This window comes from Pinus tabuliformis, chromosome 9 (genome assembly GCF_031772625.1).
Source record: "Pinus tabuliformis cultivar Carrire ecotype Pingquan chromosome 9, CPIR1, whole genome shotgun sequence".
Classification (NCBI taxonomy): domain Eukaryota; kingdom Viridiplantae; phylum Streptophyta; class Pinopsida; order Pinales; family Pinaceae; genus Pinus; species Pinus tabuliformis.
In genome coordinates this window covers 1,924,101,492-1,924,173,580 of record NC_142307.1, presented here as the reverse complement: position 1 = coordinate 1,924,173,580, position 72,089 = coordinate 1,924,101,492, and positions in this window count along the sequence as shown.

Below are 72,089 nucleotides of genomic sequence, written 5' to 3'. Positions count from 1 at the left end.
TGCTCTGTGTGTGTGTATTCTCCAACTGACGCAAAGCCTTCCTTTATACTTTTCCTGTTGAGAAATCAATTACCGTGATCTACTCACTAATCAACAACTAAGATTAAATTAGACTTGATCCTTGTCACTTAGAAGCTTCTCACCCATATTTATATTAGTTCACTTTAATTATTTTAATTTTCTAAGTTTTAACTTAGGCACCATTAAAAATAATTAATTATTTGAATAACATGCACTCTGGGTGGAATTTCTCCAAACGATTTCTGGTTCTTGGAGATTTTGTGTGTTATAGTCCCTCCACAAAATTTCAGAGTTAGAGCACATCTGATGCTACCCCAAAAAAAACTCAACATGTATAAATGATGTAAGCTAAGACCTGAGACATAAGTTTTTTTTTTTGGATATTAAGTTTATAATTGTTTTATTGTGAAGACCGATGATATTTTGTTCCAACTTAATATAAGTTACTTTGTTCTCAATGCGTGCGTGAAGATCTTGTGATTACCAGCTAACCCGCACTCACGGGAAGGCCCCCTGTCGAATTGTGAGGTTTTGTTTGCATTACTTGTTTTAAGTATTATAGTTTCTTTCAAGAATTTGTTTCCATCATAATTACATTTCTCGTGATTCTCATTTTGATTGCAGAGTACTCATAAACAAAAAACACTAAAAAGATTTCGATTATTGAATGCATCTTCTTTCCAACACTTAATTACTTCGTAGCTTAATTCAATTTCTTAAATGTTGATGAAATACTCTTTAGAGGCTAAATGTGCACACAAGTAATCATTCTCAAGTTGTAAAGATTTTAATTTCATTTTCTGCAAGTAGGAATTAGATCCTTTTTATTGCTATTTCTCTTTCATGCAATTAGTATAGAATTTCCTTACTCCAATTTAGTATAAAAGTTTCTTTTTGCAAGTTAACGTAAAATGCTTTCAATTCTGCAAAAATGAATTATATTGTTTCTTTCTTGAAATTTGGTTTCTAGGCATTTTTATTTCATAGTTTGAATTTTGCAATTTAGATAGATTTTCAAATTATGCAAAATAACGAATTTCAATTCAGTTAATTAAAATATAATATAATTTTGGATTGAAAAAACATGTGCGTAATTATTCTCTAAATTGTGTCAATAACATTTGTCCATACTTAAAATTAATTTCATTTCTCGAATTAATCAATTCACATAAAAAAATCCTATCATATATAATGCACATACATTTCATAAGTATAAAAATCCTAGGTGACAATTAATAGAGTAAATTAAGAAAAAATAATTTACCAAACAATAGTTGCATCTGTTGCTTTTCTAGTATTCGATCCAACTAAAAGGCCATGGACGCATACTCTCAAACACTACACCAGATATCAAAGATCAGAGATCCAAACTAAAAGGCCATGGACGCATGCTCTCAAACACTACACCAGATATCAACGATCAGAGATCCAAATTTGGGTGTCCTTTATCTCCATTCTAGATCCAATAATCTCCATTCTGAGAAATCATTCATTTTTGATATGCCAGAGAGATTTGTGATCTCTTGTTTAAACAATTATCGTTTCATCTAGATTCGCATTTTCTATTCGTTGCACTTATGGCTCCTAAGGCAAAGAAGAAATATGTTGAGAAGAAACTTGTGTAGAGAATTTGTTGAGATTTTCTGTTTTAGTCAAATAGACAAAAATCTCTGAAGGATGACAACAATAGGGATTCAGTTCCTAGATTAGCTCCAGGTTGTTGGGAGGGAGTTAATGCCTCCTATATTTGATGTGAGGGAGTTATGAGGCTGTTAGATTCTCTATGCTATTTAACAGGCAGTCATTCGGATGGTTGCTAAGAGAGTGTGAGGATTTCTTGATGTAATCTCCAATTTTGATTAATAAACTCCTGATGCCTATGTTTGGTGGACGTAGCCCAGATTGGTTGGGTGAACCACGTTAAAAGCTGTGTCTTATGTGTTTGTTGATTTATTCTGCTGTGTGTTTAATTAATTGTTGTGCACCTGATCCAACAAATGGTATCAGAGCGATGTTGGAGTGCTGGTGCCTGGTGCTGCGTGGAGCTGCTGGTGCGCTGAGTAAAACCTGCGTGGAGGTGTGATTGCGTTGCGTGGTGGAGCGTGTATTCAATTAGTGCTGTGCGCGCTGTAACAGAACTCCAGTGCTGGTGCGGGAGTCTATTATGCGCAGAACTGGTGGTATGCTTTTGGGTGAACGTACCAAACCACCTGCTGGACCTGCGTATGACGTGCTGGAGCATTCTCATGCTGTATGCCTTTGACTGCTAGTGCGTGGAGAGTCTGCTGGTGCGTATGACTGTGCAGAGCTGCCTGACAGCGTTACACGGTGCTGTGGTGGATAGCTATTAGTGCTGCCTGGTGTGCTGCGTGGAGGGCGCTATTCAATCCCACGTGTGGAGGTTGCAGTGTCTTAATCGATTACTGCCTGGAGGTTTTACAGTATTCACCCAGCCCGCTGAATTGTGAACCTCGAGGACGATGAAAAAGGTGAAGATGCATGATCTGCTGGTTCAACAAGGTGTGGCGAAAGCACTGTTAGGGAAGAACAAAAGGCCTCCTTCCATGACGGAGGATGAATGGGATGAGATGGACGATAGAGCTCTGAGCGCAATTCGGTTATGTCTGGCAGACGATGTTCTGTTCAACATTGTGTCAGAGAAAACCACCGCATGCTTGTGGTCGAAGCTCGAGAAGCTCTATATGACGAAATCTTTGACAAATCGAATTCTTCTGAAATGGTAGCTTTACTGTTTGCGGATGAAAGAAGGTACCTCAATTGCTGATCACCTGAATGTCTTTAATACCTTGTTGGTGCAATTAAACAGTCTAGATGTGAAATTTGATTCAGAGGATAAGGCGATAACTTTATTATGTTCTTTGCCTGAATCCTGGGATCACTTTGTTACTTCCATAAGTTTTAGTACATTAGAAATTCTTGAGTTTGACGATGTTGTTGGAGCCTTGTTGGCTGAGGAAACGAGGAAAAGGTCGAATGCAGACACTTCTACATCAGAGGTAATGATGGCCAGAGGTCGCTCACGAGAGAGACACTCCGGGGGAAAGCATAGTGACTCTCGCTCAAAATCCAAAGGAAAGAAGCCAAAGGTGAAGTGCTGGCATTGTGGCAAGGCTGGACATCTGAAAAAGGATTGCTGGAAGCGAAAGCAGGCTGCTAAAGAAGGCTCTTCGACAGAAAAGAAGGAAGCCAACACCACGGATACAGGTTCAGTATCAGGTTCAGGTATGAGTGATGAGGTATTATCAGTTAATGTTTCAAAACATGATCAACATTGGTTGTTAGATTCTGGGGCATCTAACCACATGTGTATACATAGAGATTGGTTTAAAACATATAGATCAACTGATGATGGTGTTGTGTACATGGGTAATGATGTAACATGTAATATTGTTGGGATTGGAAGCATACAATTACAAATGTTTGATGGCACAACCAAAATATTAACTGATGTGAGGCATGTACCAGATTTAAGGAAAAATTTGATTTCATTAGGAGCACTTGATTCAAATGGATATAAAACTGTAATTCAAGGTGGAGTTATGAAAATCTATAAAGGTATCTTACTAGTGATGAAAGCTAAGAAAGTTGGAAATCTATTTCAGTTAGAAGGTAGAACTGGGTAAGATCATGTGTCTGTGTCTGAACATGACAGTAGTTCCATTCACTTATGGCATCAAAGATTGGGGCATATGAGTGAAAGAGGATTGAAAATTTTGGCTGACCGAAAGTTACTTCCTAATCTAAGATCTGGAAAATTGGATTTCTGTAAACATTGTCTGTTTGGTAAACAAAGTAAACAAAAGTTTAAAACAGGCAAACATACTAGTAAAGGCATACTTGATTATATGCATTCAGATGTTTGGGGTCCAGCCCCTACAACGTCATATGGTGGTTCGTCTTATTTTGTATCATTCATTGATGACTTTTCTCGGAAAGTTTGGGTCTTCATGTTGAAAAAGAAGTCTGATGTTTTTACAGTTTTCAAGCAGTTTAGAGCATTGGTAGAAAACAGCATTGGTAGAACTATAAAATGTTTAAGAACTGACAATGGTGGTGAGTTTTCCTCCAAGGAGTTTGACAGCTATTGCAAGGATGCAGGGATCGAGAGACATAAGACCACGATTTATACTCCTCAGCAGAATGGAGTTGCTGAACGCATGAACAGGACTCTTCTAGAGAGAGCAAGGTGTATGCTGAGTAATGCCGGGTTGCCGAAGGAGTTGTGGACGGAAGTAGTGGAAAATGCTTGTTATGTGATAAACCGATCTCCATCAACAGCAATAGACTGCAAGGTTTCGCAAGAGGTATGGTCAGGACACCCTTGTGACTATTCTAAACTCAAGAGTGTTTGGTTGTGATGCATATGCTCTAGTGCCTAAACATCAGCGAACTAAATTAGATCCAAAGTCTAAAAGGTATATCTTTGTTGGGTATGGTGATGGAACAAAGGGATTTAGATTGTGGGATCCTACTACCCGCAAATCATCATCAACAGAGATGTAAGGTTTAATGAATCCTCTCTTGTACAGTTAGATGTAGATAGAAGATTGAAACAGGATGATGTATCTGATTTCCAACATATTCAGTTTGACAGCATTTCTAATGATAGTCATAACGACCATAGTTCAGATTCTAGTCATGAACAGGTTTCAGAATCAGATTATGAACAAGGTTAAGATGGAGGACATGAACAGGTCTCAGATGGAAATCATGAAGAAATTCCTACAGTTGATAGACAGCCAGTTGTGGAAGCACCAGAAACATTCTTAAGGAGATCTACAAGGATCAAACGCCGTCCGAGAAGGTATGATGATTCAGTTGCTTTGATCGCTAATGATGATGAACCTTTGTGTTATCAGGAAGCTGTAGAAGGTTCAAATAGCGAAAAATGGAAAGCAACCATGAAGGAAGAAATGATGGCCTTAGGTAAGAATGGCACGTGGGATCTGGTTGAACTTCCCAAAGGCAGGAAAATTGTGGAATGCAAGTGGGTGTTCAAGCTGAAACGGGGTGTGAATGATACGGAAGACAGGTACAAAGCTCGGCTGGTTGCAAAAGGGTTTTCTCAGAAAGCTGGCATAGACTTTCATGAGGTATTTTCACCAGTGGTTAAAATTGTTTCAATTAGAGTTGTGTTAGCATTAGTGGATTTGTTTGATTTAGAGTTGCAGCAGTTAGATGTTAAGACTGCATTTCTACATGGTGATTTAGATGAGGAAATATATATGGAACAACCGGAAGGGTTTGTTCAGCATCGCAATGCGAAATTTGTCTGCAGGCTCAAGAAGTCATTATATGGCCTGAAGCAGTCGCCTCGGCAGTGGTATAAGAAGTTTGATTCTTTCATGTTGAGTCAGAAATATGTAAGAAGTGAATATGATCATTGTGTTTATTTTAAGCAGTTAAATAATGGCATGTTCATTATCTTAGTGTTGTATGTTGATGATATGATTTTAGCAAGCAAAAGCATTGAAGAAATCAACAGGTTGAAGACTCAGATGGCAAGGACGTTTGATATGAAAGATCTAGGAGCCGCAAGACAGATTTTGGGCATGGAGATTTTCAGAGACAGGGGCAATGGTAAGCTGTGGCTATCACAACAGAAGTATGTTGAGAAAATACTTTTGAGGTTTGGTATGAACAATGTGAAGCCTGTGTCAGTCCCTTTAGCTTCCCATTTTAAGCTTTCTTCGAGTTTATGTCCTAATACCGATGAAGAAAAGGATTATATGTCTCGAATTCCTTATGCCAATGTAGTAGGATGTTTGATGTATGAGATGGTGTGTACGCGACCAGATATTTCTCATGTAGTTGGGGTTGTCAGCAGGTACATGGCAAATCCGGGTAAAGAACACTGGTCAGCAGTGAAATGGGTGCTTCGGTACTTGAGAGGCACAAGTAGTTATTGTATTTCTTACAATAAGAGTAGTGAATATGTTTGCGGATATGTTGATTCCGATTTTGCAGGTGACTTGGATAAGAGAAGGTCAACTTCAGGGTACGTCTTTACTCTTGCAGGTGGAGCTATAAGCTGGATGTGAAAACTACAGAATATTGTTGCTTTATCCACTACTGAAGCAGAATACATTGCTACTTCTCATGCTTGCAAAGAGGCGGTTTGGTTGAAAGGTTTGCTTGGTGAGTTTGGTAGGTTACCGGACAACATCAGGTTACTTTGTAATAGTCAAAGTGCAATACATTTGGCTAAGAATCCGGCCTATCATAGTAAGTCAAAGCATATTCCAATCAAATATCATTTTGTAAGACAGGTTATCACTGAAAGGGGAGTGTCTCTTGAAAAGGTGCATACAAAGGAGAACTGTGCAGACATGTTCACGAAACCAGTTTTGTTGGAGAAGCTACGCTGGTGTTTGGATTCTCTTGGCTTGCAGAAAAGATAAAATAATAATAACAGGGCATCAGGTGAATTGTTGTCAAGGTGGAGATTGTTGAGATTTTCTGTTTTAGTCAAATAGACAAAAATCTCTGAAGGATGACAACAATAGGGATTCAGTTCCTAGATTAGCTCCAGGTTGTTGGGAGGGAGTTAATGCCTCCTATATTTGATGTGAGGGAGTTATGAGGCTGTTAGATTCTCTATGCTATTTAACAGGCAGTCATTCGGATGGTTGCTAAGAGAGTGTGAGGATTTCTTGATGTAATCTCCAATTTTGATTAATAAACTCATGATGCCTATGTTTGGTGGACGTAGCTGAGATTGGTTGGGTGAACCACGTTAAAAGCTGTGTCTTATGTGTTTGTTGATTTATTCTGCTGTGTGTTTAATTAATTGTTGTGCACCTGATCCAACAGAATTTCCCCGTTGTAGAGAAAAAGCCCACTCTCAAGGCCGAGAAGCAGCTCCAGCTCCCTAAGGAAGGAGGAGATAGAAAGGGAAAGAAACACAAGAAGAGCGTCAGACATACAAAACCTATATCGGTATTTCCTGTAAGGGAATGGGAATCGTGAACAGCTTCATCGATGACGTCTTTGAGAAATTAGTGACTGAAGCATCAGACTTTCCCCATACAACAAGAAGCCTACTATTACTTCCGGAGAGATTAAAACTAATGTAAGGCTTATTCTTCCCGGGGAGCTCTCTAAATACGATGTCTAAGAGGATATTAAGGCATTTACTAAGTCCCCCAGCACCTGAATTTAATATTTTCTTGTATTTAGGTTCGATGGAAATATTTTATGCCATGAACCTTTTCTCCTTACCATTAGGGTAAACGGTTCATTATTTTGAGTTGGAGTCAACTGCTTGGCGTGGTTTGCTATTCTTTTGGGATTATTGTACAATCCATTTCAGGTTTATTTATTACACAAAATGCATTATTTCAAGTGGAGCTTCCTCTATACATAGACTATGAATGAGTTCCACGTGCATATGCCCTTTATGTTATAAATAAATGCCACATACATTGATGTTTCTCAGGGGTTTGAAGGCTGAGGAGATTTTTTGTACGGTTGAGTTCGAGGTTGTTATGGGGAATTGAGGCTGCGAGGCTGAGGATGAAATTTGGAATCATTTCTCAACCAATTTCGTCGTTTTATTTCATTGAGTCCTTTCAGTTCACCCGCATTTCTTAGGTCACGGGTTTGATTCTCTTCGATTAACAGGGTCAACCACTACAATTATTGGTGCTTCACCGATGACGGAGTGAATAGATTGACTAAGTCAACTGAAAAATCTACATATACTAGCTTGGATTTTGCTGATGGTTCAAGGTAAACTAATGGTAGTGCTGGCTAATAGTAAGCATAAAGGAAGCTAAGTAGGCAGAATCACCATGCTTTTGGTAGGCAAAAAAGAAGAGAAAGTGAAATGAAATACTTAACCTCAATACGGAATTGGTTGGCTCACCCCACTTACCTCCACACCGAGTATAGTAGGTGATGGCTTCGTTATAAAGTCATTGGTGAGAGAGATAAGGCACATGTGAATTTGGGATGAACCACATGATGTTGAGCTCCTCTCTTGAGTTGACGAAAGTGCCTCGAGTGCGACTCAAAATTATATAGGTTCATCTCTTTCACTTAATACAATATTCTAATCTTTGGCATGCAAATGATTGTTCGACCTTACTTACAAATAGATAGTTCGAAGATCCAAAGCAACGTTTGAATGCATTTTCAGAACATGACAAAGGAACAAGAAATTTCAGAACATGTGGAGACAAATGATTTAGGACAAGTGAAAATTGCTTCATCCGCTAAAGCTGAGAAGTCATCGTTGATGAAGGGGCTTCCACATGTATCATGTCCAAATCCGTTTGGCAGAAATTAGGATCCCCTAAACTTAAGCCTTCTGACATAACACTCAGAGCATATGACAGGCACCCTTCAACTCCCATCGGTTTATACCCTAGCATGCCAGTTAATTTCGCTGGAAAACTGTGTTAATAGACATTGAAGTACTAGACACTCAGTTGGATTACAACATCCTACTAGGCCGAAGTTATATGTACGAAATTCTCGCAGTCGCCTAATTGGTGTTCAAAATAATGATGTTCCCCCATGATGGAAAGATCATTACCATTGATCAACTCACATACTACAAGAAGGCAACCTTACCCACACCAAATGGCATGCTGCCCTTAGTTTCGTCCTCCCATGAGGTGATCACTACTTACATTGAGCTCAGCCTGGGCCAGTTTAAGCCATCAAATCTCCTAGGAACATTCCTAGGAGACCCTCCAGTAAGACAAGAGCTTGTCCCAAATACTGGAGCACTGGTGTGCATGATGACTTCATCAAACACCACCCAAAAGAAAGAACCAATTTTGGATGATAACAACGACGTTGTTACCAATCCAAATATCTTGCCTAACTCTATCACCAATATCACCTTCTTATATCCACCACCCGGTTTTGTCTCACACCAAGTCATTGCAACACTCACATTGCCTGACATAGCCCTCGCAATACTAGTCTAGTATTTGCCCCCCAGGGCCATGCCAGCTAGCGCAAGTTACATTGTAATAGGGATAGTCCCTATTCCTCCTAAGGAAAATACAACACCCCATATATTGCATACCGAGGTAGCGCCTACACCACAAGCAGTGTTGGTACTAACGCCAACTGAGGCAAAACCAAAGGATAATAAAAAAGGTAAAAATGTGAAAGCCCCAAACACTCCCTCCTCTAGGGTCCCTCAACCCTGCACCTTGTGTGAAACCATAGGGAACCCACCAATAAGTGCCCCGAATTAAAAGAGCTCAAATCTATGGTACATGCCCCAAAAGAGCCTGTAAACCCTCCAACCCATACCGAGAAGAAGAACACACCCACGCATATTAAAGAATTACACACCAATCACGCATGTGCCATTTGCGCAGAGTACGGGCATTATACCCATCATTTCCCCAAAGTTCCTCAATACTGGGATGCGTTAGTGGCACTCACCCAATCTAATTCCCCATTACTCTCCACAGAGGATGGTTCCATTTTTTTTTTTACGTCATAAGAGAAGAATCTTCTTGCTCCTCTACTTCGACAAGTCCATCAACCTCCACCCACGATCGAAGGCGATCTTAACATACACATATCACACTGTCACCTACTTGTGCTTTGTGCGACACATTAGAACATTTAATCAACCAATGCCCTGAGTTATAGGCATTCAACCGATTATATCCAATTCCCCATGTCACCCAACCAACAAGATCAAGGTACAGGCGTCACACTTGCCAAATTTGTGTCGGCAACCATCACATGCGACATTGTCCCCATCTTTCTCGATTCCATCCATTGTTAGGATTCATGTGATGATTTATCGCAGAGAATTTGGATTTGGCCGAAGTAGAGACCGAACCACCACATCATTCACCACCTGCTGGGAATGAAGCATCTAGGTCCGTTTTGTGTGTGCTTGAGGAGAAATGACATCTGAAAACAAAGCAAGGTCCATGTCATCTTATCCCCCCTCACCACCACCAATACAAATTAGACTTTCCATATGGTAGCTAGGCATCAACGCCTCATACTATGAGGCAGGGATGTAGAATCTGTACTGATACTACTCATAGCAATGAGGCATGCCCCATGTTACATACATTTCGACATCTTAGGATTCAAACCAACATCCTATGGAAGAAGCCATTCTTGCCCCTTGTACACCAACAAGAATGCAAGAGCTTCCTCCCAGACAACCGCAGTCACCAATAATTGAGATTCTGCCACCACCCAATGTTGACGACACACAACACCATATACAATTTATTTCCTCATTCATAGGAACCATGATCCAAACTATTTGCTCATAATTTTTTGGTGTCAAGACTGAAAAATCCACCCCAACGGTGGTACCAACTCTGACAGTGAAGAACCACCCAATTTTCACTTTATCAACCTCTCTGGGTTCTATGACCTCAAGCCATGAATCATATTCTTGCTTATCCACTAGTACAACCAAGACCACATCTCAGTTACAAGACCTAGCACACCCCAAGTCAACTTTGGATAATATTTTTCATTCAGACGAAGATTTTCTTGAACCCATGACAAAACCTGAATATCCTTGGGATGGTATGCACCATTGATCGTTTTTTCTACCCGATTTTTTTTTTGTTCCCAACAGTGAATAGACCCATGACATCTGTGTTGTTGAATCAAAATACTTTCTCCCACCAAGAAAAGTAGATTGGTTCAAAAATCCCATCCCAACACCCGATTCATTAGAGGAAGGGAACATGTCCAATATTTTAGCTACCATAAAGGTGAATATTTCAAACAATCCTGGCAAAACCAAAGAGATCTCCCTAGGGGTAGCATGCTCCCTCGAAGAAAAAACCATATATACATCCCTATTACAATAATATAGAGATATTTTTGCGTGGGATTACTCTGATATTCTAGGCCTTAGTCCCACCACAGTGGAACATCAAATTGACACATGGCTATACGCCCACCCTTTCTGACAAAACAACGTCAATTGCATCCATCTAAGGCAGCAAAAATTAAACAAGAAATTGATAAACTTCACAAAGCTGGATTTATCTACCCAATTACTTACACATCTTGGGTTTCCAACCTTGTACCTGTCATGAAGAAACAAGGCACCATTCATGTTTGTATTGATTTTAGGGATCTAAAAAAACCATGCCCTAATTACCCAACACCATTCCTCGATCAAGTCATCTATGCTTGCTCCAATCATGAGGCCTTATCATTCATGGATGGGTTCACTGGGTACAACCAAATTTAGATTCTTCACATGGATCAGTACAAAATGACATTCACCGCCCATTGGGGGACATTTGCATACCAAGTCACGCCTTTCGGTATTAAAAATGCTGGTGCCACTTTCCAGCGGGCCATGAACTACATCTTCCATGACCTAGCTCATCTCATCCTTGCATATCTGGATGATCTCACAGTGTGTTTGAAAAAATGCACCAACCATTTAGAGGACCTTTGTCGAATGTTTCAGAGATTTCAACAGTATAACCTACGCTTGAACCCCCTCAAGTGTGTATTTTGCGTTAACACTAGAAGATTTATGGGTTTCCTCTTTTCCCAACAAGGGATTGGAGTGGACCGCCTTAAGGTCTAAGCCATTAAAGAGGTACCTCCACCAAAAACCTTAAAACAATTACAAATCTTGTAGGGTAAGGCCAACTTATTATGCCTCTTTGTACCTATATACGCCACTTGTGTGCAAGGTTTCCCGCGCCTCCTTCGTCAAGACATACCCTTCCAATGGGATGATCAACCCAACAATCATTCAACACTTTGAAATATACATTATCTCAAACACCTTTAATTAGCCCCCTTGATCGCAACAAAGAATATACCCTATACCTATCTGCATCAGAAGTATCCATTGTTGAGGTATTAGTCCAAGATGGACCCGACAATAAGGAGCATGTAATTTATTACGTTAGAAAGAACTCATCCGGGCCTGCATTGAAGTATGGACCTGAAGAAAAAATTACCTTAGCCCTTGTACATTATGTACAAAAACTTCAACACTATATCATCCTTCGAACCACGACTGTGATAGCAACCATCAACCCCATGAGGTACCTGCTCACTCACTATATGATGAACCACAAATATGCTAGGTGGATGGTTATCCTGCAAGAGTTTGACTTTTAGTTTAACACCCCCAAGAACAAAAAAGCACCCATTCTTGCTGAATTCAACATATACCTCCCAACAGAGACCTAAGGATCTCCCTTTAATGAGTCCCTCCCCGACAAACATCTATTTCGAATGTCCATAGACAACCCTTGGTACGGTGATATCCTCGTCTTTTTACGAGCTCAAAAGTTTAAACCTCATCTTATGCATGACGATTGGAGATGCATACACCAACAAGTCCCTCGCTACCTCCTATTAGGGGATATCCTCTATCGACGAGGCATTGACACCATCCTATGTCAATGCCTCGATCACCAACAAGTTGAGCAAGCCTTAAATGACTGTCATAGCGGGACATGTGGCAACCATCTATCAGGGATGACCACTGCCCAAAAAATCCTTCGCCCCGTTTATTTTTGGCCCACCCTCTTCCATGATTGCATACAAGCAGTCAAACGATGTGAACGATGCCAACAATACACTCATAAGATGCGAGCAACACCTACTTCCTTTTATCTAGTCATAGTGGCTGACCCCTTCTATAAATGGGGCATCAACTTCATGACCTGTAACCCCCCATCATCTGTCAACCAAAAATACATTGTGGTCGATGGAATATTTTGCTAAATGGGTAGAAGAAATACCCACATATAATAACACCATCGAAATGGTTGCACGATTTTTCTACAACCATGTCATAACGTGGTTTGGTGTTCCCAAGGAATTGGTGTCGGATCATGGTAAACATTTTGAAAATGAAATCTTTCAAGAACTGTCCCAACATCTTGATTTCTCTCACAAGTTGGCATCACCATACTACTCCTAGTCTAATGGGAAAGTAGAAGTCATCAGCAAAGTCCTCAAAATCATGTTACAACACATGGTGAACACTCACAAACCAATTGGCACCACATGGCGTTCTCCACCCTATGGGCATATCGCACAATGGTCAAAGCATCCACAAGGTTTATACTCTTCCAACTTGTATATGGTACAGAAACAATACTTCCCATCAAGTGTGAGATCCCCACTTTTCACTCGCCCATTAAGCTTTTAGCTGACACCAAACCTCTGAAACAAAGGTTGGTATAGATAGACCTCGTCGATGAACTTCGATGAGAATCCCTTCAAAATAATGAAGACCACAAAAAGAGGGTCAAGACCTCATTCGATCACCACATCACTCCTCGAACATTCACCGAGGGGGAGTTAGTCCTCCTCTACAATGTCACCCAGGAAGCAATAGGGCCTAGAAATTTCAAAACCCTTTGGAAGGGCCCATACGTCATTAAAATTTCCTCCTTAAGGGGGCATACATACTATCAGAGCTCGAAGGGACTTGCCTAAAAAACCCCATCAATGGTCTCTACCTCGAAAAATTTCACCCATAAAATGCTAGAGTAGACATGTGTGTACCATGACTTATTTTTCATGATGATCTCCTCATCATAGATTCACTCTAAAAAAAATTATCTCATCATGTGTCAACATATGGATCTTCTACCAGCTTATCACCATGGGTTCGCTAATGGTGCATCTCGATGGTCACAAAATCTCGCTGTTGTAGCCTGGGCCATATACTCTCCTGACTGGAAACCTCGTCACTTTAATGGACTTTGTATAGGGTCAACCACCAACAATCAAGCTGAATATGACGTTGTCATAGGCCTCTTGGTTGATGCCCACCACCTAGGTATTCGTCACTTCCATGTATTCCTTAATTCAAAACTAGTAGTATCACAGTTAAAAACGACCTTTCAAATCCATGATCCATATCTTTTTCGGAAATATTTACGTGCACAAAGGTTGGCTAGATATTTTGATCAAATCACATTTACACATATACCAAGAAATAAAAATCATATAACTGATCGCATAACTAATCAAATGTAGATTTGGCATGCATCCCATATATATAATCATCAATACACATACAACATCAACATCACATACATCTTAAAACAAAAAATGCAGAAACACAACAAAAGTATAGACGCATATAACACATAATGAGAGCCACCATAACTAATCTCGTATACACATCATTGGCCCACGACCAGGAAGAATAAGTCAACAAAAATATAGGGGAACATCCTCATAAATCGGTGCTTGCCTTGGTACATACATCATCTTAGAAAAAAAGCAAAAAACTATCAAGTCTGTCTAGGGCTCAAGCGGCCCAATATCTGCATCTGGAGCCAAAATCGGACCAGTCATAGCCATCACCAAGGAATACAGCGCAAAATCAGTCGGTATGCCTGCTCCAATGAAATCGTCATCTCAACAATGATAAAGCCAAGCCAACCCATCCATCAACAGACAACCCTCTATTCAGGGACTCAATCCAACCCCAGGTATCACGATAACCCCGTAACTCCGGATCAACAACTACTAATCGTGCCTCTGCATCCTTAGCACGTGTGAGAAATCTAGTTGGATCCTCATCTGCCACTACCCCTCCAAGAGGCCCACCAATATCAAACCAGCGTCGTTGCATCAGGCGCTCTGCACCACCCCGAGGAACAATCGGTGGCCTCGCTACCCTCGGTCCCTGTGGAACAGGGGAAACCCTTGCAACACCCAAGTGCCTCGGATCATGGCCTACCAGATAGGTCAGTGGATGCCCTCGTGACCCCGCATATGCAAGTAAACAAATCATAGTGTCAACATCATCGTAAATAAAAAATCATAAACAAATACATGAAAGCACACATGTATACAAATGCATAAAACAAAATATACATGTTGGTCCCCAGGAAACACCCTGAGGAAGCCCCATATCTAGATCTCCTCTAAAGTCTACCCCATGACATGGAGACTCTAGAATCAAATTAGGATTAGAGTTAAACCAATCCTCTACCATGGCGCTCCAATAGTACTCCATTGCTTCGCCACTAGCTCTCTACATTGCCCCTCCCTAGTGATGCATGCACGGGTCCTTAGCAGGCCCCAACAGTACTGCAAGAATTGGGTGAAGCATAACCACCTGCTCATAGAGTATGATGCAGAGAACGGGTCCCTTCGCCCTATCTATCACCCTTTTTTCCATCTCTTGGGGTCCATTACAGAAGTTTGGGACATCCATTGGAATAAACAGAAGAGACGCAAAGATCAGCACCACGCCATATTCATCATGGAACGCTTCATTCTAGTAAATGCAAAGAATCATTTTTTGTCCTGTTACACACTTACAAACTCATGTTAGGTACTTCTTCAGCTCTCTATCCTATAACATTCACTATATATGTATGTCGTGAGCAAATATTTCACTTGTGGTATTGGTTGTATCCATTGCAAGAACATCATGCATGATCCACTTCAACCAACTATCCGTCAATCAAACAACAGAGCATGTATCATTCTCCACTTAGCATGACATGTTTCCTCAAATATTTGTGTAGCCTGACATCATTTCTCCAAAATTCACCATAAGGTCCATCATCTCGACCATGTTTATCACCATCTCACCCTTGCATATGACAAACATTCACGCTGGTTGATATAACCCCCTTCCGGCTCCCTTCATCTTTAGAGACCCCTCTTCACTAAAAGGAGCCACGACCCCATCACTCCAGCCTGGGAACCATCTCACGTACATATCTTGAAGTTTAGCCTCATTATGCTACACTCATTTTGCATACATCCCATTTCCCGGGCCATCACAGGTACTGAACGGATGCACCCCCGCATCCTACATTTGGCCTATCATTCATCCATATTGCATAGCCCATTTGTGTCACATCAACTGCCTCACCAACCCAACATAGAGACCAACCAATGGGGCCCCTACCATCAACTGATACACCACACCTCTATGCAAGTTACCATCATCATGGGGCACCCGTCTCTGTGGTTGTACATCCAAACCACCCTCATATTCTTTAAGTAAGTGCACAAAGATTTTTTCACAAAAAAAAAAATCTCATCCACATTTTGTGTTTACAATTCATGACCTGCGCCTGGCAGCAGTCTTTAGTCACCTTTGGCCACATCTTACATCTCACCAGCAAAACACTTCACATTTTTGCATGTGTTTCAAAACCTTCTCACACCCATCCTGGAAATCCCATTGACTCTAGGACCATCACCATCAGTAAACATGTTTTGACCACCGCCATTGGCACATCAAGCTCCAACCTCAGGATAGCTATCCATATCCTCCTATATCAATGGTGCTCACTATCATACCTATCCAACCCAAGTTATTACAACCTGTTCATATCTCACATTGATTTCCTGACTCACCATGTCAGGCGGTTAATGCCCCTTTTCCTGTCGACTTCAACAAATGTATTCTAGGAAAGAGGTAGTACCTTGGATACTCCCCCCCATCAAAGGGGATATCCCCGGGTGGCACAATGGAAACCATTATCGCCCACTAATGTCATTGGTCCCCTTGACATTCAACACCAACTCAAGCATTCACGTCAAGGCAGTGCCGTACTTAGTTACTGTTGCAATTCATCCATTTAGTCAAAGGCCCCTGCATCACTAAGCACCTCATTCAACAATGCTTATATTATGATATGGGGGAGGTACCCGTAGCCGAAGACCTATGCATACCACAACACCCCAATCAATAGTGATTCACCTTGGTTATGCATAAGGGAACCATATTACGCCTATTGGACTAGAAAATGCCCTTGAGGGTGTCAACAATTATCATCATCAGATATTAGCACGTCAACAACCACAATGTTGATTAGACCACAATTGGTCTTTTTCCATATTGTAATCAAGTCTGATTAGCCATCATAACAAGCATGGGACATGCCCTCCTCGTATAGACACATTTTCTATTGTAGGTTTTCACTAGAGCATGGTCACCATTGATACTCAATCAAGGGGTTTTTCTCTACTCATCTCCGCAACAAGCTATCCTCCCTCTGAAAAAGTCAATCAGAAAATAAAGTGTGATGTATTTCGGCTATACTGTTCCTACTAACCTCATAAATTAGGGGGCAACTGTTAACATCGAAAAATCCTACACCTGTTAGTACAATCCAGAAGAAACTAAAAGTGTCCAACAAAATGCATAGGTGGAAATTTCTTGCCGAATACATTATGAAGTTTAAAAAATAAAATTTCTCCTAAGGTCCAAAGTTTATAAAGGAAAAACAATTAAGGTAGCATGTCTATTTCTTCTATAAACGCGTGTGCACGAAATAACCTCCAAAATCCACGCAGTTGTAAAAAAGGATGACTTAGTGATCTAGGACCACTTTACACACCTGGGGCTGATTCTCTGACATGAGTTCATTTTAGTACAAGTGAATTCGATTCGCCTTGAAGATATGCAACCCTCAATGGAATCATCTTGTCCTACTCATGAGTCTTTATCATACATGTACCAACAGAGGGAAGAAGGATTCAAAAATTTTCTATATAAACATGCCATGGGAGAACCAAAACATGAGACATTGTTATGCTAGCCAAATTGTTGTTTGAGCAAACCACCATTGCATTGTTGAAGCCAAAGAAGTGAAGAGCACTAGCATGTTGGTCATATTTCTTCTAAGCAACCCATCATCTTAGTGAGAGAAGAGGAATCCACCATTGGAGAGTCTTCACACTTCTTTGAGAGAGAGGAGAAACTTGCAAAGAGATTGAGGAAAGAAACCCCCTTGCTGAGGATTTTTGAGCTCCATAGCTCAAAGAATTCTCTTCAAGTGTCTAAGATTCATCTATTGTATTCAACCTCTACCACCAACAATCAATAAAGGGAGATTTTTCCATATATTATTGATGTGTTTGCTCCATTTGAGCATTGTTTTGTTTATGTACCTCTTTGTTTATTTTATGTTTATGTATGCATTGTTTCCACTATTTACAATGTTGTGTTTATTTAAGGTTTTCCACTAACTGCACCAATTTTGACTGTGAGCATTTGCAGGGAATAATCCACTATTAAGGGGGTGTCTTTTGGTACACTGGTGCTCCAAAAACACTACAAAAACGGTGAAAAGATAAAAACACAGCAACCACAACACACTAGTGCAAAGATCCTAGCAACCACTACAACATTGATGGCCATACAAAGGAGAAGTGTTGGAAGTTGCATCCAGAGCTAAACTTGAAGAACAAGAAGAAGAATCTGATGACCACTGGTTCAAGCAACCAAGTTGAAAGTAGCTTGGACTTGGATGAGAAGATCATTTGTACATCAGTGTAGAAGGAGGATAATTTGAGTAGCCTTTAGCAACATGAACAGAAATAAATGACCAAACTATTCCATATAAAGATATAGGTCAAGAAGACAAATATTGGTGCTCTGTTTGACTAAGGATCGCAGGTGAATCTCATTGCAACATCATTGGTGAAGACATTGGGGCTGGAAGTTCGTGATCATGCAAATCCATATCCACTCGGATGGGTAAATAAGGATGCAGAGCCGAAGGTGACAAAACAGTGTAAAATTAGATTTGCCATTAGTGTTGATTTAATTGATGACGTAGATCTGGATGTGGTTCCCCTTGATGTACATGGAGTTGTGTTTGGGAGTCCATACATGTACATGAGTGATGCAATATTCATGAGGAAAACTAACCAGTACTGGCTCATCAAGGATGGAAAATCATTCATCATCAATGCGCACAAAGGCATTTTGAAAATTTCACTGGTACATGCCAACCAAGCCAAGAAATTGATCAGTTCCAACAAGAAGTATGTTTTATTATTTTCAAGAGAAATTCAGTCTGAAGAGGAGTCAATAAGAGGCAAGGCATCCTTGGAGGGGTGTACGAAGAAATATAAACAAAAATTGGAGGAGTTGTTACATGCATACAAGGATGTGTTCCAACAGCCTAAAGGGTTACCACCTAAGAGAGAAGTGGAGCATGAGATCCAGCTATTGACAGACTCCCCATTGCCAAACATTGGGATGTATAGGCAGTTTTTTATAGAAGCAAGTGAGGTGCAAAAATAGGGTGTCATTCAACCGAGTACATCACCATGTGGGTCCTCATCATCATTGTGCCGAAGAAGGATGGAACTTGGTGAATGTGTATAGATTATAGGGCGTTGAATAAAATCATGCTCAAGAATAGATATCCCCAACCCAGGATAGATGATTTGCTAGATCAGTTGCAACAAGAAAATTATTTCACTAAGATGGAATTGAAGTCTAGATATCACCAGGTTCAAGTCAAAGAAAAAGATACATGGAAGACTGCCTTCAAAACCAGACAAGGTTTGTATGATTGGTTAGTTATGCCATTTGGCCTATGCAATGCACCAGCTAAGTTTATGATATTAATGAATAATATAATATGCCCTTTTATAGATTGATTTGTTATTGTCTGTCTGGAAGATATACTAGTATATAGTGCTACCTGGGAGGAGCATATTTCATATTTGATGCATGTGTTAGAAACATTGAAGAAGCACCAACTGCTAGCAAATCTCAAGAAGTGTGAGTTTGTGCAGCAACCTTTGATGTATTTGGGGTATGTGATCGGTGGAGGAGAGTTGAAGATAAATCATTCCAAGATGGAGGCCATCATGAAATGGTTGGTGACTACTATTTTTTCTGAGGCCAGGATTTTCATTGGGGTAACACAGTACCTAAGGAAATTCATAGCCTCATTTTTAGTGGTAACAGCACTGCTCCACGCCATAACAGAAAGTGGAAAGAGTTTCCAGTGGGGTAAAGTTCAACAAAAGGCTTTCAAGGAGCTAAAGAAGAAGATCAGTCAAGCACTAGTTCTGGCATTACCAAACTTGCAGGGACCCTTTGAAGTCGAGACATATGTGAGTGGGTATGCTATGGGAGTTATCTTGATGCAAGGAGGAAGGCCCGTTTGCTACCATTATGAAGTATTTCATGGGGAATTTCTAAACTACCCTACCTACAATAAGGAGATCTATGCCATGATGCAAGCTGTGAATAAGTGAAAGCACTATCTGATGGGAAAGGAGACAATAATCCACATAGATCACCAGTTGTTATAGTACTTTCACCACTGATCCAGACCTTGGGGGGAGGCCCCCAAGATCTGAAAAATTGAAATGTTAGAAGAAAAGAGGAGAACACACAATAAAAAAACCACAAATAGTTTTTTTTTACTAAAACAAATAATAACTGTAAAGGCTACATTGTGGTGGGAAATCTGTCTTTTTACAAAATGCGAATTGTTATTTATAGTTTTTTTTTTGTCACAATACCACATGCAAATTCTGTGGGTGAATGTCACTTACAGTACCATGTGTAGATTCCATGAGTGGATAAATACCATGGGAGGATGAATACCAAGGGTCGATGCCACTTACAATACCATGGGAAAATACCATGGGTGAATGAATACTATGGGTGGATGAATACCATGGGTGGATGCCATTTTCCATTTGGATCATTCCTCCCTCCTTAAGAAGCAATGGTCCCCATTGCGTGAAGTTCCCTCTTGAGAAGCCTTTGTTGAATATGAAGAGCCATTGAAGAGAAGGGTTTTGTGTGGTTAGCCCATAACCGTTATGAACGAAGATCCGAGGATAGAGATACCCCGTAATTCTTGTGACTAACTGTGATATTGGCGGTGTGCAGCCTAGAAAATGGACTTTGATAAAGTGTGAGTTTTTGGATGACCCATAACCATCACAAACAAAGATCCGAGGATAGAGATACCGTGTAATGCTTGTGACCAACTGTGATACTAATTGTGTGTGACCTAGAAAATGGATTTCGATGAAGTGTGGGTTTGTGGATGACCCATAACCATGAAAAATGAAGATATGAGGATAGAGATACCCCGTAATTCTTGTGACCAACTGTGATACTAACAGTGTGGGCCCTAGCAAATGGACTTTAATGACAAGGATTTTGTGCGGTTGACCCATAACTATGATGCTGACTGTTGATGAAGTAGTAGGTGTCTACATAGCCTGGGGTGGGAGGGAATGTCTCCAAAGAACCCAACTCATGCTGCTATGCTAAAACTTATGAATGTGAAACAGGTGCCTACTAAAGCGGGGTGGGAGGGCACATCTCCAAAGGGAACCCGCTCTGAATGCTGCTCCAAATTTAAAATGGGCATAACTCGGTCAATATAACTTGGAATATTTATTATAACATGTTTTTGGAAATATAATGACCATTTTGCATCTTCTCATGTGATTGACATCTCTACCTGTAGACTCTGGAAACTCAGATTCATGCTGCAACTATCCCACTGTCACAAAAGTTCTGAGAAAATAGCTAATTTTAAAACAGTGATATCTCCCTCATCCGAGCTTCGTTTCGACCAATTGTTTTTTTAAAATTGAGTGATTTTTCGAGAGGAGGTCATATATACAATCATTTTTATGAAATTAAATGTAGAAACTACAAAAAATGATAGGAGAGCCGCCGTACACAAATTATCATCAGAACATTTTTTGCAACATAGTTGATTTGAAATCAACGATATCTCCCTCATCCAAACTCTGATTCGACCGATTTTTTTTTTTTTTGAATTTGGGTATTTTTTCACAAGGAATCTAGATATTTTATTTATTTTTTTGTAAAATTTTCACCAAAAGTATCAGATCCGACCTACAAACTCGAAGCCCAAAAAAATGAAAAAGAAATTTCTTCTCGCTTTGCCTAAGAAAGTGCTTCGTGGAGGTTGTAGCACATGCATAAGTTTGTTGAATATTTCTGCAAAAAATTGAAATGAAAATACTTGTCAAACTCTCATTCCCATGGAATCGTAGCCTGAATCTGATACCACTTGTTGGGAATCACGATTGCCATTAGACCAAAATACGCAGGTAAATTCCATGGGTGAATAAATGCCATGGGTGAATGAATACCATGGGTGGATGTCACTTACAATAACATGGGTATATTCCATGAGTGGATAAATAACATGGGAATATGAATACCAAGGGATGATGCCACTTACACTACCATGGGAAAATACCATGGGTGGATGACACTTACAATATCATGGGTAAATTCCATGGGTGAATGAATACCATGGGTGGATGCCACTTATAATATCACCGGTAAATTCCATGGGTGGATGAATACCATGGGTGGATGCCACTTACAATACCATGGGTGAATCAATACTATGGGTGGATGAATACCATGGGTGGATGCAATTTTCCATTTGGATCATTGCAAGCCCAAAGTAAGCTACAACAAACCAGGCATTACAAGTGGATAGGGTTTTTACAATAGTTTCATTTAGTGATCAAGTATAAGAAGGGAAACACAAACAAGTTGGCTGATATGCTTTCAAGGCCACCCACATCAAAGATTACAACTTTGGGGACTCTTGTGCACATGGAGCCATTCACCCATGATGCATACAGAGAGGCATATTCAGAAGATGAGGACTTCAAGGAGGTATATCAATAGTTGTAGAGTCAAAGTCATGTGCACGATGGTGACAACACCGTTGACTACCATCTCTAGGATGGGTTACTCTACATGCTGGATAAGTTATGTGTTCCTAAAGGTGAGAATTTGAAAATGATTAGAGAGGCTCACATGTCCAAGGTTGTAGGGAACTTTGGTGTAGGGAAGACCGTGGCTAACTTGTAGAGGTATCTGTATTGGCCCAAGATACAAGAGAAGGTAGATAGGTTCATAAGAGGATGCATGCTTTGTTGTACCAACAAGCCTAGCAACATGAAACAAGGTCTGTACCATCCCTTATATATACCTACTCATCCTTGGGAAAGAATTTCCCTGGACTTTGTGAAAGGTTTACTGATATTTAGGAAGGGACATGACTACTTATTCATGGTAGTTGACAGTTCAACAAGATGTGTGTTCTGATGCCCCGTAAACTGTAAAAAGACTTTCAACGGACAAGAAGCAACAAACTTGTTCTTTGGACAAGTATGGGTGCACTTTGGGATACCAAGGAGCATCATTTCAAGCAAGGACACAAGATTTCTCAGGGCATTCTGGACTACATTGTGGGAGAAGATGGACACAAAGTTGAAGAGATCTAGAACACTCCATCCACAGACAGATAAGCAGACAGAAGTAGTCAATAGGACTTTGGTGCAACTTTTTAGAGGATACAACTAGAAGCATCCGAAGACCTAGGATGAAAATATGGTATATATACAACATTATTATAACAGAGCGGTCCACACTTCTACGTGAAAGTCTCCATTCGAGACTTATTTTGGATATTTTCCACCTTCACCTTTGGATATTGCATACAAGCAACAAGGAGGAGGGAGGGAAGATCTTACAAGTGATGCTTTGAGGGTTGAAAAATTTATAGAGAAGATCAGGGAAAGCCATCTACAGGTATAAGAAACAGTGCAAAAGTCACATGAGAAGTATAAGGCCAGGCATGATTAACATAGAACAATGAAATCATTCAAGGCTGGAGATAGAGTATGGCTACAGTTGAACAATGAGAGGATATGGGGGCCTGGTAAGAAAATCAAGGCTCTAAGGTATGAACCCTTTGAGATACTGGAAAAGGTGGGTGATAATGCCTACCGACTCAGTTTACCACCATATATGCACATTTACTCATTTGTGAATGTAGAGAATTTGAAACTTTATGAGCCTTCCATGCTAGATCAGGAAGAGGAACAAGTCCTACCTTCTATGGAGGATTTGGCACCAGACACTCAGGCAGAGTTGATAGAAGATACCATTTTTCAGATAGGTCCAGAACTACAAGACAGGGCCAGCATGACCTTTGGGAGATTGGGTTGAAGGTACAGCTTCCAGGAAAAGCTAAATGGTACACCAGAGAGAAGGCGGAGGAAAAATCTCCTCACCTCATTCAATAAAATATTTTGGGGACCAAAATCCTCCCAAAAGGGGAAGGTGTTATCCGAATTGGATCATTATATTGTTTGTCATCCTTCACGATGCATTTGGAGTGGAAAAAGTGGAGGAATCAACTCAATGGATCGTTTTTACGACGGGAGCCAATTTGGCGAAACAGGGTATGAAACCTTCTAGGAGCATTTGAGGCATCAAACGACATTTTTTTGGGGTAAAAATTTGTTATTCTACATACAAATACCTTTCTAACGACACACAAAGAGTGTCAACCAGAGTTTGTATGCAAAAGTTATGCCACTCAGAAGTTGACCTTCCTGTTTTCACACCTATAGCTCAGGAGGATGCCACGTCAACCCCCATTATTTATGGAAAATGGGCTAGCCATGTGTTTGTGATGTGAAAGACTGTAGACAAGTATATATTGTAACTATAGTTAAGAGTTGATGTTGTCAAAATTAACCACTAGTAGGCTATCGGGTTGTGTTATAATCGGGCCACTAGGAGGAAGAGGATTCCATTCTTTCGAGAGCATTTTGTTCTATAGCTGTTAAAATATAGCCAAGAGAGATAGAAGGTAGAGCACACAAAGAGGATCTGTGCACTGTAGTAGACCACGAGCCACAACATTACTTCTTTGTACCTGCAGCCATATTTCCAGACAGAGAAAGAGAGTGAAGTGACCTCACCTTCCAGCTGAGTTTTCTCTCGAAAGGGTTTCCCAGAGAGAATATCTTGTGCCTTATGTGTTAGTGAGCTTATTTTTTCGTTCTCTTCTTTTTTACATAGTTTCCATTCGCATGCATGCACTAATTTACAGTAATATCTACAAATCTATAATTTTAATAAAACTATAATAGTGTAAAAAATACAACATTTTAATATATTATTACCAGATTTGTTGTGACGAACTGGCGAGTGGAATATCCACAAAAGTTCACGGATCAATAACATTTTATAAATAATAAGTTAATTTAAATAAAATCATATTAAATTATGATTTTATTTAAATATATAACATTTTGTAAATAATAAGTTAATTTAAATAAAATTATAATTTATTTGATCAACAATAAATGTCATTGTATGTAGTGCTTTTGTTTCTGTGTAAATTATTTTTTTTACGGATTTTAAACTTTTTTATACATATTTTATTTTACTTTATTAAATTTTTATTTTTGCACGATTATATATATATTTTGGGGAGGTTGGTTAGGATGGGATTATAGATGATTTTGGTGGTAATAAAATAATACAATTCACATGGGTTTTTGGTAAAATTATTAATAATTTAGTGGAATTTTATCTTTGGCAATGCTCTCATTAGCACTAAAAGGATTGAAATCTCTTGTCGTGCTAGGAGATTCAATTTTGGTCAATAAAGTGATGAGAAGGACAACCCCCTCAGGGAATATAAAGCTCAACTCCCTCTTCATAAGAATTAAGTCTCTAGTTAAACAATTTGACCAAGGGTGGTTTTATCATGTCAAACATGAACACAACATAGAAGTTAAGCATTGGGCAACGGTTGGGTCAACATTGAAAGAAGGTGATTCAATGGTTAATGAGGCCATGAGATTATGTTGGACTCCATAATGAACTTGATCACCACCTCCTCTTCCTCCCATGCATCGGGGGGCACTCTACTAAAAAAATTTAGGCATTTCAAGGCTTAGATTGGAGGACATGTACATTTGTCATATCCTGTTTGGTTTAACTTGGAATTAATTCAAGTGACACATTGGGTCTCAAATCCATGTCTCTAAAGGCAAGCACATTTATCACAAGTTGGATTTGCTTGGAGGAATGGTTTCTCGAGGCTATGGTGAGGATTTATTCTCCAATTTACATAAATGAAATCTCCAAGGAAATGTATCTTCCTACGCATAGGTCTTAGGAATCAAGGCCTTTGTTTAGGGCTACTTAGTGGAGCTACTATTTATCTTGGCCTCTCATGCAAATGCAATGTATCTATATCAGTAGGCATCCACAAGGTTCTTGGTTTCTACTAGTTGTCCATATTAATGGTGCTTTGGCATTTATTTGCTTGCAAACTCCTCTCAGTGCATCATACTTGTTAAGGGAAAAGGGATCTATAATCAATCTAGGGTTGGTATAGTCTACTCTTTGAATTTATTTCCTATTTAGATCTATTTTTGTTTGAATTTCATTATTTGTATGTTATTTATAGATAAATTACAAGTCAAAGAATTAAAGAAAGTGCTTCCCTAGTAAGAATAGGCCATTCGGGCCAATATCATGGCCCTATCAACAAATTTTGTTAAGTTAGTAGAGATGGCATAGTCAAGCAACTCATAATTTCATTCTAACGAATCATCTTCAAGCATATAGTCTGCACACTAATAATATCAAAGTTGAGTTTGGAAGACCCATATCCCTTCTTTTGACTTAGAGATTGGACACCCTATCTCTTGATCCAACAATGCAAAGACTAGTAATTTGGCTCATGCAAGTCATGTGGAAGAAGACTCAGTCCATTAGTCAAAAGGTCCAATGGAAATGGAAGATTAAGATCCCCGCACTTAGTGGGACAAGAAGTATGGGATAGTGCTCAATTTTTTAAATAATGGATATAGGTTTTGCTTAATATTTGTATCTAGGGAAGTTTGTTAAATTGTTGATATGCGGGAAAAATTAGAATGCTAGCCTACCTAGATGTCAGAGACAATTTCAGTCAGCCTAGATGTATGTCTCTTGTTTCAAATTAGTGATTTTGTTGTTTATACTACTTTGTGATATGTATTATTGCAAGCTTCAACACCCATTTTTATTAATACAATTATCATTCTAGTTATCAAATTCATATATAAGAAAAAAAATCATATTTTTCTAATTTCATCACACTAGATCCATCTTAAATCTATATGCAAGAAGTACTAAGAGGGATCAAATTCCCTAATGTGTAATTTCCTTTTTATCATTTAATTTCAAGTTACGCATTAAGAAATTTATACATTAATAAATTTGATCCCTTTTGATGGATAGATCTTGGATTAAAATAGATTTAGGTTAATTCAATCTTTTTAGATATTGTCACATACATATGTAGATATATAATTATTCATTTTTAGTTTTTTTTTTTTATATTTTTTTAATGTAATGTTAAGTGACAACATCTCTCCCATAGTAGACTATAAGAACTAAAAATACATTCTTTAAATATAAACTAACACGACACTCATTTTTTTTTTTTTTTTTTATGGTTGCTACAACCCAATACATGAGGGAGATGATGTCAGTTTATATATATATATATATAAGCTAACTAATGAAAAATAAAGAAAGCGAGGGATATGTTGTCATGTAACATTATGTTAAAAAGATAAAAATATATGTTGGATATTTAATGAAAAACAAAGGATATGAGGAAGATATTTTTACTAATCTTTTGTTAAAAAAATCCAAAAATATATGTAGGCTAATTAATAAAAAATAAAGAATGTGAGGGAGATGTTCTCATTATGTTTAAAAAAATTAAAAACATGTCAACTAATTAATGAAAATAAAAAAATAATTTTGAATATGTTGCTCAATAATTTTTTTTTAACACAAAACACATATGTACACTTATACTGTTGATCATAAAAGGAAATTAAGTGTGGACAAAATTCAAGAAAACAAAAAAAGTATAAGATTTGTTTAGTGAAGGAGTATTATTTCCGAAGTTAATTTATGTTTCATCTTAAAAAATTCTTAATCTATATAATTTGTACCCTATAATATTGAAATGAGATTATTTGTTTGTAAATTCTGTCTGCATTTTTTCACATTAAAACAACAACAAACTCACCATTCTGTAAATCTTACCAACACACCATTCCTCATTCCAATTAGATTAGGTTTTGTTTGTAATGTATAAAACCATACAAAATCATAAGTCAAGTTACATGTAAAATGTTATGTGAAGATGGAATACTTCTAAAACTAAAATGTCAACTCCTAGTATCTGTGAAATGTTGGATGAGGTTGGAATAATTACAAAACTAAAATACTGTGTGTTGCGTGTAAAATGTTACAAGAAATTGGAATTGGAATAGTTAAAAAAATAAAGTGTGGCTTGAAAAAATTAGGTTGAAGTAAGGTAAATTTTATCAAAGTAAAAGATAATTAGTATATCATAGTTAAAATCGCTTTTGTGTGAGTTAATTTTTCTAGAAGTAAAAACAATAAGCATTTGTGATATATAAACCAACATAGATCCATATTAACTCTCCATCTATCAATGGTGGAGAGATATCAAATCTTTCAAGGTGAAAACCTCTTTTTTGAGTGCAAAATTTGAGGAAATGTTTGTCCAGATATCAATTCTCTCAAGGTGCAAACCTCTTTTTTGAGTGCAAAATTTGAGGAAATGTTTGCACCTTCAAAAATTTCATCCCTCTAGAAGCTTGGAGTTAGGGTTGATCTATGCTGGTAACTATTTACATAATCCTAAGAAGAATCATTACAGTAAAATATATTTTACATAAAATAAATATATTGAGTTTTATATACTAACTAGTACAACCACATTAAAAATATTAATGTGGTTGATATAACCGAAAGCTTTATAAATATAACAAAAAAAATATTGCAACACAAATAATGCCTTACCAATGTACACATTTACTTGATTAACCATGTATAAAAAGGTTATGGGTCAACTTTAACTTGAGAAAAAAAGGAATTACACATCTTATTGTAAAATTGACCATTTTGCTAAATAAAATTTGCTTATATATTAATTTCCCCATATAATTAGAATATGAACTTATTAGAATTGGAATAATCTCAAATCCCTAGGAAATTGGTGGGCGGGGAGCCATGTGGCTGGGCACAGAGCCACCCGAATCTAATTTTTTAAATTTACTAAAAGTCATTGCATCCTAACAAACTCTGTAATAGGCTATAGTGACTGATAAGCATTAAGAATAAGCATATGTTGAGCATATAGTGGGCACAGAGCCACCAATCTAATTTTTTAAATTTATTAAAAGTCATTGCAACCTAACAAACTCTGTAACACACTACAATGATTGATAAGCATTAAGACTAAGCATATGTTGAGCATATTCCCTTGAGAATCAATCTAGGCCATCAATTAAAAATAAAAATGGTCAACATATCCTCATCCACCTTAAGTTGAAATAAGAAACCTAAGAAGCCTTCGGCTATATATATATATATATAATCAATCTTTTTCTCAATATACTCATTGTAATGTTTAAATTATTTATAAAACCAATTAAATTCTATATTTTGAGATTGGAGACTTTTGTTAGAAGAGAAATTTTGATCTTGCATTCCCAAAATGTTTACATTGAAATTTGAATTTTACACATTAATAATAAAAAATACTAATACTAATAATAATAATTTATTTATTTATTATTATTATCATATATAATTTAATTTTCATTACCATATAATTAATAATAAATAATATCACAAATTTTATGGTTTCCATTATTTATAACACATATTCTCCCATTTTATATTATAACAAGTACTACATAGTAGCTTGTCCTTGCTGCTTAGTAAAAATATAGTCAAACTATATGATCAATATTGTTACACATTAAAAGAATTAATTACTATGCTTTGTAAATGTCCCTTCTGGGTCATATCTTTGAGAATGAGATTAAATTTTTTTAGTAAACTTTTCAAATCATACTTATGGTTCATCTTTACTATAAATAAATGATTATGAAAATAAACTACATTTGATGATTCAAAACATTTGCAAACTAAATTCAATGTGATAAATCACAAAAAAAAGAAAAAAAGAAAAAGAAAAAGTTAAAATCATTTCATATCAGAAATTTCAATTCTGAATTAAATAATTAATGGATTTTTAATGAAATTTGAAGATTTATGCAAAACACATTAAAATTAAACAAACTAAAATTACATATTTTAGCTAAAAATAGTGGGTAAAGGACCAATCTACTTCATTTTAATAAGTGAGAGGAGTGGTTGTTAGGTATGTAGAACTTAGCTCCACAATGAATGAAAATATATAGCTGGATAACGCAATATACAATGTATATATGTATGCCCAATTCAAACTAGTTACTCAATTGGTTCATGTGAGTTGAAGTTTTTTCGCTTGACCGCTTTCCCTAGAAAATAATGGTGGGATTTTGAAAAAATAAAGTATATTTTTTTGGAAATTCAGGGTACAATTGTAGAGTGATTTTGGGTGCTTCATAAATTCTTGATGGTGCTGAATCCATTTCCACCATTAATAAAACAATTCAAACACTCTTCGATTGGATTTTTGAAAAAAAAACCGACAAGCCTAAATAGACAATGCCTAGCAAAAGTCATCGCCATGCCATTGACAAATGTTTTAGAAAGAAATACTATGAAGTATTTGTCTTTCTTTGGACACAAAAACATGATAGGAATTATGGCATTGTTATTAGGTTAGAACCAAAGGTCAAATATATTCGTGTTTTTGGAGATTTTTATGCCCCGCATCCTATATGGCCGCGAACAATGAACTAGGTGTCGAAGTTTCACGAACTCTATAAGAAAAGCATTTATTAAAAAATGATTTTTTAACATTTAAATTAATAATATTTTAAAAAATATTGGTTTAAAAATCTTAAATCACTAATTTTATTTTAATAATTTCCTAGTTTTTATTTTAATTCATTTGTCACAGGGCATAGTCAATCCAAAGAACAACCAGAATCGCGGGAATACAATTCATGTTCATTGCCTTGGCCATTTATAAAGTCACATAACCAACATTTATTAAAAATTGATTTTTGAACAATGTTTAAAATTTAATGAATTTTTTGAGACGGGAGCTCTGCAACTCAGGAGCGCATCAGAGATCGAACCAGAGCGGCGTAGTCGACAGGGATCCGCGGATCGGCTGAAGTTGGCATCGCCCTCGTATGGGGGCCCTGTCCTCGATTTAACAAGGGCCGGTTTCTCCCTCGAGGAACTCAGTCATGGAACGGGGAGATGGCTCTGAAACCCCATCAGAACTGCAGGCATTTAGTGCCTTGGTGGCGGCCTCAAGAAAACGCCAGCCTTCTGGACCTCAGCTCAAGTTTGTCAAAAAGCTGGAAAGCATTCCAACGGTGTCCTTGCCGGTGGAGGACACATGCAGATCAGCTCTGAACCTTGCCGAAAGAGGACTAATCGGACAGTTCACAGGGCTATGGCCCTCCCCGAAAGGAGTAGAAGAATGGGTAAAGCGCAACTGGATTCCCCTGGTCAAAGAAGGAATAAAAAGCCATTTCGTGGGCAAGGGTTTTTTCGTGTTCGTGTTCGAAAATGCAGAGGATAGGAGCCTGATCTTCAGAAATGGGCCATATTTCATGGGCCCTCAAGGACTGTACCTGAATAAATGGTCTCCCGACTTCGACCCATCCCAAGATGTGCCTAAGGCAGTGCCAGTCTGGGTGCGCCTACCACATCTTCCACTCCATTGTTGGAGTCAGAAATCGCTGCAATCCATTGGAAACGCACTTGGAAGATACATAGATCAGGCTCCAAGGAAGGATCAATACTCTTGTGCGAGAATCTGCGTGGAGGTTGATCTGGAAATCGGGCTACCTAAAGCCATCAAGCTCTCGGTGGTAGACTGGACGCATATTCAAGAACTAGATTACGAGTAGCTTCCATTCAAATGTCGATACTGCCATGAATACAGACACTTCGCAAGATATTGTAAGAAGAAAAATGAGGAATCCACTGAGAAAGAAAAAGGAGAGCAATGGAAGCAAGTTAAAAAAGCAGCAAATAATAGGCAGAGCAACAAAAACAAAGGCAAGGAGATAGGGAGAAAAACAGGACAAGAAACGGAAAGCCAACAAAACGATGGAAGTAAGGAAGGCACCAGCGCAGTGGAGGACAAGAACCCATTCGAATCTCTCACACCACCCACAGAGACCCTGGAGAAGGAGCAAGAAGTTCCATCTCAGCACAAAGACAGCGAAATGCAAGATCCAGGTAACACATCTAACCCGAATCCAAGCAATAACACCTCCCCTTCATATGCAGACATAATCAAGCAGAAAAAGAAAAAGACAGAAAATGCTGGCTCATCGGATGATGAAGAAAGACCATCCAAGCGAGCGGGAAGGAGATCAAACAAAGAGGTAAGGGAAGAAGAATCAGAAAAGAAAAAAACCCTAGGAAGTCAAGCTACCATAGAAATGACTCTGGGGAGAAATATCAGGCCAAGGGCATCCAAGGGAGGAGGCCCCACACCAACAAGTTGTAAATGATGAACCTGAACTTGGTATCTTGGAACTGCAGGGGTCTGGGTAATCCCAACAAGGCAGAGGCCATCAAAGATCTAATGAAAATGGAACCCATAGACGTACTCATGCTCCAAGAGACCAAAATAGAAGGGGAGACCCTTCTAAATACCAGCACCTCTAAATGGAAATTTGACTCAGGGAAGGTAATCAGTGCAAGAGGATCAGCAGGAGGAATAGGCACATTCTGGTCAAAGAACCTATTCAACCTTGGCAAAACACATGAGACTCAACATTGGATATATACAGAACTTTGGCACACAACAGGCAAAGTTAAACTAGATTTGTTTAATATGTATGTTCCGGTGCATTATGAGGAGAAAAAAGAATGCTGGAAAACTCTAACAGAGTACATAGAGCAATGCAGCCCCACGAATATAATCATAGGAGGAGATCTGAATATAATCCTAGACCCAAAAGAAAAACGAGGAGGATCCTACACAAGAGATCCCTTCCTCCTCACTGTGGAAAATCTTATCCAGTCATGGGATTTGGTAGACTTCAAACCGGTGAAAGGAGCATATACCTGGACAAACAATAGAACAGGGGAACAACACATTTCAGCAAGGCTAGATAGATTCCTCGCCAGCAGCGCTATTATGATGGATAATAGAATAGTCCTCTCCAAGATCCTGCCAAAATTAACATCGGACCACAAACCAATTCTTCTGCACATAAAGGAGGAAGAAGACCTCGGCCCTCTTCCTTTCAGATTCAGCCCTCTCTGGGCCAAAAGAGAGGGGTTTCTTGATACTGTACAAAGAGCTTGGGAAAAAGAAATCTCAGGCTCCCCAAGCTATGTATGGGAGCAAAAAATTAAGAATACCAAAAAGTCACTTAAAGAATGGATAAAGAAAGAAGTCAACTCCCCCACCAGCCAGAGGAAAGAAGCAACAAGACAGCTGGAAGAATTTCAATTGGGACTGGAAGAGAAAACCATCTCAGCCACAGATCTAGACAAAGAAAAATGCGCCCAAAGGAAAGCATACAGTTCCTTTAGAAATGAGGAGGAATTTTGGCGATTAAAATCTCGTAGCCTGTGGCTCAAAGCAGGGGACAGGAATACAACATATTTCCATAGATAGTACAGGGCGAGGATCTCGCGAAATCACATTGTAGAAATTACTACCACCAATGGTCAGGTATGCAGAGGTTTTGAACAGATCAAGGAGGCAACAGTAAATCATTTGCAGAATCTCCTCAGCGCTGGAAAAGATGGAAGCGAGGAGGACATAGAAGAATTCCTTATCAATATACCCTAGCTAGTAAGCTTAGAAGATAACGAATCTCTAATAAGGCCAGTCTCAGAAGAAGAAATAATAAATATAGTCTGGTCCATGGAGCCAGATAAAGCCCCTGGGCCCGACGGATTCTCAATTCAATTTTATAGAATATGCTGGGAGATAATCAAAACTGATCTGATGAGAATGGTCCAGGGCTTCATGAGGAAGGCAAAAGTCGGAGGCGGCATAAACTCAACTTTTCTCGCTTTAATCCCAAAGGAAGCCAATCCAGGCACCTTTGACAGATATAGAACTATATCATTATGCAATTCATCATATAAGATCTTGGCCAAGATGATAGCAAATAGAATTAAGCGATTACTTCAAAAATTAATTACCCCATCTCAAGGAGGTTTTGTGAAAGGTCGACACATCCTGGACAACGTCATCCAAGTGTAGGAAGCACTGCATTCAAGTCAACTGCACAGAGAACAAGGTATGTTAATCAAAATGGATATGTGCAATGCTTTTGATAGGGTAAATAGATCCTTTTTATACAAGGTTCTATTAGCTTTTGGCTTCAACCAAAATTTTATTGATATAATTAAAGCCTTCCTGGAAAAGATATGGATAGCGCCAATGATAAACGGAAGACCTGCAAACTTCTTCCTAGCCACAAGGGGCCTGAGACAGGGCTGCCCCCTCTCGCCCTTCCTCTACATCCTGATGGCTGATTCCTTAAGCAGGAAGTTAACAATGGAAAAACAAAAAGGCAGTATTCCAGGGATCAGAATAGAGAAAGGCATAGAACCAATGAACCATGCATTATTCGCGGACGACTCGCTCCTGTTGGGGGGGGCCTCCTCAAGAATAGCATCAGCTTTCAAATCCATTCTTCAGAAGTTCTGCAGCATAACTGGCGCTCTAGTAAGCGAAAAGAAGAGTGCAGTATATGGCTGGAACACAGACCAGCAAACAATAAGGAAAATAGCAGAAGATTTGGGATACAAAGGGTATGCAGAATGGGAAAGAATTAAATATCTGGGACTTCCCATAACTTTGGGCTCAAACAGGAATCACCTGTGGGACGAAGTAATAGCTAAATGCAAGAAAAGGATAACAGCGTGGGGAGGCTTCTGGTTATCTACAGGAGGCAAACTCATATTGATCAAATCCGTCCTCTCAGCGTTGCCAACATTCCAAGCGGCCCTGATGATGGCACCCAAACACATCTCAGACCAAATCTCTAGATATATTCGCAATTTTTTGTGGAACGGGGGGCGAGGGAACAACAATCGTTTTCATTTAATCAAGTGGGAAACAGTTAAAAGGCCGATGGTGGAAGGAGGCCTTCAGGTGCGCGATCCTGGGCTAGCAAACGTGGCCTTGGGATGCAAACTGCTGTGGCAAGTATGTGAGGAGCCCAACCACCCGGTAAGTAAGATCCTTAATGAGAAATACCTTAAAAATCGATCCATAATGAGCTACAAACCGGAGAAGCACCCCAAAGGCACGCAGGCCTGGAAGCTGTGCGTAAAAGGTATCGAATTCTTCAGAAGCGAATTATACCGAATTCCAGGCAACGGGAAGAATACGAACCTCTGGAAAGACCGCATAATGGGACATCAACCACTAAATCAAAAAGTAGAGATCGCCGAGATCAGAGCTTGGCTTCGAGCGAGAGGAATAAAAAAAATAGAGGATATAACTGACTGGGACAGCAAAGGCAACTAGCTGCGATGGAAATGGCCCAGAATTCCAGAACAGCTAAAAAACCAGTTTGTTGTACTCAATGAAGAAATTGGTGATTTTACACCAATCCACATTGAAGAGGAGGACAATTGGGGATGGGGCAAGAAGGGAATATATACAGCAAAGCAGGGATACTATCAACTACAAATCCAGCAAGATACACCACATCAGGGATCAGTCTGGAAGCAGATTTGGGACAGCTTCAGCATCCCAAAAATCAACTTCTTTTTTTGGACCTTATTTCATAACAAAATCGTCATAGGTGAAAACTTGAGCAAAAGGGGTATAGCAGGGCCACACAGATGCATTCTATGCAAAAAAGAGCTAGAAACAACAAGCCATCTGTTCATAACATGTGAGTTTGCGAAGGAGGTATGGTCTACTTTCTTGTCCGGACTAAACATGAGTGCCCCTCTCCAAAGCACAATAACCTCCATGTTCACATCCTGGAATGAAAACTACCCTCACCGAATTGTCAACAAATCAATTTGGAACAAGGTATGGACAGTTGTGCCTAAATACGTTTGTTGGAAAATCTGGTTAGCCCGGAATGAGGCCATTTTCAACAACACTGAGCAACCAGCAATGAAAGTGGTGGAACAGGCAAAGAAGCTCCTCCTAGAAACTCTAAATCATCATACAACAAAGGAAGATAACTCACTAAGAAAAGAAGAAAGCGTGTGGTTGGAAGACTACACAGGAAAAGGCAGACAGCAAGCACCACCGCGACCAATCCACAAAGAAAGGTGGCAGATTCGAGAAAACGAAGACAATTTTCAGAAGTGGAGGAAATCCCAGGTTGTATGCACCATTCTCTTTGACGGAGCCTCAAAAGGCAATCTAGGGAGAGCAGGAGCAGGAGGAGTGATTTACTATCGGAATGGGAAAAAAGAAGAATTCAGCTGGGGCCTGGGAGTGAAAACAAACAACCAAGCAGAAATACTTAGCCTCTGGAAAGCTTGCCAAATTGCAAGTAAAGAAAACCCAAAGGAAATCTTAATAATAGGAGATTCAGAACTGTTGATAAAAACATTGGCAAAAAAGGAAAAGCTCAAGGATCCGGCACTAAACAAGCAACTAACAAGAGTGAACAGAATATTGAAAGATCTCTGCTCGGTTCAAATATATCATATTCTTAGAGGACTAAACAAGGATGCAGACAGATTGGCAAATATAGGATGCTCTCTTCAGGAAGGAATGATCAGCATAAATGCAGGAAATCCAACTAAGGCAAACATCCCCTAAGTGAAAGAGTGTTGTAATCAGCAATGGAAATTGTAATGGTCGTTTAGGCAATGCCCGATCAGCTTACTATCAATAAAAATAACCGTTTCAGTTAAAAAAAAAATTGATTTTTGAACATTTAAATTAATAATATTTAAAAAAATGACTGGTTTAAAAATCTTAAATCGCTAAAAAAAAAAAAAACTTTTAAATGATTTTTTAGTTTTTATTTTAATTCATTTGTCACATGGTAAAGTCAATCCAAAGAGCAACAAGAATCACTCGGAATACCATTCATGTTCATTGCGTTGGACATTTATAAAGTCACATAACCAGTGCCTTTTTATATTATTTTCTTTACCACAAAAGATAGTAAAAAGGAAGGCAAAGAGTTTAGGTTGACTTTGTTCAACACAAATAGTCTTTGTTGTCAATATTAGTCTTTGTTTTCTACTTACATGTATTTAGATCTTTATAGTTGTTAGTATTAAAATTAGTTATATTTATAATAATTTTATATAATTATTTTTTATTGCGTTGCTCTACATCCATAGAGTAGATGTGTAGGTGTAATGTAAGTATGTAAACAATTTTAAATGTTGGTCCAATTAAAAAAGGAGTCCAAAAATGGCTAGAATCTAGGCAAAAAAATTTCAAAAAACCTTGTAGAGGCAATGTTTGAATTGTGTTTTTGATGGTGGAAATGGATTAGCACCATCAAAAACATCTAGGACACTTAAAATTTTGAAGTTTAACAACTGTAACTTAGATTTACAAATATCCTTGCGGGATTTTCTCAAAATATGGCTAGAATTTCCATGATTTTCAAGGAAAAAAATAGTCTCGTTAGACTACGACATTTAAAAAAAAGGAGAAGTTTAAAGTGATATCAAGATGAGTGTAAACAAGGAGTTAAAAGTAATAAATAAAAAGTTAAAAGTAATGTAAACTTAGTATCGAGGATGAGTGTAAACATTCAAATGTTGGGTCAATTAATAATAAAAAGTTAAACAATAAAAATAATAAAATTCAATTTGTTATATTTTGATTTTTTTTTTTTTTTTTTTGACAGAAACGGTTATATTGTGATTATATTCCTCCTGGCCTAAATGCCAAGTGTCTGTATACAATTAGGATTTCTAAATCCTGAAAATTCTCACTAATGGAAGTGAGAGTGTTATTATGGCTTGAGATCTTTTTCCTAGCTTGGATTTCTATTGATTCTATATCCGCTATTTTCCCCCACTTGGATATACAGACAATTTTTTTTAAGATCAAGCAGTAAAACATGGCGGACCGCGGCTTATGGGATGGGTTCCCATGATTCTTTTCCGTCTTTCAACTTGACCTCGGTGGAGAGGAGGGATGCTTTATTTGCTTCGTTGTCTGCTTCTTTATTGTGGGCTCTCAAAACATGGTAGTAGTTCAGCTTCTGAAAAGCGTTTTCTAGGCCCTTAATTCTGGAAATCATCCTGGCTAGATTAAGATCAGCAGCAGGGGAGTTAGAGACCATTGCACTTATAATGATCTGAGAGTCTCCTATAATTGTTGCTTCCCTTATGTCTAGCTCCTTTAGAGTCTTGAGGCCTTGCAGGAGGGCCAAAGCCTCAGCTTGAGTGCTGGTCATGTGTCCAAGCCCCCAAGCGTATGAGTGAATTTTTTCTCCCGTTGAGTTTAGGACGACACCTCCAGCACCTGCTCTGCCCGGATTACCCTTAGCTGCCCCATCGAAAAATAGAAAGTACCTTGATTGCGATTTGAGCCAGTCTTGGAAGTCTGCTTCCGGTTTTATTATTTGCCAATCTTTGAGTGGTAGTGCATTTTTGGTCGCTGGGAGAAATTGTAATCCATGGAAAGAGCCCCAAACGATATCTTGATGACTGAGATTAGCATCGTCGTTTATTTGAGACAAACATTCCTTTATTTGGCACTTGATCTTAACTTCAATGGTCTTGTGGTGCTGTCTAGCATTCCTAAAGGTTCTTCTGTTGCGTTCCAGCCATAACTGCCAGCAAATGACCTTTGGTAGAATGGCCCAAGCTGTTTTGATTAACCGATTTTGAGGAGGAGGGCCAGGGTATTTGAATGCCCAGCTAGAGAAGAGATCAACCATGGAACGCGGAAGCTGGAAGGAGGGATCCAAGGAGTGAAGCAGGGCGCACCATATCTGATTGGCGTAGCAGCATTCCAGGAATAAATGCGCTGCTGTTTCTTCACTATTGCTGCACAGAAGGCAAATGGAGGGGCCGTTATATCCCAGTTTCTGCAGTCTGTCGAAGGTGAGGATTCGACCATGGCAAAGGATCCAAGCGAATGTATCAATTTTGGGCCAAGCCTGACAGCGCCAGATCACTTGCCAGGGCGCTGGATTTGAGGGGACGTGCGGTCTCTCACAATGCTTGGCGTAGCCCTCGGCGACAGAGTATCCTTTAGTTTTCTTCCCCCAGCCAATTGCGTCTTGATTATTCTTGTTCATGGGCGCAAGACCGTGGAGGAGGCCTGTCATCGTGGCCCAATCATCGACCAGGCGTTCTGGCAGATCCACTGTCTTCCAGCCTGTCCAATCGTTGTCTTTCCAGAGGGAGATGTCCCAAAGAGTTCGCAGCTTTTCTCTTTCCATCCACTCCCGCAGCTCTCCCATTTGCACTCTGTCGATGATCGGATCTGTGTACATGATTTTATGAGGATCCAATAGATGTGATTTTTGATCAGGGAGGCGGCCTTATCATAAAGCTTGAGAAACTGCGAATTAGGCAGATGGGTCACTCTGTCTAAGCAGCTGGAGCGAGGGCCACGGAAATATTTTTTTCTGAGAGCTGTTTGGGCCCAGCCAGGATTGGGCACGACAACTCTCCAGATGACCTTTGCAGCCATTGCTACATTCAGGTGGCCTAAGTTTTTGAAATTAAGGCCTCCCTCCCACAGAGGCTTAGATATGACTTCCCAACTGATGAGGGGGATTTTTCTTTCGTTCTGCTTTCCTCCCTTCCAGAAGAATCTCCGGATATGCTCTTCCATTTTTTTTAGAATGATTGATGGAGCTAGCATCCCTGCAAATTGAAAAATAGGAAGACTAGTGAGCACTGATTTGATAAGGACGGATTTGCCAGCATAGTTGAGCCAGGTGAAGCCCCAGGCCTGAATTTTTGACTGGAATTTTTCGAGCTGGGGTAGCCAATCTTTGCTTGAGATTCTTTTGTGGACAACAGGAAGGCCCAGGTATTTGAAGGAAGTCCATGAAGCGGAGGCTGCAAATCCAAGGCACCTGGAGATAGCAGAGAGAAGTCTGGGCGGGGTATTCCAACTGAAGATGTGACACTTATTCTTGTTAACAACGCTGCCTGAGCCCTTGCTGAATTCTTCCAGAACAGCTTTGAATTTGGAGGCGGAGGAGAGAGAGGCAGCACCCAAAAGCAGGGTGTCGTCCGCGAAAAGAGCATGATTAATGTTCTTGACTCCTCTTGCTATACGCAGTCCCATAAGATCTTGGTCTTGCATTTTTTTGTCCAGCAGAAAGCTGAGAGCTGAGGCTTGAATGACAAAAAGCAAAGGGGAGAGAGGGCACCCCTGCCTGAGCCCTCTTGATGCTTTGAAGAAATCCGTGGTTCTTCCATTTACGAGTGGAGCAATCCATGGCTCCGAGATGCAAGCCCGGATCCAGTTAATGAAGTTTGATCCAAATCCAAACCTGTTCATGACTTTTAACAGAAAACTATGATTTACACGGTCAAAAGCATTTGCTAAATCAAGTTTAATTACCATACCTTGCTCTTTTCGTTGAAGACTTGAGTGGATTGCCTCCTGAACAAGGGTGAAGTTGTCCACTATCTGCCTCCCTTGGATGAAGCCTCCTTGATTCTCCGGGATTATTTTGGGAAGGATGTGCTTCAATCGATTTGCTATAACTTTTGTGATTAGCTTATACCCAATGTTACATAGAGAGATCGGCCGGAATCTACTGAAATTGCTGGCACCTTTTTCCTTGGGTATGAGGGCTAAGAAGGCAGAGTTTGTGCTGCCGCCTATTTTCTGGGAGTTCTGAGATTTTCGAATCATTTTGATCAGATCTTTTTCAATAATGGACCAACATATTTGGAGGAACCTGGCAGAGAATCCATCCGGCCCAGGGGCCTTGTCCGGATCCATGTCATATAAGGCTTTTTTGACTTCATCTTTGGTTATTTTGGCCTCCAAGATTTCGTTCATACCAGGAGAAATTGTAGCTGGGATCAAGTCTAACAGATCTGAAGCTTGTTGCTGAACCTTTTCTTCGCTATACAGCTTTAGGAAATGGGCGTGGGCTGCCTTCTTTATGTCTGCAAACTCCTTGTAAGTTTCACTGTCCACCTTGATCTCGGAAATGGTGTTAAAACATTTTCTGCTCTGCGCTTGTTTATGGAAAAATGCAGTGTTTCTGTCCCCTGATTTGAGCCAGAGGTTTCTTGATTTTAATCTCCAGTATTCCTCTTCAACAAGACATGCCTTATGATAGTGTTGTAACAGATGGGTTTCCCGATCAAGCAGATCCTTGGTGACTGAAGTGTCTTCCATATGAGATTGATGACTGACAAGGTAGGCTTTGATATTTTTTCTTTCTATATTAGGTTTGGGTAGATTTTTGGCCCAATGTTTTAGAGCTCTTTTTACCCTTCTGAGTTTTTCTTCCCATATATAGAAGGGGGATCCTTTAACAGATTGGCTCCAGCATTCCTTAACTAGCTGCATGAAGTCTGGTTCCTTGACCCAGATTGGGCTGAATCTGAAGGGAATAGGGCCCAGATCAAGATGAGCTAGAAGGTCTAGCTTTATGGGTTTATGGTCCGAGATACTGTTAGCGAGAATGTGCATTCTTGGTTCTAATCCAAGCAACAAGTATGAGCTTTGAATGAAGAATCTATCTAATCTAGCAGCAATATGACCTGGGCCTATTCTTTTATTGGACCAAGAGTACTTACCGGAGGAGGGTTTGATGTCCAGCAAATCCCAGTCTTGCATGAGATCCTCCGCCCATTCTCTTGCCGGATCACGAACAACACTGCCACCCCTTTTTTCAGACGAGCTGAGGGTGAGGTTGAGGTCTCCGGCAATGATAGTATTTTCCAGATTCATAAGATCTGCTTGAAGTCTTATCGAATCCCAGCATGCTTTTTTTCCCCAGCGTTGACTGGAGAGTAGACATTGAAGATGCAGTGTATTTCTTTAGTGTTCAGATTCTGCATTTTCAGCAGCAACCAGTGTATGTTGCTAGCCTCACTGATGACTGCAAATTTGTTAGCGTTCCAAAGAGTACCAATCCCTCCCGAGGCTCCCCTAGCGGAGACTGCTCTTGCTTCACTTTTGAACCAAAGTTTCTTGCTTGTTTGAAGGAAGACTGAGTCTTCCAGCTTGGTCTCCTGGATGAGAAGTATATCTGGGGTTTCTGTTCTTATCAGACTTCGCATGGCTTCTTCCTTGACTTTGCTCCCCATACCTCTGCAATTCCAGGAGATGATCTTCATTATTTATGTTTCTGGTGGGCTCCCTTGGAGCCTTGAGGCTGGCTTTTCGGCATCCTAGGCTTTGAGGCTAGCAATTTTTCCAGAGTTGGCTGGCTGCCTTGTAATTTTTCCTTGTACGTCTCCTCCTCTCTTTTTTCTCTGTCCGTTTTACGGCCTCTCATGGATCTTCTTACCGAGGCTTGGGACTCTCCTATTTCTCCTTCCTCCTCTGAGTCATCTGTGTTCTGCTCTTCTTCATTGTCTTCATCATTCTTGCCTTTGGAATTTTCAGCGTTTGTGTCTTTGATGGAGGCTGAAGGTGTGCCTTTGCTTGAAGAGTCTGGGTTTTGTTTTTCAGTCTCCTCTGTGGGTTCTGTCTCCTTTTGGGTCTCTGCCTCCTGAGTTTTCTCTTGTTGCGAGCTGAGAGGATCAAACCTGTTTTCTGAAGATGGAGAAATATGTTGAACAGGTGGCTGATGGGATCCTTTGCCGCTAGGTCCTCCCGTCTTCTTAGATTTGTGGCGCTTGGTTTGGTTCCATCCGTCCTCCTTTCCCTGCGTGGCCTCGATGTTGGATGGGCAGCCTCTGGCGAAATGACCATACACGTGACATTTCCGACATTTGAAGGGCAGCTGCTCATAGTCCAGCTTCTGCAGATGCGTCCAGCTTCCGACATTTATCGTAATGGCCTCAGGAAGCCCTACCTCCAGATCTACTTCTACGCAGATCCGGGCGCAGTCGTATTGGTCCTTGTTGTTCGCTTGATCAATAAATTTCCCCAGGGCATTTCCAATGTGACGCAGAGAGTCCCAATTCCAACAATGGACCGGGAGGTTCGGGAGTCTAACCCACACCGGAACTGCGTTAGGAACATCGACTGCTGGATCAAAATCCGGGGTCCATTTGTTGAGGTACAGACCCCGAGGACCCATGAAGTAGGGGCCGTTTCGGAAGATCAGGTCTTTGTCTTCCTTTGCAGTGAATTCGAAGAGGAAGTATCCTCTCCCCAGAAAGTAAGAAGTAACGTTTTCTCTGATTAGCGGTGCCTAGTTTCTGGAGACCCAGCTCTTCGTGGATTTTGGGGACGGCCAAAGCCCCGTAAACTGACCGATGAGAGCTCGTTCGAACAGTGACAGAGCAACTTGCATAGGGGTTTCAGGCAGAAGGGAGATCGCTGGGATATCATCCAGCTTTTTAACAAATTTCGAAGGTTCAGGGGTTTTCTTCTTAGGGAGCCCTGCCAGAAGCCGCTTGAAGGCCTCCGAAGGTGAAAGAGGCAGTGGAGCAGATGGGGAACCCTGGGGGGAGCCCATAGTCTCCATGATCTCGAATCTTAGAGAGAAGCCAGACAGATTCCAGCGCAGATCTCCATAAAGCAGCCCACCCTCAGGCTCAGTCGGATCCGCCCTCAGGGAGCAGAGTCTGAGCGCGCGCACAGGGGGATGCGGCCTCCAAGTCCGAAAGCTTCCGATCCGGCTCAATCCGCTGAGATCGATTCAGATCGCGTAAGGAATGGCGGCCTGCGAGGGCCGAGGCAGCTCGTCGATCTCGCTCAACAGCCTATATTTTGATTTTGTTAATAACTTTTGAATAGTATAGATATATGTCTTTCGGATTAATCACTTTATTAGGATTTGGTCGGATGAAACGTCGACCAAATCCTAATAATGTGTTTAATCCAAAAGACATATATCTACATTATGGATCAAAAACGTCTTTGATTTAACTTTTGAATAGGTTTTGTTACAATATCATAGGTCAATACCACATGCCCAAAAACCATAACCTATTTTACAAACAAAATATTTATAATAATACAAGATTCTTAACCACGCCTATTCATCCCCATTTTACTGTGGATATTTTAACTTGTCAAAAATAGGTTTTGTTACAATACCATGGCTTATCGATACCACATGCCCAAAAAACATAACTTATTCCAATACCATGGGTTATCAATAGCACATGCTCAAAACTCATAACTTATTTCACAATCAAAATATTTTATAACAATATGACAAGATTCTTAACCATGGATATTATTAGCTTGTAAATAGGTTTTGTTATAATACCATGGGCCAATACCATGGCTTATCAATACCACACGCCCAAAAATCATAACTTATTTCACAATAAAAATATTATATTTTAATTTTATTTTATAACCTAAACCTTGTATCCTTAGGGCTACTAAAAATATTCCTATAGAAATTAAATTAAGGTTTAATAAAGTTAAAAATGAGAGTACTTTTATATATGAAGACGTGAAATTTATATAATATAAATAATATTATTAAAAACCAATATAGATCTATCCTAACTAAGCATCTAAGCCATGAGAGAAGGAAAAGTGACTAAAGATAATATAGGAAAGAGAGTGCATGATATAGGTTCAATATTTTACAACCAATTAATACTTTCCTAAACACAATACAATGTGATCAAATTGAAGAGGGAGGGAGAAGGGGGGCTGAGAGATTATTGTATTTTAGTTGATATGATTGATCCAAAATATAGGTTCAATATTTTACAGCCAATTAAGTGTTTCTTTTTAATACTTTCCTAAACACAATACAATGCGATCAAATTTAAAAGGGAGGAGGGGGGTGAGAGAGAGAGGGAGTAAATAAAAAATACATAGAGAGATATATGAGGATAGAGAGAGGTAGTGACAAGGAGAGATGGAGAGAGAGTTAGGGAGAGAGGTGAGGGGGGAGACAAAGAAGGGGAAGAGAGAGAGGGAGGCAAAAAGATGGAGGGGAGCGAGAGATAGAGAGAGGGAGGGAGATAGTGACAAAGTTGGAGAGAGAGAGAGAGAGAGAGAGAGAGAGAGAGAAGGGGGGGATGAGAAGAGAGAGAGGGAGACACAATGATGGAGGGGAGAGAGAGAAGGAGAAGTTGAAGGGAAGAGAGAGATGGGAGGGATAGATAGAGGGAGGTGGGAGAGAAAGGGAGAGAGAGGAAGGAAGAGAGAGAAGGAGAGAGAGGGAGAGAAGAAGAAATACATAGAGGGAGAAAGGTGGGCAGAGAGAGGGATTGACAAGGGAGCAATGGAGAGAGAGTGGGAGAGGAGAGCAGGAGAGAAGAGAGAGAGGGAGAAAAGAGAATATATATATATATATATATATATATATATATATATATATATATATATAGAGAGAGAGAGAGAGAGAGAGAGAGAGAATGTGTATGTTTGGGGGTTGAGATAGGGAGAGGGAATAAGAAAGAGACACATAGATACAAATATAGATATTATATAATAAGCCTAGATCCATCTTAACCCCAGAGTTATCAAGTGTCAAAAGGGATCAAATCTCTCGAGGTGCAATCCTTTCCTAAAGTTTCACACTCAAAAAATAGGTTTTCACCTTAAGAGATTGGATCCCTCTCGGTGCTTGATAGATTCGGAGTTAAAATGGATCTAGGTTGGTTTTGTAAAAGTGAAAGAGAACTTTATCAATATATCACTTTGATCAGAGCGGGGAATTGAACTAATGACTTCAAATCAATGAGTGCTTTAACCGAGTACTTGATCACCATCTATCCAAGATCCCATGGAAAAACTAAATTATATGAAAGCATATAATTTAGTTTTTCCATATTTTAATTTATGACTTTAAAGTAAATACATGTTTTTAATTATTAAGTTCACTTAAAGGTAATTTATCTAGTTTTTATATATAAACTTATAAATAAAAATAAAATATTTTTTAAAGATATATAATTTTTTTTTTGTAGCCTTGGTGGGACTACATTTTCATCATGTCCAATATATCACCCCGATTAAAATAAAGAATTAAACCAATAACTTCATATTAAGTAATGTTTTAACAAAACACTCATCTATCCAAAACCCGTAAACAATATAAAAAGAAAAAATTAATTTAATCATTATTAAAAAATATTTTTCAATAGAAACCTAATAATTATATAAAACATATATAAAATTAATATCGACCATTTCGATTATTAGAAGTGTGTAGAGACCACCACCAAAATCTTTTGTATATCATTATCTATGAAGTATCGTATGCCTCAGGTTTGACCGTAACTGAGACACTCACAACTTTAATGTAGATCATATATTTAATAATAGCAGTGGATAATGAAATATTTAATAACCAATGGACAAGCACTAAATGTGACGGATGATTGTTTCTCAGCTCAGCTACATGGTTGTAACACTTGATGAATTTCCATAAAAATTAATGACTTGAACGAAAATATTAATCACCAAATAAAATAAGTCGCTTCATACAATACTCTCCCTCTACAAGGCTGTCATACCAAGCCCGGTACCCAAGCCCAGTGCCACCAGCTTACCAAGCAACATAACAACCTTAAATGTATAACACATATCCCCAAACAATGAACAATAACATGCTAAATTGGAGGAACAATTAAATTCAAGAAAAAGAAATTAAATTATTTTTAAAAATTAATAAATTTCAATCGATAAAGTTAAATTATAGAAACATTTCATTGGATTTTTGGTTAAAGCTAAAGTAATATAGTTTGACCAAAAACTCAATGCAATATTCACTCCGTAGCAAGGATAATAATAATGAATTTGAAATTTAAATATTATATATATATAATAAAATAATTTTAATGATTTGTTAATATCATCAATTATTTTTTCAAAGTTATAGATCACTTTGAGGTAATAATTAAATGTGTGGTTGCACTCAAAAAAATTATATTAAATAGTTTCATGATCCATGCACACATAAGTGGATCAAAATCCACTTCCATGTCCTTCAAATTAAAAAATGTTTATTAGTTCATGATGATATCTCTCTTGAGCATAGTTGTGGTAGCTAGGGTTTAGCTCTCGTTGCTTTCATATGCAAAAATCAGTGTGTTTGGAGTGGTTATTTTAAGGATGGTGAGGTTTGTTTCTAATTCTTTTGGAACTCAATGTCAGGGAACAACTCATTTTGAGCCTTTTAGTGGGTCGCGGGTGTGTGTATTTGTCAATTTTTAGTTTGGTTCCTCTTTCAAAGATGTGGTCAAGCATAATCCTTTCCCCTTTCCTCTTTAGGAAGCCCCTACAATTAACATTCCCATGGATCAAGATGCATATGAAGATACTGATTACTTCAAATCCATTGGTTTGATTTTCCACTTTAACAAGTCTTGCTCTCAATTAGTAGATCTAAATGACTATAATTCTTCCTTTTGGAAGTTAATTATGAAAAAAGAATATTCCATTCATTCATATGTGAAGGGTTTCCTCATTGTGGAGTTTTACATTGAGGTAGATAGGGATATGATCCTATGAAAAACATCGTTTCACCAGTGCATTTAGGTAACACTCCCAAATACATGCTTGCATTTTTGGAGTTTACCCTCTCTTTAAGCCATAGGTTATGCTCTAGAAAAATTATATTTTTCTATCCATGAAATTGACAAGCATAACATATCAACATACACATGAATATGTCAATTGGTGTAGCTAAGGGTTGCTATCATCCCCACCCAAGTTCAATTCTTGTGTCTAACATGTTGAGCTTATAAGTATATCCTTGTAATGGCTCGAGCCTTGTTGTCGAAGAGTCCAATGACCAAAACATGTATATTCCTCATATGAAATATACAGGTAGGCTCTATGAAGATCATTAGATAATCTTAAAATATATTGAAATTCCATCACAAGTAGATCCTTCATTGCAATGGAAACCAACACCTCAAGAAATACAACAACAAATGGTAACTCAATCCAAAGAAAGAAGAACCTACCTCTCTTGATACGGGGTAAGGAAAAAATTGAGTCCTCAACCAATGGCAAGTTGGGAAAATCAAGCTGAAGAAGTTGAGGCACTTGAAAAAGAAAAGGAAGAATCATTAGATAAAAGAAAATCTAGGAATGGAAGGAATAGAAAGGACCTCGACAAACACAAAATAAGTTCGGATAGTAGTAGGAAAGAAGAAAAATATTCATCAATAATCAAACCAATGGTGACAATAAGTTAATCTTGCAATCCAATATAATCATGTATTTCTTTCATCTTGTATGCAAGCAATTTGTGCGAATATACTCATGCACAAAATTTTGGAATGCAACTTTTCTAACTCTGTGGCAACCTAAGATAGCCAATTTCGACTTGGGGTTGATAAGTCTTTGTAACATTTTTCAATTGGGTTTATATTGGATGGTTAGGGGAATGATTGTTTATCCTCCCCATTTAGGTTCAATTTTTGTAAGTGACACGTTGAACTCATATTGAGCATATTCTTTGAAAGACTTCAAGCCTTCTTGTTGTAAGAGCTTAAGCCTTGAAGAATATCTTACCCTTTCCTACAGGCTAGAGAGTGGGGTACTTTGTTACATGGAAAACAAAAGTCTCAATAAATCTTGGAAATAAATTTTATTTATTTTTCATATTTACACCGAAGGTGTCACTTTTGAATCAATTAAGCCACCGACCATTGTCTACCTTTTCATTTTCGACCATTGGATTTGTCAAAGTTTTCCACCGTTGGATTTGTCTCGCAAGTCTTCCAGAGATGTGTCTCTGTTAAGCAACTACTCAAAATGTGCCCTTCGTTCTCACAAATGCTCTACATTGGCTATGTGTTGAAACCACTTTACAAGTGCCACCAAGTTTCACGATACTTTGTTTCCTAACCGCTATACAAGTGCGTGTCACTTTTGCAATACTTTGTTTCGCAGCTGGCTGCACAGTGGTAACTGCTCTAGAAGTGCAGCTCTATCTTTCCACTGTTGTAGCAATCGCTCCATTGTGGCTTTGTTAGAGAACTACCCTATAGGTGCAGCTCCGTCTTGCAACTGCTCCATAGTAGCGGGTGTGATTTTGAGGCAACTGCTCCACACGTATTCTTGATGTGCTGCTATTCTGACTGTGTTGTTTCATGCTCTTCATAGGGATCGGGATCGAACACGACATCTACTGGAACAAATTTATCCCCATTCTTTTGAGCAATTTATTGCTTTTATTATTATCATTTTCATCATTTACTAAATATAGTGGCAGAATAGAGTCACGAGAATGTGTGATATTTGTGCCGTATTTACTCTGCAAATCAAAATGGTATTTCAGAATCTTTGATCAGAATCCCCAATAATACTACGCTGGATTTTGTCGAAATTTGAAATTTCACGGTAAACAGAAAATCGTTGGCATACTTCTATCTGTTCCGTTTCGTGCCGTATTAGTTGGGCATGGTCCACGTCACGTCTGCTTAGTAACTTTTCATTTTTTTATAGGCAATTTAATTTCGTTCGAACATTTATTTCAATGTTCTGGAAAGTATAATAATGTGTTCTTCAAATATTATTAGCTACAATATTTTATTAAATGAATATGGATGTAGTTCAAGGAAATAGAGGCCGATAAGATAGTCAAATTGCAAATATTATTCGAGAATTTTTTTTGCAATTTCTTCCTTAATGGCAAATTTTCGTTTACAGAGATGAAAAAACAAAATCCTTAAAGTTTTGCAAGAATTTTTTTTTTGCAATTTCTTCCTTAATGGTAAATTTTTGCAATTTCTACTTTAGTGTATGGAAAATTTCACAAATTTCACAAATATTGTAATTATTATTTATTAAAATATTATTTTATTAATATTTTTTTAAAATTTTAAAATACAAAGTTTTTTGGCAAAATGTTGTGAAATAATTTCACTGACAATTTTATGAATAATTGTTTTCCACCATAAGCATCCATACAAAGCACTCACAATTTTACCAATAGTTGTTTTCAACGATAAACATCCATAAAAAGCTCTCTTTATGTTTGCATAACCTTGATAGCCCATTACAATGACAATATAGCATTAATAAATTCTTTGAACCTTCTAAATAGGAAATTTAACATGTGCCATAAGAACAGGTTAATCCTAGATGCATCTTTCCATGAACATAAAAAATCATTTTAGATAGAATAAAGGCAAGGAAGCGTGGATAGCATTTATAAAAGGAAACCATTAAACATCCTTTCTCATTTGCAATAAAATTTCATAAACTTTCACTATTATTTTTATCTAAAGAAAACTGTATCAACTTAAATATTGTCAAATTCACGGCATAGCTCGCATAAATTGTCTGCTACTAATTACATGGAAAACTAAAGACAATTATGAATTGACTCAAATGATGAAAGACAAATCTTCCCAAATCTTCCATACCTTTGGTGTATCTTTGCACCTTTAAGGGCAATTGCTAGTTATACCATCGTTGTAAATTTTGTTGCAACATTTTTTATTAATTTAAATTGTCCAATTTCTATATATATTCTAATTTGAATGTATGCATAATAAAATGTAGTTTTTTATTTTTATTTATTTATTATTTATTATTTATTTTCTAATTACTATTTTCTAAATAAATAAAATTACTCAATCAATGTTTTAAATATATTTTATAAAAATGTAAAGGTAGAAAATTATTTATAATAGCATCACAAACATAATAGAAAATAATGGTGAGAGAGAGAAACAATAGATACATTGAAGTTTTTTCGTTTGTTTCTTTTTGTTTTTGTTTGTTTGCTTGCGTGTTTTTCTTTTTGTTTTTTGGTTTTTTGTTTGTTTGTTTGTTTTTTTTTAAGATGAAAATGTCATTTTTGAATATTTGGCTAATAATAATATCAATAATATAATAATAACATCATTCATCATTGGTCAAATTCTATTAGTATGATTGGATTTTGTAAGGTGGTCCAGGTTCAAAATTCATGGTATTCAGGAGGAAACAACAAGAAAAAAAAGCATATTAAGGGTTGTCGTGGCCTAGGAAAGGTGTGATCCCTAGGTGATTTTGATGACTTAAATGCGTGAAGTTTGTTTTTTGTTGTTGAAAGAAATGGGTAAATTTTGCATTAATAAAAGAGGGATGTGGTCTAAACTGATACAATTCATTTGAGAGATGCTTTGACCAAAATCCTTGAAGGTTTGGGTTAGAACACACAAGTACAACCCAAAACCTTGCATTAGTATACATATCTATTGAAATTTTAAATACATTTGAACTAAATACTTCCAAAAAACGCCTAAAATCTAGATATATTTGCATTTCATTCTACTTAACTTTTTTCTTTTTATGCCTTTTCACCTTTCTTGGAGAGTTTCCTTTTGTCTTTTCTTTACTTGGGTCGAACCCAAATTCCCAATCATTTCTAGAGGATCACCCATTTTTCATGGGGTTTCATTATTTGTTTCCTTCTTTAAAATCGGAAGAGGAGGAGCCTCTCCCAATTGATTTTCTCACCGTGGGGCCTTCTGAGAATCTTCTATTAACCTCATGTCTCCTGGGACTGAAATTGGCACTTTACCTTTATCCAAGGTAGGAGAGACGTTCTCTGTGGGCTTTTCCCCGTGAGGAATCTTTAAGGAAGTCAAAAAGGAGTTCCCAGAGGTGACTGCATCGAAGACTGTCGCTTCCTTGATTAACAGTGGCAGGTTGTCGGTTAGAACAATAGAATCTTGAGATGAATCACTCGAAGCCTCTGATAGTTTGATAACTGATTGCACATTAGATTCCTCGTTTAAAGATTTATCCTCTTTGTAGGGTACTAGAGGAAGATCCATTTTGTAGACTGTATAATGCTCACGATTGGTGCCATCCCACCGATGAGGTTTTCTGCTAGATCCTGAAGCTTTGTTCTCCCAATATTGGGACAATATTTGAAAGTATGTCTAGTCTAGTAACAAGCTCTACAATGAAAAGAAAGATTTTTAATAGCCTAGTTTTTGTATCCAAGACTTGTTAACTTTATCTTGGGAGGAAACAACATAGTTACGGATCAAACGAGAAAATGACCCAGTACCTGTTTTTTTGAGGTACCAAAAAATCACTCGATTTTGAAAAGTGGTGATTCAGAATAAACATATTTTTGGCACTTTAAATTTTCTTATGTATCAAGTATGAACATTTTTTGTTAATGATTTTCATGCTGATTTTGAAAAGTGTTGATGCACCATCAACACAATTTTTTTTTAGAGGGCTTATTTTTTGCACTTTAAATTTTTTTATGTATTTAGTATGAACATTTTTTTTGTTAGTGATTTTTATGCTGATTTGAAAAGTGTTGATGGAGCATCAACACAATTTTTTTTAGAGGGCTTATTTTTGACATTTTTTTTGGTGATTTTTATGTTGATAAAAAAATGACAAAAAAAAATCAAATATAAAATAATATATAAACGAAACAAAAAAAATAATAAAAAATTATCAAAAAGTTCAAATATTAAAAAAAAATAAAAAAAAAACACAAAAAATGCAAAAGAAAACAAATATTAAAAAAAAATGAAAACAATAAAAAAATCACAAAAAATAATACAAGTAATAAAACATAAAATAAAAAATAAAAACATGACAAAAAAATCAAATATAAAAAAGACAAAAAAACTACAAAATGAAAAAAAAAAAAAATTAGTGGTAAAATTTAAAAATTTAAACAAGAGAAAAAATAAATGGAAAATATTTAAAAAATACAACACAATTTAAGAGAAAAATAAAAATTAAAAAAAAAAACAAATTTTTTTGAAGTTAAAAAATAAAATAAATAAAAATAATAAAACAAAAAATAAAAATAAAAATGAAAAAAAATAATAAAATAAAAAAGAAAAGATAAAAAAGTAATATTAAAAAAAATTAAACACTAAAATAAAAAAGAATTAAAAAACAAAAATTAAATATTAAACAGAAACATTAGAATATAAGTCATTTAAAAAAAATTAGAAAAAAAAATTGAAAAAAAAAGGTCCTGGGGTGGCAGGGCCTGAGCTATAGGGGTAGGCGGAGACGGAGTTGTGTGCAGCTCCTTTCTGGCCCACCCCCATGACCCAGCTGGCGGGGGGTGCTAGGGGCCGACTACGGAGTTGGCCCCTGCCACCAGCGGGTCGACTGGCTCATGGGGGTGGGCGGGGAGGGAGCTGTGACCCTGGGTCGCGGGGGTGCGCGGGGAGGGCGCTGCACACAACTCCCTCCTCGCCCACCCCCACGACCTAGACCCCCTTTATTTATTTTTATCATGTGCGGCCCAGCCGGCCCGGGAGTGGCAGCGGTCAACTTCGTAGTCGGCCCCTGCCACTCACGGGCCGTGCAGGATAAAAAAATTAAAAAAAATAAAAGAAAAAGGCCGTGGGGCTGCAAGGGCCGATTCCACCCCAAGTCCTTTTTTTTTTTTTTTAATTGGACCCTGGGGTGGCAATCAGCCCCTGCCACCCTAGGGCCTTTTTTTTTTTCAATTAGTTATTTATTTTATTTTCATGATTTGTAGAGAGAATTTATATTTATATATATTTTTAATGTTTTATTTTAATTTTAATTTTGTTATTGTTTTTATATTCATTTTCATTTTTTTTTAACTTCAAAAAAAATGTTTTTTTATTTGTTTTTGTTAATTTTTTTCTTAAATTATGTTGACTTTTTGAAATATTTTCCATTATTTTAATTTTTTTGTTTAAATTTTACGAGTAAATTTTGAATATATATATATATATATATATATATATATATATAACTGATTATTATTATTTTTTAAATTTTTTGTTTTTATTTTTTTGCTATATTTGAAAATTTGTTTTCTTGTATTTTTTTATTTGAATATTCGAATTATTTGATACTTTTTATTTATTTTTATTTTTTTAAACTTTTAATTTTTAAATGTTAATTTTGTTTTGTTTTTTTTTTTTTTAACTTTCTTTCTTTCTTTCCTCTTCCCTTTTTTTCCAAGGTTTTTTAGTCATATTTTTTTCTTCCATAATGTCATGTTTGAAATATTTTAAAAACTTAATTTTTTTGTAGTCATAATCTTTGGTTTTAATTCCATGGTTGAAAAATTGTCAATATTTTAATGTTTTTCTAAGTCATGAATATTTTATCTTTAATGCTATGGTTGAAAACAATTATAAGTATTTTTTCTCAAGTTCATGGTTGAAAATTGTTGGAAATTTAAAGATTTTCAGAGTCATGATATTTTATTTTTAACGTCATTATTAAAAAATGTTGAAAATTAACCTTGAAAAAAAAACATTATTCCAGCATCAACATTTTTTTAGGGTGTTTTTTGCACACAAAAATTTGGTTTTTACTGCCATTTTTAAAAAATGTTGAAAATGTACAAAAAAAAATGTTATTCTAGCATCAACACTTTTCATTTTCAACTTGTTTTTTCATGTTTTTGGGGGGTTTTTGGGCTAGAGTACTCATTTTGAGGTAATAGTTCTCGTTTGATTGGTAACTATGTTAAACCCCTTATTGAAGTCCATTTCCACACATATGCTAGAATATGTGGGCTTTAAGTAACATTATGTTTCTTTGTTTCGACAATATAATTTTCCTAAAGCATTTCCAATTTTAGTTAAAGAAGCAAGGTTCCACAAGTGCAAAGGAAGATGTGGGAGTCTTACCCAAACTAGAGCTGCTAATATTGAAGCTAATATGGGATTGAAGGAGGGAAAACAAGGCTGTATAGAGAGACCTGCGTTGCCCCAGTACCACAGGCTAGAGCTAGAAATCAAATCTCTTCCTTTTGCCTTATCAAATATTGTAATGAAGAAACCTTTAACCAAATGATAAATGTTCAAATCATCAAAAATAAAAGGCTTCTAGTGTAATTAAATCCAATATTGGAGGTATACAAGCCTTGGTCATATACCATTGAACTTATAAATCATTCTAGCTTCAGAAAAAAATGTAGCCTCATTGAGAGATTCAACCACTAGTAAAAACTCAACCACAAGAGCCTCCAAGATTGGAATCATTAGAGAAGGAGGTCCTACAATAGAGCTCAAAGAAGAAATTCTAGGGAAGAAAGTCACAATGTCTCTGAAAGATAAAGGAGATGAAGTCGAGGGAGAACCTAACTAGTCAGAGGTAGGGACAATGTGAAACGCTTTCGCGATTTCACCGATAGACTGAGCAGGGTCTCGAAGAAATCCCACATGACCTGTAGGAGAGGTGGCGCCCAAGTCACTGAAATCTAGAACGGAGGGCGAAGTAAGATTGGACAGCGAGGACACAGGGGGAATATCCCCGTAGGTTGCTAAAGCTTGTGAACCATCCACACATTTCCCCAGAGTTGAAGAACTGTTATCATTTGAAGACTTTCCCATCAGTACAATCACTGAAGAGGAGAGCTTAGCAGAAAAAGGAGGAAGAGCAGAGGACAAGGTCGTGGAAGAGAACAATGGGCTAGATGCCATGGATGTTGATTCACATAGATAAGAAGGGGTGAATTGCTAGGGACGAACCCTAGCCACCGTGATGCAGGGGAGGCACTTCACCATAATCAACAAATTCCCAAAGTTTGTTATCTTCCATTATATCCATGATTTATTGTGAAATACCCTAATTAATTGGAATGGGTTGTTTATAATAGGTGTTTATTTATAATCCAAATAAACTAAACATAAATTTATTATATGATATTTTTGGTATCTTTTAAGTTATAAGAATACCAAATTTATTTACTAATATTTTTAAAAGTAATATTTTTATTCTCCCAGATCAAATGAAAAGGGAATATTAAAGGGGGTAATCACCTCACTTGGTGAATGCGATAAATTTACCACCCAACTTGTAGTTATGTTGCAATATGTGTATAGTCTTGAAATCTCGTGGAAAAGCCAAGGTATGTTTAATGCTAGAGATCTGGTCCAAAAATCGAGTTCAATGCTCACATGCAAGGAGATATGTTTGACAATGACTCTGAATCCCTGCCCATCATTTCATGAGTTACTCTGGTCCAGGGCATTCATTCCTATTGTTTTATGTCTGATAATGGCCTTAAAGTATCTTTTTGGATAGTAGTTTGAGTTGATTTGTTTCTATTTTTACTTATTCATGCTAATCAAGTGTGCATAGTGGGGATGCATCCTTTCACTATTTTTCCATCTCTTAAGCTTGCAGGTTTGCACTCTCTTCTATTGCAGGTATATTCAGTCCGGGTTCCTATTCTATCAACCGTGGTTGGGAAAAAAGCTCGTTACCATCAAGGAAAAGGGAGTTAGGGAGGGTTTAGTGACTCTTGAACTAAAACAAGGATCACAACATCAACCCATATGTTTAGAGAGTAGGCTCCTCCCATGGTTTAGGAAGAGATAAGGGAATTCAAAGTAGATTTCATTGTGGAAAGGAAATGTATGTCATATTCATAAGTGTTGGAAGATACATGAGTTTAGGTGCTAGACACTGGCCACACTTGTGGCAAGTAGGACCAATATATGTTAACCATTGATATGTATTGAAACCTTTGTTGGGAAGGGTGATCATGGAAACAAATGAAGGAAAGGAAGAAATTATGTTGATCTTGGATTTGGTGGTGGTAAACTAGATGAATATGGGGGTGCATCTCAAGCATATAGAAGCAATTTTGGGTTATGTTCCATATCTGAGTGGCGGTGAGTAGGTGAACTCTAGCCCCATTAAGGTGGGTGTTTCCACATCCTCCTAAATTTTGAATGTACTGGTCATGTTTCTCTATCTGGTCTCTTAGTAATAGCTACTCCTTGAAAGTCAGTATACATAGGTTATTTTATAGCTATATTACTTGTTTTCATAGGAAGTATAATTAAAATCTTATGGTAGTGTAAATCTGTATCTATTTTAGGTAACTTCTTTTGGCCACTTGTTCCATTTTTGGAATGATACCTTGATATTTTTCCAGTTGTTTGGTTTCTAAGTGGAAGGTAGGGTTATGGAATAAGTATAATGTAATTTAGCTTATAATAATACTATTTTCATAATAAATATTAATTTACTATTTGATTTTATAAACATTAATCTTTAAATGTTTCTATATTTTGGTTGTGAGTTTGGTGCATTAATTCAAAAGTCCCTTGATTAATTGATAATATGCTTTGAAATAATAATAGGTGGTTGGTGAAAACATATTTCCTTTGAATTTGATGGAAACCATAAAATAATTTTTTCTTGGGTGTTAGGAAAAGTGTTTGGTAACCAAGCAAATTTTTTAGTGCTCCTTCACGAAATAAAATTTATTTAAGCTCAAGAGGAATCAAGAATCCCATTGCAATATGGGATTTATCGATTATAACTAGGTATATGAGAAACCTTTCAAACTCTAAGGACTCTAATTTAACAAAGTTCCCCTATAGAATTCATAGGGTATCAAGGAGTTTCAAAGAGTACAATATTTCAACATGTTGAGGGATTTCAATAACTAGGCAAATCCCTTGGAAAATGAAGAAATTATGCTTCATGTGGGATCGATCATAATAAATGGGGTGATCATAAGTTTTTCCCACATCTCCTAGATCCATAATTGTTAGCTCATCATCAAGGTTAATATATATATATATATATATATATATTAACAAGATCGGGTAGCTTATATATTACCAAAAGCTTTGATGGAGCAAGCTCCTATTACAAAAGACTGTACCATGAAAAACATCTAAGCCATGAGATAAGAATGCAATGTCTTCTCCTAGGCTTGTGTTCAGGATTTCATGTATTTTTATGTGTATTCTAGTGTACTGCCTAACAAAATGACCTACTAGAAAGAGAAATTTGCATGTCATGAGCTCTCTAACAGGTTTTCAAGGCTTGTGTACTGATTGCTCCTGATTTGACTGATTCTTCTTGTCATAATTGTCCGAGTTCTCTCCTTCGTTGCTTGAAGAGTTCTCTCCTTCAGTGGATTGAATTCCATGTGTATAGTTTTCTTGTTCTTCCTTTGTCTCTGCTTTCTGTTCCGAATTTCGCTGTGCTTCTTTGATTTTGTGTTGCCTAAGATGCTTCTTCTTTTGCTACTGTTGACCACCTTCCTTTTGGCGTAAACGAGAACCATTGGATGTGTCAACAGACGAGGTTGTCAGAAGATTAGCGGCCAAGATTAATTCACAAAGATTGGGATCAGGGGATGGACGGTGGAGATTAACCAGAGGTGCTGATGGAAGAGGAGACTGGGGGAGCCGTCACAACCGTCGATGGTTGAGATCTACGGTCATCGGGCACGAACAAGTCCGCATGTTAACCGAGAAGAAAGGCGGGATTAAACGCGGAGATGGTATTTCAGGCAGGTTATAAACCATAAGTGGTAAAAGGGAGCGATCGCCCAATTCCAGTGACTGAGTGACATGTAGCATCGGAGGAGAGAGAGAAAACTGATTTTCGGGCGGGTAATCTCCGTGCTTGTTGTCTGCCCGAAATCGGTGGGAACCGTCCGATCCTATGAGTATAGATCAACGGTGGGGATGAATCATGCAGATTTGATTGAACATGCTAATCAACGACCATCGGATCGAGCGCTCAATCAACGGTCCTAATTTGATCGAAGATCGGAGAAAGGACGGAGCAGCGCTGCAGAAAAGGCTTTGGCGTACGGGCCCGACGATAATAATAGATGCAAAAGAATGGTTTTTTGAAGTACAGATAAAGTGCTCGGACGGGTTTTTCCCTTGTAAAATGATAGAGCTGAAGTCCCTGCAAACGACATAATTGAAGGAGGGCCAAAGTCTGGTTATATCTGTCAGGGAGGAGGGCTGATATAATGAGAGGGGTAGATGGAGGGAGTGGGTGCTCAGAAGGGATTTGTGCTCGCTGAGAGAAGTGAGAGAAGGGAGAGAAGAGATACGAAGAGAGAAAGCTGGGTAAGTAGAAGGGTGGGGGCTTAAGATGAAGTCTATGCGCTGAACAGAGGAAATACTGCTGGCTATTAGAGAAGACAGGGAGGGTCTTTGAAACCAAAGTAGCACTATAATAACATGGAAAATGGAGATTTCCTCGCAGAAATTGTTGCTGCGATTTTTGTGAATGTACCCTCTATTCATATAGTGCGTTATCTCAGCCTGAAACCTACCTTCGATGAGATAGATTACAACGTAGTTCTTGTGATTGGGATCAGAATCTTCATTCTTGCTGTTGCTCATACGCGAGTCTGAAGTTTCATGATTTTTCTTTTGCTTTCCCATGATTTCCTGGCTGTTGCTGCAGTGATTTGTCCTTTTTTGTTATATAATTGTTGTTTTTTGATTTATTGCTTTTATCATTGTGGTTTTTCCTTTGGAATTGGTTAGCTTTAAACTTGTGGTTTTTGCTGGTTATTAAGGAACAGAGCTGTGGTATTCCTCCTGGTTTTCACGAACAAGTCCTTCATTTTTTTTCACTGCTTGGTTTGCAAAATAATCTGCCTGTTGATTGTGAATTCTCAAGACATGTCTGTAGATTACATCGCCAGAGCCTTCCAGGTTCTTCCTGATTCTTCTAAAGATTCTGTTCATGAACTCATTGCTTGGTTTTTTGTTTCTTGCCATTGCCTCTATTATTATGGCTGAGTCTCCTATTATGATAGGATTTTGGATTTCTCTTTTTTTTATTATTCTTGTTCCCATCAACAAGCTGTATGCTTCTGCCTTATTATTTGAGATTTGTCCCAATCCCCATTCATAAGTGACATTTTCTTTCCCATCAGGATCGAGGATTATTCCCCCTGCCCCTGCCTTTCCCAGATTATGCTTTGAAGCCCCATCAAAGTATAGACAATATCTATTCTGATTTTTCCTCCAGTTTGTCAGTTCCTCTTCACTCATTCTTATTTTCCATATAACTCCTGAGCTTGTCTTCCTCTGTCCTTTTTGCCCATTATTATTTATTATGGCTTTGCTGAGCCAATCTCGCTCTTCCTGTTGAAGAGTTTTATAGTCTGTTGGAGTTGTTCCTTTGACATTGAGTATTTCAGAAGTTAGACCCCATGTTTTTGAAAGGGTCTTCCCTATCCTTGGGATTTGATTTTTGAAAATGCACTTGTTTCGTGTCAACCAAATTTGCCAACATAGAACCACTGGAATGCATTTCCATATTCTCTGAATTGTGGCTTTTTTCTTTGTTGTGTATGGGTAGGCTTTCTCAAAGGTCTGAAGAAAATCTAGCAAGGGCTTTTCGAAATTTATTCTTATTTCCAAAGGACTTATCAGCTGCTGCCAACATTCTTTGGCAAAGATACATTCTTGGAAAAGATGCTGTATATTTTCTTCAGCCTGCATGCATAATGGGCATTGTGTTGGACCTTGAAAGCCTTTTTTTCTTAAGTTTTCACTGGTCAATATTCTCCCTTTTAAAAGAGTCCAGATGAACATTTTTATCTTAGGCAAACTTTCTAATTTCCATGCTATTTTCCAAGAATCCCACTCTTGTTGATTTGGTTGTTCTTGAAGGATTTTATATCCAGTCCTAACTGTATAATGTCCACTGCTTGGGTCCTAGAGATATTCATCTTCCTCATCATGGTGGATTGGTACTGCCCCTTTTAAGAGCTGCTTGATTTTGCTCCATTTCCCTTCCAGATCTGTCGGAATTGTTGAGATTTTCCAGTCTTGCCACTCTTTTTGGTTCCATAGAGAGATTGAGTGTAAAGTATTGAAACCTTTACCTTTCATCCACTCTCGCATGTCTTCAATTTCTGGATGAGTCTGAAGTGGTTCTTTTCCCATGATTTTGTCCTCCCAAATTGAAATTGTTTTTCCATTGCCTAGGATTTTAGAAATGTATCTACTCATTAATGGAATTATTTTTTTAACCAACTTCCAAACTTGGGTACATTGTCTTATTGGGATATTTCCATTAAGCAATCTTTCCCTGGTGCCATCCATATGTTTTGATAAAAGAGTCTTTTTCCACCAACTCTCTTTTCCTGTAATTAGTCGCCATACTATTTTCATTCCCAATGCTACATTCATGAGCCCAGGTATCCGTATTGATAGTCCTCCTTGTTCATAAGGTAGTACTACTTGCTCCCATCTGACCAGGCTAAATTTTTTGTTTTCTTGCTTCCCCCCCTGCCACAAGAAGCTTCTCAAGATTAACTCCATTTGTTTATGGGCACTTGCTGGGGCCATGATTATTGCATATTGGTAGATAGGTAGTGCTGCAAGGAGTGCTTTGATCAGTATTACCCTTCCTACCATATTCAGCCACATCATACCCCAACTTTGTATTTTGTTTTTCATTTTTTCAATTTGTTTGGTCCATATTTCTATCTTCATGTTCTCTTTTGAGATTGGAAGTCCCAGATCGAAGAAGTGTGTCCATTTTCCTGTACAGGGATGTCTAATATTTTTGAGATCCTTTGCATAGTTTTTTTTTGGGGGGGGGGTATTCCATCAGTATGTCCAACATTTTTTATTGTTTAATAGCCCACCTGAAACCTGTAAAAAAACATCCAGAACTTTTTTGAACCTCCTTGCTATTATTGTTGAAGCCCCTCCCAACAACAATGTGTCATCAGCAAAGAGTGAGTGGTTTATTGTTTTTACTCCTCTTGCTATTCTGATCCCTGTGAGTTTCTTTCCTTTCTTTGATTTTCCAAAGCCCTGCTTAAAATTTCCACCATTATAATATATAGGAAGGGGGAGAGAGGAAAATTGTTATGAAACCAGCTCAAGAAAAAGATAGAAAAGATAGATCAACGCCTTAGAATTCAGCCTCTTCGAGGGGGCAACCTCCTTTACATTACATAAATGAACAATTCTTGGATGATTCAAATGACAAAACCTCCTTTCTATATATAGGAGTCCAAGGAGTCACAATATAACCCAGCGGACCTAACAATAATAATATAAAGCCAAAAAAATAACAATAGAGGGATTCTATGGGGCACAGTAATAACAATATGGGGATAATAGGGGCACAACAATATTAATAAGGGGTACAAATACAATAGTAATGGGGTAATCACTAGTATTAGGGACCCAACATGCCCCTCTCCTTCAAAAAAGTGTTGTCCTCAGCACTTGAGAAGTTCTGGATGCTTCTGTATAAAATTCTCTTCCTCCCATGTGGAATCTTCAGCCGATAAGTTCTTCCACTTGATAAGATACTCCGAAATTGATCGATTTCGTAGTTGTCGAGTTCTTGTTTTTGTGACTGCTTCCGGTTCCAATATAATTTTTCCTTCCTCGTCAAGTTCTGGCAATATTGTTTGAACTGGGAGCTTGTCGCTATGGAAAACTGGGTGCAATCGAGAAGCTGCAGGAAGCTCCAATTTGTATGCCATAGTACCAATCTTTTGCAACACCTTGTATGGACCATAATACTTTGGTGATAATTTATTATCCTTCTTAGCTTGCTTGAGGGACATTTGCTTATATGGTTGTAGCCGTAGGAATACCCAATCACCTACATCAAAACTTCTTTCGCTGCGATGTTGATCTGCCTGTTGTTTCATTCTATTCTGTGCCAACACGAGGTTATCCTTTAAGAGTTGGAGGACTTGTTGTTGATGTTCGATGTGATGTTCCACTGCTTGAACCTTAGAATTTTCTCTTAAATATGATGTGATGGATGGTGGCTGATACCCATAAAGTGCCATAAATGGGGTCATTTTTGTTGCTGTATGGAAGGAAGTGTTATACCACCATTCAGCCAGAGGCAACCATTTGACCCATTGTGTCTGTTTATCAGATACAAAGCAACGAAGATATCCTTCCAAACATTTGTTTACTATCTCAGTTTTCCCATCAGATTGAGGATGATAAGATGAGCTATGAGCTAACTGAGTACCAAGACAAGAAAATAATTCTGTCCAAAAATTTCCAGTGAAAATGGGATCTCTGTCACTTACAATAATCTTTGGGTTTCCATGTAGCTTTTGAATTGTTTCCATAAATGCAGTAGAAACTGTACTGGCTTTAAATGGATGTGATAATGCACAAAAGTGTGCATACTTGGTAAGTCTGTCAACTACCACCATGATGACACTCTTTCCCTCAGACTTGGGTAAACCTGTGATAAAATCCATTGAAACCTCCTCCCAACGTTGGCTTGGAATGGATAAAGGTTGTAATAGACCCGGTGTCTTAATTGTTTCAACTTTATTTTGTTGGCAAACCAAACATTCTGCCACAAATTTTGAATATCTGATTTAAGGCCATCCCAAAAAAATTCCTTCTTAACCTTGTGGTAAGTTTTTAAAAATCCTGAGTGCCCTCCTAAGGGAGAAGTGTGCAATTCCATAAGAATCTTTTGTTTTAGCTGGGAATTCTTACAGAGGTATAAGCGATCTTTGTACCATAACGAATCATTTTGCCAGCTAAATGTATCAGACATACTGGAATCTTGTTGTAACTTTCGAATAAGTGCCCACACTTCTTCATCATTCTTCCATTCCTCCCTTGCTTCGTTTATCCAATCTGGTTGGATAATAGAAATGGCGCACAACAATGCTTCCACATCCTCATCCTTTCTTGAGAGTGCATCTGCCACCACATTTTGCTTCCCTTTTTGTAGATGATTTCAAAGTCATAACCCAACATCTTTGTGACCCACTTTTGTTGCTCTTCAGAGGATAATCTTTGTTCTAAAAAGTATTTAAGGCTATCATGATCCGTTTTTACCTTGAAGTGTCTTCCCATTAGGTAGGGTCGCCATTTCTTAAGTGCATGGAGTATTGCCAACATTTCCTTCTCATAAATAGCTTTGTGTAAAAACTTTCCCTTGATTGGACGACTTTCAAAAGCAATGGGTCTTTCATCTTGCATTAAAACAACACCAATTCCATTTCCTGAAGCATCACATTCCACAATAAAGGTTTTTGTGAAGTCCGGTGTAGCTAAGACCGGTGCTTGGCACATTGCCTCTTTAAGATGTTCGAAGGCCTTTGTTGCTTCTGGAGTCCATGAAAATGCATCTTTCTTCAATAATGTTGTTAGAGGTGCTGCTATTCTCCCATAATTCTTAACAAACTTGCGATAATACCCTGTCAACCCGAGAAATCCTCGCAGATGCTTTATGGATGTGGGGATTTTCCATTCCTTAATGGCTTTAATTTTGCTAGGGTCTACCTTAACTCCTTCATGAGATACAATATGACCCAGATATTCCACCTCTTGTACTCCAAAGAAACATTTGGATCTTTTTGCATATAATTGTTTCTCCTCCAATAGTTGTAGCACCCTGTCAACATGTTCAACATGATCCTTCCAAGACTTGCTGTAGATTAGTATATCATCAAAAAATACTAACACAAATTTTCTAAGGAATGGTTTGAAAATTGAATTCATCAAACCTTGAAATGTTGAAGGTGCATTGGTAAGGCCAAAAGGCATGACCAAAAATTCATAATGACCCTCATGAGTTCTAAATGCTGTTTTCGAATGTCTTCAATCTTCATTCTGATTTGATGATATCCCGAACGAAGATCCAACTTGGTGAAGTAAATTGATCCATGCAATTCATCCAGTAATTCATCAATGACAGGAATGGGAAACTTATCTTTAATAGTGAGCTTGTTGAGCTCCCTATAATCCGGACACATGCGCCATGATCCATCCTTCTTGTGCACCAATACTACTGGAGCATAGAAAGAACTTTGACTTGGTTGAATTATACCAGCCTCTAGCATTTCTGCAACCATACGTTCAATTTCACTCTTTTGGGCATAGGGATATCTGTACGGCCTGATGTTTGGAGGAACACTTCCTGGAATCAGATGAATAGCATGATCATGATCACGAATAGGTGGGAGACCTTTGGGAGTCTCAAATACCTTGGAATGATTGTCCAAGACTTTTTGGAGATCTGGAGAAATAGATGATTCCAATGTGGAAACATCTAGCGAACATAATTGTGCAATTACACCTCTTTGTTCCTTTTTTAGAAGCTTTGTCATACCATTAGAGCTGATTATCTTTCTCGGTTTCCCTGCAATACCCCTTAATTCAACTTCCTTTCCTTCCATAGAAAATTTCATGAAAAGTTCTTGAAAATTAAAAGCTATTGTACCCAAGGATTGTAGCCATTGGACTCCTAGTACAACATCAGCACCTCCCATTGGAATGGAAAGCATTGGGCTAGTCAATACATATTCTCCCATGGATAGCTTGATATTATGGCACTTTCCAGAGCAATTTATTGTTCCTCCATTTGCAACCATCACTTGACACTCTGGTGCTGGATATAAGAAGCAATTCAATTCTTTTGCTACCTTACAATGAATAAAATTGTGGGTACTTCCTGAATCAATCAACACTATTACCTTTTTCTTCTTGATTTGTCCTTCTATCTTGATGGTTTGAGGAGTGGTAATTCCTGCCAATGCATTACAAGATATGGTCGGATTCATTTCTTCTTTATCTAGGCTTTGTTCCTGGAGTATATCCTCTTCTTTTGACCTTTCTTGCTCCTTTTCTTCTTCCTCTTCACAATCTATGTAGAATAATTTCTTCTCAGCACACTTATGACCTTTAGTGTATTTGCTATCACAACTGTAACAAAGCCCTTTTGCTCTTTTTTCTTCCAATTGTTGTGGTGTCAACCTTATAGGTTGTGGAAGACTAGCGGCAACAACACTTCCGTCTTTATAGTTGTGAGTGGTATGCTTCCTGGTTGCCATAATTTTGCTTTCCATTTTTCTTGCTAACCTGAATGCCTTCTCTAATGAATCAGGTTCCCAAAGGCGAACATCATGTTGGATATTATCCTTTAAAGACCCTATGAACACATCAATCCTATGCTCCTCTGGAATATCTTTTACCCTTATGTTCAATTTTTGGAACTCCTCAATGTGCTCCATTATTGAACCCTTTTGTTTGAGACTTATCAATTGGCTAAAAAAAGTGTTGCTTTTTGTATCCTCATAATGTGCTATCAATTCTTCCGTAAAAATTGCCCAAGTGATAAATTGTTTACGAGAGCAAAGCCATTGATACCATACAAACTGATTTGGTTCCAAATATAAAGTTGCAATACGTACCTTTTGTGTGTTTTGCACATTATTGAGATCGAAAAATTGCTCCATCTGTAATATCCATGTTGCGGGATCCTTGCCATCAAACTTCCTCATATCGATTTTTGGAATATGGTGGGTCTTTGATCCAACATTAGAGTCTATGGAATCATGATTAACATTTCTTTTGTTCTCATCATGAGTTTCCTTTACTACCCTTTCACCATTAGTGACCCTTTCTTGTAGCAACTTATTCATATTTATCTTCAATTCTTCCATGTCTGTCTTCAAATCTATCTTCAAATCATCCATTTTAGCTTCCACGTCATTCATCTTAGCTTCTACACCTTTATTTAAAAAATCCATCTTAGCTTCTACGCATTTCTTTAAACCATCCATCTTAGATTCTGTTCCTTTTTGTGTAAGGGACAGTTGTTGCACTTGGTCTTGTAATTTTGATATATCATGTTGCATTTCTTCCTCTTCTTCATGAGTCATGCTAGAGCTTTCAGGTTCCTTACTAGGTGTTTGCATTTTCTTTCCTCGGGGCATCAGTTACCGATAATAATGCTGTACTATGCCCTTTGAATTCCTTTAAAATAATTTTTCAAACCAAGCTTAAGCAAAAATTTAAGAAAATCTACACACCTTTTTTCACTTTGTAGGAGCTCGATATTGCCTCTGATGTATCTCTGTACTTTCCAATCATCTAGTTCTGAATTTGTGATCTACAGTAGCCCTCTGTGTCCTCTTTCCAATGCCACAAGTCTGACCCAAATTGGATTCTCCAAGGAAGAGTTATGCGAAATCTCCCACAGTGACTTGATTATAGACTAGTTCAGTAGAGCGAACTTGTACGACTTGGCACAAGTCACTGCCTTTGGATCTGAAGAATGCATATAAGAAACTATAGTCCGTTCTCTTTCTGTACCTTCTTACAAAATTTCAATCTGATCCCTAGAGAGAAAGTTATGATGCTTTTCCCCAGGTCACAAGTTTGGAATGTAATTCAGGAGTCTGCAAAAAGACCAACTTCCTCAGATCATATCTCTGCAAATATAGCGCAAAAACTCTGAAATTCGGACCCAAGGTTCAGCGCGATTTCTTCTCAAATGGGGTTTTTTTGCAACTTCTGAAACATCGCAGAAAAAATGTTATAGCGAAAATTCCACGATGACCTGTTTGGAGCAGTAAAACCCTAGAATCCAAAGCTCTGATACCAAATGTTATGAAACCAGCTCAAGAAAAAGATAGAAAAGATAGATCAACGCCTTAGAATTCAGCCTCTTCGAGGGGGAAACCTCCTTTACATTACATAAATGAAAAATTCTTGGATGATTCAAATGACAAAACCTCCTTTCTATATATAGGAGTCTAAGGAGTCACAATATAACCCAACCGACTTAACAATAATAATATAAAGCCACAAAAATAACAATAGAGGGATTCTATGGGGCACAATAATAACAATATGGGGATAATAGGGGCACAACAATAGTAATAAGGGGTACAACTACAATAGTAATGGGGTAATCACTAGTATTATAGGGACCCAACAAAAACCTTGCCTAAGGCCTCTTGTGCTTTGAAAGAAGTCACTGGGCCTTCCATTTATGGGGGGGCAATCCAAGGAGTAGAAATGCATGCCTGTATGACTTCCATTATATCTCTTGAGAAAATAATTTTATGGAGGACAACCATTAGATATGGATGGCTGACCCTGCCAAATGCATTAGCCATATCTAGCTTGATTATGAGGCCTTTCTCTTGCCTTAGCATACTAGAGTGTACAACTTCCTGTACAATAATCACATTATCTATGATTTGCCTGTTGGGCACGAATCCTCCTTGATTTTCAGATATGATTATTGGAAGTACTTTCTTGATTCTATTTGCAATTATTTTTGATATTATCTTATAAGATGAATTGCAAAGAGAGATAGGGCAAAACCTGTTGAAAGTTGAGGGGTTTTCTTCCTTTGGGATTAGAGCAAGGTAGGAAGATTTTGTGTTGCCTCCTATTTTTTTTTTGAAGACATTCTTCACCATTCTTAAGAAATCCTTTCTAATGGTATACCAATGAGATCTGTAGAATGCTATTGTGAAACCATCTGGCCTTGGGGCTTTGTCTGGATGCAGGCTCCATATGGCCGCCACTACCTCTTCTTCTGTGGGATCCTTGCACATTGCAGCATTTTGTTTTGTTTTTTTTTTTGGTGTGCTTTAAGAAATATTCACTCTCAACCATTTCTTCATTGGCTGAGAGTAAGTTTTTAAAGTGCTGATAGGTTGCTTTTTTTAGTTCCTCCGCACCTTTGACCTCTTGGCTTTCTCCTTGAATTTTTTCTATTTGGTTTCTTGCTCTTCTTATTTTCATTGTGTTGTGGAAAAAAGATGTGTTTTTCTCCCCTGCCTTGAGCCACAAACTTCTGGATTTCAATCTTGCCTCTTCTTCTTCTTTCCTATTTTCCCTATATATTTCCCAGAAGATTTCCTTCTCTCTTAGATAATCTTGCTTGCCTTCTTCTCTGTTTTCTTTTTCAGTTTGCATGCTTTCCATTTTCTGTTGTAACTCATTTTTTTTTCATTTTCTCTTGCCCATTCCTTTAATTTGGTTCTTGCTGTTTTTAATTTTGTTTCCCATATATACTGAGGTGATCCTGTTACTCTTGGCTCCCATGCTTCCTTGACTAGTTCGCTGATTTCTGTGTTGTTGTCCCAAATTGAGCTGTATCTAAACGGGAGCGGTCCCTGGTTTTCCATTTTGCCCATGACTATTGTCACCGGTTTATGGTTAGATGCTGTGGTGTGTAATTTTTTTTATTTTATGGAGCTGTGCACTGCTACTATGTTTTCTTGTATCAGAATTCTATCTAGCCTTTCTTTTATGTTTCTTTTGCCCACTCTTTTATTGCTCCAAGTGTATTTCCCGTTGCTTGGCGGGATGTCTATTAAATTATGTTGTTCCATTATTTCTTCTAGAATATCCCTAGATGGGTCTGTGGGGTATGTTCCTCCAAACTTTCTTCTATACTTCTTACCAAATTTAAATCTCCTCCTAGAATTAATTTCCCAGCTTGTATTTCTTTTAGTGCTTCTTTTATGGTGGCTCATCATTGCTCTTTTTCCTTGTAGTGATTTGGGACATATATATTTATAACACTGTACCTCTCTTTTGTACTAATTTCCATTAGGTCCATTTGGATCGAATGTTGGTATTTTTTTATTTTATTAATTCCCAGGTTCCTTTTTCCCATATTGTGCAAATAACTTCAGACGCTCTTGTTGCCTGTATTGCTTCCCCTTCATAATTTATGATTTTTTTTTTATATTTTAATTTTCTTGGTTGTTTTTTTTTGTCTTTTGAATCATAAAGATGTCTGGGTTTTCTTTTGCCAGAATGTCTCTTGTGGTATTTTCTTTGATGGATGATCCCATTCCTCTACAATTCCAGGAGACCACTATCATTATTTACTTGTTGGGTGGTGCATGGCTCCTTTCCCTCTTTGCTGGCTTTTTTTGTTGTTTCTTGTACTCCTTCCTAAGAAGGTTTCCATAGGTTGCTGCGTTCCTAATTCCATTTCCTTTGCTGCTGCTTCATCCCTGAGTTCTTTGTTTGTCTTTCTTCCTGTTTTTTTTTTATATTCTACATTTGGGGGTGCTTCCTTTGACTGTTTTCTGGTTAGAATTCTGTCTACTGGGGGGGGGGGGTGTGAGAGTTTGATACTAGAGGGGATGAAGGGGGGTTGGGGGTATGTTGTGGGGATTTGGATCTTGGTCCAGGGGATGGGGGAGCTGAAGGATCTAGAGGCTCAAAAGGATTAAGGCTAGCAAGAGGATTATTATCTTCTTTGGATGATGAGGGATGGAGATCAGAGGATGTGAAGGGCTGCGAGGAAGATAGATTTGGTTGTTTGTGGACTGTATTCTTTCTTTTAACCTGTTCCCATTTGTTTTCCCGATCTTCACCCTTTTCATTTTCAATTTTTTTTTTTTGTATATCTATTTGCAAAATGACCATATTCGTGACATACCTTGCATTTGAAGGGGATTTGTTCGTAATCTAGTTGTTGTATGTGCATCCACTGGTCCAATTTGATTTTGATAGCTTCTGGTAGCCCTTCCCAAGATCCACTTCTACACAGATTCTAGTGCATGCATGCATATTTTCCTTTGGCTCACACCTGTCTATATATTTCCCAACTGCATTTCCTATGGCTTTGACTGAACCATCCCCCCAACAGTGAAGGGGGGGGTGTGGCAATCTAACCCAGACAAGGACGGCATTGGGAACATCCATTTCTAGGTCGAAATCCGACGTCCATCTATTTAGATACAAACCCCTTGTATCCATAAAATAGGGCACATTCCTGAAAATCAGATCTTGATCCTCCTTGGTTTCAAAGTGAAAGTTGTAGTAACCTCTTCCACAAAACCTGATTGAGATTTTTCCATCTATTGACGCAATCGAGTTCCTTTCTACCCATTTTTGCACAGTTTTGGGCGATGGCCATAACCCCATAAACTGCCCCACTAATCCACGCTCCGCCAGAGAAAGTGCTGCTCTACGGGGAAGGGCAGGAGGGAGTGAGATTTTAGGAATGTCTTCCAATCTTTTAACAAACTTGGTGACTGATGGTCTGTTCTTTGCCTGGCCCATTGCAGAGATGAGAGAGGCAAAAGCTTTTTCTATTCCTTCATTTTCTTGCTGTTGATCTGAGATAGGCTCTCCATCCTCTGATGCGTCCATGGTGCTTAAACCCCAGCAGCAGGAGGCCGTTGAGGGGCAGCTGCGAGCAGGTGTGGGCTTCTTATTGCATTCGCTGGCTAGGGCTGCGTAACTCCTTCAGCAAGCAGCGCTCATCTCATCTAGACTGACGTTGTTATGATTGGAAAGATCATCAAGGTTAATATATAGTTCTTAATGGTCAAAGTTAATTGAGACATGGGTAGTGATTTTTCCATGTGAGGGGATGGGCATTTAATTCCCTCTTAAATCCCTCCCCGACGACCTTTCACACCTCCTCTTTTTTGCATCCTTTCATACCTCCTCTTTTTTGAACAATATTGAAGTGATGGCTCATAAGGTGTTTATTAAATATGAGAACAATGTAGGTGGGATCATTTGATAATTGTTGTAAACCTAGTGTCATTACGGTTTTAGGGGACTCTCTCTTAGTCATCTAAAATTTTGATGTTGGGTTTGGGAGGGGTTTGCGATACTTTTTCATGCTTTGGATCCAAGCCTCCATGAATTGGTGAAGGTTTGGGTTTCATTTCTTGTCATCCAAAAGAAATTAGACTTTTCCCCTTTGTCTTTTAGTTAGAAGGGTTGTTTTTTTTTTTACAAGAACGGTTATAGTGTTTCATTATCTGCTTGGCAAATGGCCACATATTCGGTTACAAAATGAGGAGCAATTTCCAGCATGCCTTTCTACCAGGAGGGGATTGGCTTTTGCTCTTATCCACTTCCTCTTTTTACAATTTTCAAAATGTTCTTTTGATGCTGATTGTCCTAGATGAAAGATACAGACAAACTGATTTAAAAGAAAACAATAAAACATGTCTTTTCACGGAATAGGAGCCCACAGAGATTCCTTGTTTCTGAGAATAGTTCCAGCGTCTAAGTGGACTGCAATGTTTGCTTGGGTGTCTGCTGCTTTATTATTTGTTCTCAGAACATGAAAATATGTCAAGTGTAGGGAATTTGAAATGATTTTTATTCTGGTAAGTAGCCTTGCTAGGTGCAAATCAGTTGGGTTGGATTTGGTCACCATAGCTCTTATGATTACTTGGGAGTCTCCAAGAATGTTAGCTTCCTGAATTCCCAGCTCCTTGAGGAAGATTACCCCTTGCAAGAGGGCCAGCGCGTCGGCTTGCATGCTAGATGTGTGGCCTAGACCCCAAGCAAAATTATAAGAAGTGCTATCTGGCATAATAATGTGTCCTCCTGCCCCAACCTTCCCTGGATTCCCTTTAGCTGCTCCATCAAAAAATAGAGATGGAATTAATTGTTTGGACAACCATTCCTGAAAGTCAATCTTGTTTTTCCTGATTTGCCAAACTTCAAGAGCTAGGGGTGAGCTTCTTGCTTTATGGAAGCTAAGCTTAAGGGCAGTACCCAGCTCTCTGTCTTGTTGACTAAGATTTGAATCGTCACCTATGCCTTCCAACCACTCGTTTAATTGGCATTTTACTGAATTGGCTACTATTTTATGATCCTGGGCTCTGTTGCGGAATATACTCCTGTTCCTTTCTAACCAAACCTACCAACTAGTAAATTTTGGAAAAGCAGTCCATGCTGATCTGATCTTTTTGTTTTTTGGTTGAATACATGGGTATCTGGCCATCCAGCCTGCGAACAACTCTTGAACAGAGGTGGGAAAATTGAGATCGAAGTTCCAAGTATCCAGTAGCTCCTGCCAGACAGAGAGTGTGTAATTGCATTCAATCATAATATGGAGGGCGGTTTTAGAATTTTCCTTGCAGAGAATACATCTGGGCGGTCCATTAAATCCTCTTTTTGGAAGTCTGTCCTCAGTAAGAATTTTTGATGGCAGAGGATCCAACAAAAGTGGTCAATTTTTGGAATAGATGGGAAGTTC